General features: G+C 38.4%; 1 protein-coding gene across 5 annotated transcripts; it reads left to right on the plus strand.

Annotated features, from left to right (window-relative positions):
* The first annotated feature begins 11,264 nt into the window (after positions 1–11,264).
* Positions 11,265–51,288, plus strand: LOC128706020 (male-specific lethal 3). Of its 5 annotated transcripts, none has more exons than XM_070091126.1 (9): positions 11,265–11,419; positions 20,156–20,362; positions 24,221–24,357; positions 24,504–24,641; positions 29,982–30,121; positions 30,717–30,822; positions 36,929–37,134; positions 44,228–44,312; positions 50,682–51,288. In XM_070091126.1, exons 1-9 carry the CDS (start codon positions 11,294–11,296, stop codon positions 50,746–50,748), a joined length of 1,212 nt encoding a protein of 403 aa, XP_069947227.1. In that variant the 5' UTR covers positions 11,265–11,293; the 3' UTR covers positions 50,749–51,288. The 5 variants fall into 5 exon arrangements, with proteins under 5 accessions (XP_069947227.1, XP_069947234.1, XP_069947244.1 ...); XM_070091133.1 differs by having other exon boundaries at positions 24,507–24,641; XM_070091143.1 differs by having other exon boundaries at positions 24,507–24,641; positions 30,723–30,822.
* Positions 51,289–72,089: the final 20,801 nt, after the last annotated feature.

The following is a 72,089-nucleotide window of genomic DNA, read 5'->3' on the forward strand; positions in this document are numbered from 1 at the left end:
GTTCCTCAGGGATCAGTGTTGGGCCCGTTGTTGTTCACAGTTTACATAAACGACATAGATGAGGGAATAAATAGCGACATAAGCTAATTTGCTGATGACACTAAAATAGGCCGTCCAATTCATTCTAATGAGGACACTAGAGCTCTCCAGGATGATTTGAATAGACTGATGCAATGGTCGGAGAAGTGGCAGATGCAGTTTAATATTGACAAATGCAAAGTTCTAAATGTTGGACAGTTAAATAACCATGCCACATATAAACTAAATAATGTAGATCTTAATACTACTGATTGCAAAAAGGATTTAGGAGTTCTGGTTAGCAGTAATCTAAAACCAAGACACCAGTGCATTAGTGTTCGCAATAAAGCTAACAGAATTCTTGGCTTCATATCTAGAAGTATAAAAAATAGAAGTCCTCAGGTTGTTCTTCAACTCTATATATCCTTGGTTAGGCCTCATTTAGACTATGCTGCTCAGTTCTGGTCACCGTACTACAGAATGGATATAAATGCTCTGGAAAACGTACAGAGGAGGATGACCAAGATGATCCCATGTATCAGAAATCTTCCCTATTAGGATAGACTGAGGGCCCTGAAACTGCACTCTCTCGAAAGGCGTAGAATTAGGGGGGATATGATCGAGGTGTATAAATGGAAAACGGGAATAAATGAAGGGGATGTAAATAGCGTGCTGAAATTTTCCAGCCAAGACAGGACTCGCAGCAGTGGTTTCAAGCTGGAAAAATTCAGATTCAGGAAGGATATAGGAAAGCACTGGTTTGGTAATAGAGTCGTGGATTTTTAAAACTAACGTTGTGTAGTTTTAAAAAAGGTTAGATAAATACATGAGTGGGTGTGGGTGTGTGTCAGTTGGACCTGACTAGCTTGTGCTGTTGAGTCTGGTGTAGTGCTCCATCCTTGAGTGGAGGTGACCAGACTGGGTGGGTCATTGGGCTAATCTGGGGGGGGGGGTCATTGGTCTAATCTGGGGGACATGGACCTGCTCTGCATGGGTCAGTAGGCCTGTTGCAGTGTTCCTTCTTTCTTATTTTTTATTTTTTTTTTTTTTTATTATCACACTGGCCGATTCCCACCAAGGCAGGGTGGCCCGAAAAAGAAAAACTTTCACCATCATTCACTCCATCACTGTCTTGCCAGAAGGGTGCTTTACACTACAGTTTTTAAACTGCAACATTAACACCCCTCCTTCAGAGTGCAGGCACTGTACTTCCCATCTCCAGGACTCAAGTCCGGCCTGCCGGTTTCCCTGAATCCCTTCATAAATGTTACTTTGCTCACACTCCAACAGCACGTCAAGTATTAAAAACCATTTGTCTCCATTCACTCCTATCAAACACGCTCACGCATGCCTGCTGGAAGTCCAAGCCCCTCGCACACAAAACCTCCTTTACCCCCTCCCTCCAACCCTTCCTAGGCCGACCCCTACCCCGCCTTCCTTCCACTACAGACTGATACACTCTTGAAGTCATTCTGTTTCGCTCCATTCTCTCTACATGTCCGAACCACCTCAACAACCCTTCCTCAGCCCTCTGGACAACAGTTTTGGTAATCCCGCACCTCCTCCTAACTTCCAAACTACGAATTCTCTGCATTATATTCACACCACACATTGCCCTCAGACATGACATCTCCACTGCCTCCAGCCTTCTCCTCGCTGCAACATTCATCACCCACGCTTCACACCCATATAAGAGCGTTGGTAAAACTATACTCTCATACATTCCCCTCTTTGCCTCCAAGGACAAAGTTCTTTGTCTCCACAGACTCCTAAGTGCACCACTCACTCTTTTTCCCTCATCAATTCTATGATTCACCTCATCTTTCATAGACCCATCCGCTGACACGTCCACTCCCAAATATCTGAATACGTTCACCTCCTCCATACTCTCTCCCTCCAATCTGATATTCAATCTTTCATCACCTAATCTTTTTGTTATCCTCATAACCTTACTCTTTCCTGTATTCACCTTTAATTTTCTTCTTTTGCACACCCTACCAAATTCATCCACCAATCTCTGCAACTTCTCTTCAGAATCTCCCAAGAGCACAGTGTCATCAGCAAAGAGCAGCTGTGACAACTCCCACTTTGTGTGTGATTCTTTATCTTTTAACTCCACACCTCTTGCCAAGACCCTCGCATTTACTTCTCTTACAACCCCATCTATAAATATATTAAACAACCACGGTGACATCACACATCCTTGTCTAAGGCCTACTTTTACTGGGAAAAAATTTCCCTCTTTCCTACATACTCTAACTTGAGCCTCACTATCCTCGTAAAAACTCTTCACTGCTTTCAGTAACCTACCTCCTACACCATACACTTGCAACATCTGCCACATTGCCCCCCTATCCACCCTGTCATACGCCTTTTCCAAATCCATAAATGCCACAAAGACCTCTTTAGCCTTATCTAAATACTGTTCACTTATATGTTTTACTGTAAACACCTGGTCCACACACCCCCTACCTTTCCTAAAGCCTCCTTGTTCATCTGCTATCCTATTCTCCGTCTTACTCTTAATTCTTTCAATTATAACTCTACCATACACTTTACCAGGTACACTCAACAGACTTATCCCCCTATAATTTTTGCACTCTCTTTTATCCCCTTTGCCTTTATACAAAGGAACTATGCATGCTCTCTGCCAATCCCTAGGTACCTTACCCTCTTCCATACATTTATTAAATAATTGCACCAACCACTCCAAAACTATATCCCCACCTGCTTTTAACATTTCTATCTTTATCCCATCAATCCCGGCTGCCTTACCCCCTTTCATTTTACCTACTGCCTCACGAACTTCCCCCACACTCACAACTGGCTCTTCCTCACTCCTACAAGATGTTATTCCTCCTTGCCCTATACACGAAATCACAGCTTCCCTATCTTCATCAACATTTAACAATTCCTCAAAATATTCCCTCCATCTTCCCAATACGTCTAACTCTCCATTTAATAACTCTCCTCTCCTATTTTTAACTGACAAATCCATTTGTTCTCTAGGCTTTCTTAACTTGTTAATCTCACTCCAAAACTTTTTCTTATTTTCAACAAAATTTGTTGATAACATCTCACCCACTCTCTCATTTGCTCTCTTTTTACATTGCTTCACCACTCTCTTAACTTCTCTCTTTTTCTCCATATACTCTTCCCTCCTTGCATCACTTCTACTTTGTAAAAACTTCTCATATGCTAACTTTTTCTCCCTTACTACTCTTTTTACATCATCATTCCACCAATCGCTCCTCTTCCCTCCTGCACCCACTTTCCTGTAACCACAAACTTCTGCTGAACACTCTAACACTACATTTTTAAACCTACCCCATACCTCTTCGACCCCATTGCCTATGCTCTCATTAGCCCATCTATCCTCCAAAAGCTGTTTATATCTTACCCTAACTGCCTCCTCTTTTAGTTTATAAACCTTCACCTCTCTCTTCCCTGATGCTTCTATTCTCCTTGTATCCCATCTACCTTTTACTCTCAGTGTAGCTACAACTAGAAAGTGATCTGATATATCTGTGGCCCCTCTATAAACATGTACATCCTGAAGTCTACTCAACAGTCTTTTATCTACCAATACATAATCCAACAAACTACTGTCATTTCGCCCTACATCATATCGTGTATACTTATTTATCCTCTTTTTCTTAAAATATGTATTACCTATAACTAAACCCCTTTCTATACAAAGTTCAATCAAAGGGCTCCCATTATCATTTACACCTGGCACCCCAAACTTACCTACCACACCCTCTCTAAAAGTTTCTCCTACTTTAGCATTCAAGTCCCCTACCACAATTACTCTCTCACTTGGTTCAAAGGCTCCTATACATTCACTTAACATCTCCCAAAATCTCTCTCTCTCCTCTGCATTCCTCTCTTCTCCAGGTGCATACACGCTTATTATGACCCACTTCTCGCATCCAACCTTTACTTTAATCCACATAATTCTTGAATTTACACATTCATATTCTCTTTTCTCCTTCCATAACTGATCATTTAACATTACTGCTACCCCTTCCTTTGCTCTAACTCTCTCAGATACTCCAGATTTAATCCCATTTATTTCCCCCCACTGAAACTCTCCTACCCCCTTCAGCTTTGTTTCGCTTAGGGCCAGGACATCCAACTTCTTTTCATTCATAACATCAGCAATCATCTGTTTCTTGTCATCCGCACTACATCCACGCACATTTAAGCAACCCAGTTTTATAAAGTTTTTCTTCTTCTCTTTTTTAGTAATTGTATACAGGAGAAGGGGTTACTAGCCCATTGCTCCCGGCATTTTAGTCGCCTCATACGACACGCATGGCTTACGGAGGAAAGATTCTTTTCCACTTCCCCATGGACAATAGAAGAAATAAAAAAGAACAAGAGCTATTTAGAAAAAGGAGAAAAACCTAGATGTATGTATATATATATATGCATGTGCGTGTCTGTGAAGTGTGACCAAAGTGTAAGTAGGAGTAGCAAGATATCCCTGTTATCTTAGCGTGTTTATGAGACAGAAAAAGAAACCAGCAATCCTACCATCATGCAAAACAGTTACAGGTTTTTGTTTCACAGTCATCTGGCAGGACGGTAGTACTTCCCTGGGTGGTTGCTGTCTACCAACCTACTACCTATTCCTTCTTTCTTATGTTCTTAAAAGGCATGTGATAGGGTGGATAAGGAAGTAATGTGGCAGATGGTGCAAGTGTATGGAATAGGTGGAAGGTTACCGGAAGCAGTTACGAGTTTTTGAGGATATTGAGGCTCAGCTGGGTGTGTAAAGGAAGAAAGTTGAAAATTTACATAGATAAAAGTAAGGTGGTGAGGGTATCAAACAATTTAAAGAAAAATTGGACATCACATTGGAGGGAGGGAGTATGGAAGAAGTGAATGTTTTCAGATATTTGGGAGTTGACTTGTAAGTGGATGGGTTTATGAAGGATAAGGTTAACCATAGAATTCATGAAGGAAAAAATGCAAGTTGTGCGTTGAGGTATCTGTGGAGACAAAAAAACGTTATCCGTGGAGACAAAGAAGGGAATGTATGAGAGTATAGTGGTACCAACACTTATATGGGTGCGAAGCATGGGTTGTAAATGCTGCAGCAGGGAGGAGGCTGAAGGCAGTGGAGATGTCGTGTCTAAGGGCAATGTGTGGTGTAAATATTATGCAGAGAATTCATAGTGTGGAAATTAGGAGGAGGTGTGGGGTTTCTAAAAGTATTAGTCAGAGGGCTGAAGTAGTAGGGTTGTTGAGGTGGTTTGGTCACTTAGAGAGAATGGAACAAAGTAGAATGTCTAAGAAGCATATCAATCTGTAGGGGTAGGAAGGCAGAGTAGGGGTTGTCGTAGGAAAGGTTGGAGGGAGGTGGTAAAGGAGGTTTTGTGGGCAAGGGGCTTGGACTTCCAGTAAGCGTGCGCGAGTGTGTTAGGAGTGAATGGAGATGGGTGGTTTTTGGGACCTGACAAGCTGCTGGAGTGTGAACAGGGTAATATTTTATGAAGGGATTCAGGGAAACCGGTTAACTGGACTTGAGTCCTGGAAATGATAAGCACAATGCCTGCACTTTTCTCCTTTCACTGTCAGTCCCATAATATTATGGCTTGCAAGCCAGAGTCGGTCCCGAAATGGTACGCCAAAATTCTAAGGGGTTCAAATCTTGCAGGAGAAAGCTGGTAGGCCTACATATGAGAGAATGAGTCGTCTGAGTTGTCAGTGTGTGTGTGCAGTATAAAAAAAAAGCCTGCAGCTCGTAGTGCATAATGAGAAAAAAAGAGGCCAACCATGTTTTTCATTTAAAGCAGTGACTTTACTGTGTATTTTCATCTGGTATTTATGGTTGTATTCTCGTTTTCTTGGTCTCATTTGATAGAATGGAAGGATTTTGAACAGTTTACGGACTATAAGTACCTCAAAATTGGGCTCAAAGTAGCGGAAAAGTTTGATTTTTGCCAATGTCAACTGGTGGGTCAAATATGCTTTCACAAATGTGCTGATATTATTTACATACGCCATTTTTACAATAATGGAGTAGTCTGCATAACAGTAAATCTTCCATGTTTTATGCGAACAAAAATTCAAAATGGAAAGCAAGCATAATATAAGAGGGACCTGGAGACATGACTAATGAAGAGAGAAAATGTTATTTTAGTACTAGAAATGTTTGCATTGTTAATTCTGGACTATATTTTAAAATTGGCCTTCTTTGAATTGTGTATGAAATTGGCCAAATTACCATTTTCTGACCACTGTTGGGTAGCTGAAATCAGTAAATGGGCGGTTTCTTGTTCTCAGTCGATAGAACAAAAGGAGTTCTAGTGAATTAGCTACGAGTTTGGTCATCTGGAGCAATGGAATTGGGTGAAAATGGGACTCAAAGTGGGCACCGATGCCTAAATTTCGCTGTTACCGCTAACTTTGCGAGAGCATAATTCCATAAGTTTTCCATCCAATTTTGTACTTTTGGTGTCATTAACATCAGGAAAAGATTCTCTCTCATTTCATAAGTTTTTTTTTTTTTTTTTTTTTTTTTTAAATTCTTCGACACTGGGAGCAAGTTTGTGAGCAGGGGTCTCGACAGTGAAAGGGTTAAAGGAGGGGTTTGAGATATTGGCAGTTTGGAGGAACATCTAAACTGTCATGTCTGAGTGCCTCTGCAAAGACAGTGATTATGTATGAGTGATGGTGAAAGTGTTGAATGATGATGAAAGTTTTTTCTTTCATTTTGGGCCATCCTGCCTTGGTGGGAAACAGCTAATGTGTTAAAAAAAAAAAAATAGGGATCAGGTTATTAGGGTGTGATGTCACCATGGTTGTTATTATGAACACAGGTAATAAATGGGCTGTGAGACCTGGTCATAATGGGAATTGGAGCAAACAAACTCAGCAGTAGACTATAATGTATATTTGCCTACACCCCACTATGTACAGATATGTACAATATGTAGACAGAATAATAATAAATGCTCACCACAGTGACAGATGGCAAAGCAAAAGCCAGAGAGAGAGTGCACCATATTCAACCAGCAGGTAGGCAAGTCTGCCAATGCTTCCCGCAAGTGAACCACGTTGCTTCTGCTTTGGCGGGCTTGCCTGTGATTGATTAATGAACCAAGGTACTGATTTAACGATGGGTTTGAAGGGCATGGGTTCGATTCCCAGCCAGAGTAGAAACATTGGGTGTGTTTCTTTCTACCTGTTGTCTATGTTCCTCATCAGTAAAAATGGGTACCTGGGTGTTAACCGACTGGTGTGGGTCGCATCCTGGGACACGGACCTAATTTGCGAGTTCTATCCCCACCCGTGGTATGGTTTATAACAAGGGGCTTTCTATATAGTAGTATATCATTGATGTCAGCTAGGCCTGTATACCATGTACATGTACTTGTAGTAAATAAAGATATTATATTATTATTATTATTATATTATTATTATTATTATTATTATTATTATTATTATTATTATTATTATTATTATTATAATAATAATGTAAATGGTGTAAATGTTGCAGTTTAAAAACTGTAGTGTAAAGCACCCTTCTGGCAAGACAGTGATGGAGTGAATGATGGTGAAAGTTTTTCTTTTTCGGGCCACCCTGCCTTGGTGGGAATCGGCCAGTGTGATAATAAAAAAAAAAAATATAGATGAGGTTGTAAAAGAAGTGGATGCTAGTGTGTTGGGGAGAAGTGTGGGATTAAAATATATAAAATCTAATACAGAGTGGGAATTGTCACTTTTGCCGATTGCTTTTTGCCGATGACACTGTGCTGAAGAGAAATTGCGAAGGTTGGTGGATAATTTTAGGAAGGGATGTAAAAGAAGGAAATTAAAAACTAAAATAGGAAAGAACAAGGTGATGAGGGTAATAAAAAAATTTGATAATGAAGAAGGGAATAATGAAAAATGAGATAATGAAGGAAGGAATATGGAGGAAGTTAAATGTGTTCAGATTTTTGGGCTTGTTGGTGGATGGGTATATGAAAAATGAGGTGAACCATAGAATTGATGAGGGGTCAAAAGGTGAGTGGTGCATTGAGGGAAATGTGTGTGTTTGTATATATGTACAAAATTCATAGTTTGGAGACTAGGAGGTGCAGGGTCACTAAAATTAAAATTATTATCCAGAGAGATGAGGAGGGGTTGTTGAGGTGGTTGGGACATTTGAAGAGGATGGCATAAAATAAGAGGATGTGTATGAATATGTAGTGGAGGGAAGGCAGGGTAAGGGTCACCCTAGGAAAGGTTGGAAGGAGAGGGTGAAAGCAGTTTTGTATGCTAGTATCCAGCAGACGTGCATACGTATGTGTGTGTGTACTCACCTAATTGTACTCACCTAATTGTGGTTGCAGGGGTCGAGACTCAGCTCCTGGCCCCGCCTCTTCACTGATCGCTACTAGGTCCTCTCCCTCTGCTTCCTGAGCTTTGTCATACCTCTTCTTAAAACTATGTATGGTTCCTGCCTCCACTACTTCACTTGCTAGGCTATTCCACTTCCTGACGACTCTATGACTGAAGAAATATGAATGTGTGTGTGTGTGTGTGTGTGTGTTTTAGATAGGAGTGAGTAGAGGCAGTAGATTTTTTTTGACTTTACATGCTGTTGGAGTGTGAGCAAGGTAACATTTATAAAGGGATTCGGGAAAACCAGTTAGTTGGCCTTTAATCCTGGAGGTGGAACATACAGTGCCTGCACTCTGGAAGGGGTGAGGATATTTTCTGTTTGGAGGGGCATCTGATTTGTAGTATCAGTGTGCCTTTAGAAAGGCAATTATGGTGAAAGTGTTTCTTTTTTTGGGTCACCCTTCCTTGGTGGGAGATGGCCATTGTGTTAAAAACAAAATCTTAAAACACTGATGAAAGTATTGACACCAAAACTGCAGAAATCTAAATTTTTCTGAAAATCAGGCTGAATTCCCTTTTAACTTCATTTATTACTTGTATAGTTTTCAAACCTTTAAACTGTATTGTTCCCCTCTGTTTCCTGTTATTACCATTTTTTGTTTTGGCTGCTGTGTTGGCAGTCTTTATCTATTAGTCATCCAAGTAGACTTCGTACTTTCCATTACTTTGAGGTGTTATATTTAAAACATCTCTTTTTTTTTTTCTTTGCCTCTGGGACACCACTCACATATGCTCTACAACCTGTTCCCATCAGTATAGACAAGAAAACTGTTTTTGTCTTGCTGTTCATCAGAGATTCATGTGTCCAGTTTTATTGGGTGTGTTGTGTGTGCCATGATCACACTGGGAACTTTAAACATCACAAGAGTGGGGTGCTACTTAACTTTTACTTGCCCAAGTGTCTACTGGCCTATCCTTGCAAATGTAGTTTATAATAATTTGGTTCTGCATAAAGAGTATGTCACTTTTGCATTACGCTAGTGGTTTAGAGTTAATGTACATTATCTTGTATCACAGCACCTTGATAACTAATGCTGAAAGAAAGTTTAATGGCCGAGAGTCTCCAGCATGTATGAGAGAAAGAAAACAAGGCATTGAAATATAATTCAGATAATTTGTAATGATTTAATATAATTCTCCAGAAATTTTATTCATAATATATTTAAAGGCAATGTTTTACACATTTTTGAGCAGTATATCCATTATCCATAGAAGTATCTTAGTCACTGCTCATAAGACCCTTATTTTTATGGCCGGGCAAGTTTTATTGATACATTGTTATTTAATATTATTTTTAACAATCTTTTTTCCTATTTTAAAACAGATAACACAAAAAGTTTGTCAAGACAACACTTCTACCACCTGTCTGTATAATCATAGAAATAATCAAAGATTACTGGTGATTTTCTAATATGTTTGTCATTGGGTGCTTTGGTGCTTGTGAGGAGATTTTGATCCAAGGAATTTGAGTTGCCCTTCCCTTCATCAAATTAAACTTGATTGCCTCCCATTCCCCAGTTGCTGTATGACCCATGTGGGTTTATCACTTTTACATGACTATAACAACATATGCCTTGATCTCATGCAGAACTTTGTGTTTTTTCAGTAGACTTTCTACTAAATTTCAGTTGTTTTCATGTGTGTTAAATGACTTCTGAAAAGCATAATTTCACTCAATATTTAATTAATATGTAGTGAAATCACATGTCTTTATATAATTGTTGGTATTAATTATCTTTTGTGATGTATTTTAAAGATAATTTAATTATCATTTATGTGAAGCAGTTTCTTCTTGTAATGCAGTAGTTAGAATTAGTGCATTGGTGCATAAGTATAGCTTTCCACAATCAACTATCTCCACTATTATAAAGCAAAAAGACATTATAAAAGATGTTAAAGTGGCTGTCAGATCTTAGGTAGTGAAAAGAGGCAGAGAAATGATCATGTTGTTACTGTGGGTAAGAGAGAAGTAGATGAAGGGAGATACAGTGCCTGTAAGTTAAATTTGAGCCCAAGGTACAGTAAAAGTTGCTTGTCGAGTCTTGGAACGAATTAACATAAAACCACATATTTTTGGGTTTGAGTTGCGATAATTTTGAGGCATGATACTTCAGTAACAGATTAATTTCTTATCTCCAAGGACCACTGTATAGTATTTCTTATTCATAGAAGTGGAAATGCTGCAGGAGTATTTTTAACACACTAACATATATAATGCACTATGTTTCTATTTTCTTAAAATGTTGGTTGTGCAAATATTTGATTATGTAAAAATAAGAAAGTTGAAGAATGATTAATACACAAGGTAAACAACAACAAATTGAATCTTGAGTAAGCGGTATGAATGTAGCTGGAATATAGCACAACACAGTAATACTACAGTTAAGCATGTTCAAAAATCTTCATTGAGAATGGAATATTTTGCTTTACACATAGTCATTCTTTAGTGAGTGAATTGCTGTAGGTTTTTCTTAGTTTTTTAATTGAGTGATTGGGATTTGAACCTGTGACCTGGGATTACCAGCCCATTCACACCCCCAGTTAGTCTGGATAACTGGGAGTACATTGAGCTACAGTGAATCTTCAGTTTAATGGACTTCAGAAATACTGGACAAAACTTACCATGTCATTTGTTTCAGAAACAGATGACAAAAACTGTTGATAGCAAAATTGTCTCTTAAAGTTATGATCACAGCAAGACAGTCTCCTCTCCATTCACCACACTGACCACAACCAGTCACTATTTGCCCTGTTAGTCTGTTAAATTCAGTCATCCTGATTTCCTGTTTAAGTTCCTTTTCATGATTGCCTTGTATTTCTTCTGCTTCAGGTTTTTATCATTTTAACTGGTTACATTTCTAAAACAATTGTGAAAATGATTAATTATCTTGGCAGCAAAGAAAGAAAGAGAAAGAGGAGGTTATCAGAAACAATACGAGAAACGATTGAAAAAGAGAGGCGAGAGAGGGAGCAGCAGGAGGAGTCAGAAACAAGTTCACAGGTAGGAGCTTTTGTTACTTGATTTACTGATGAATATTAGCTTAGTAAATTGTAAGTAGATTGGTTAGAGGCAATAATAAATTTTGCTTGAATTAGTGGATACATAATAATTGGCTACCCATGAAGATATAGGATGTTATGTATATATACAGTGGAACCTCAGTACTCGAACTTAATTCATTCCAGAAGGCTGTTCGAATGCCAGTCTGTTCAAATGCCGAACAAATTTTTCCCAACCAATTTTCCTTTTGGTTGGCTGTTATCACTAATCTTCGTAGGCGCATGATGACTTAACCAAACCATACCACAGGTGGGGCTTGAACCCGTGGGTTCAAACCCCACCTGTGGTATGGTTTGTTTGCAATCGTGTCATTACGATTTCGTGAGCCATGATGACTTATTTATACAAATAATATAAAAACATCAAAAAATGCGAAGGAACACAAAATGGTTTACAGTGAAGTTCTGGTAGGCCGTGTTTGGTTGAGTGCCGAGCAAATGGTCGATTACCAAGTGATTTTTTTTTACCAAACAAAGCATTCGAATACTGAATTGTTCAAGTAAGGAGCTGTTTGAGTACTGAGGTTCCACTGTAATTGTATATTACAGCCTCTCCTCACTTACCGACATACTTGTTTACTGAAAACTCTAGAGTTACGACGGGCTCTTTGACGAGTCATTATTGTATACTGTACGAGAACTTGGGTCATGAACGGGCACCGCAGCGTCTTCAGTGTCAAGCATCTGAATCTCCTTCCTACAGCCATTCAGTACACTAGCTTTCACAGTCTCCAAGATTATATATTTGTACAAATTTCCTGTTGTTTTTCCTCTTCCAAGAGGAAAAACAACAGGAAAATTGAAGTACAAAAGAAGTTCATTGTAAATGGGTTAGTGATGCATTTCAGCATCAAGCAATCTCCAAGACTGCAAATTTCGTCTAGAAATTTGCACTTTATTGTGCATCCCATAGTAGAAGAGTTAGAAGTGCAGCAGAACTTGGAAGAGGAAAAACAAGAGGGAAATGGAAAAAGTACAAAGGAAGTTCACAGTAAAAAACTCTCGGTGTATAGTGCTTAAGAAATGATTAAACAAGGTATGTCGATGGTAATAATCAAAATAATAATAATAATCGCTCTGGAGTGCTTTAAATGTCAGCTACCAAACCTATAAGGAATACGTATGACATTTAAAGTACTCCAGAGCAATTATTTATTATTATTTTTATTTATTTATTCATTTATTAATTTGAACATGATACATAGAAGTACAAAGAAATACAGTGGTTAAGTGTAACATGCCAAAGCCCCTTGTATGCAGAGCATTATGGGCAGACTTAAGGTTAACTAAGCAATGATATATTCAGTGGTAAACTTTATTGTAAACAAATAACAATTAAGCACAAATGAGTATTTCAAAGACAGGTCAAATGGTCATTTACTGTGTTGCTGTGCATTCAGTAGAATGGAGTATTCTGTTAGGTAATATAATTAAAAATAACAAAGTTTGATTGGGTCACAGGTTAAACATTTATGAGATACAATTACATCTACCATCCGACTTACAACCTGCTCGACATACGACCACTCGACTTACGACCGTGTTTTTTATGCCAAATTTCTGGGAAATAGACAACTGTACTATTTCCCAGTGTTTATCCTAAACCTTACAGTATAAAATACAGTACTAACAGCATAAAAAGTAAAGTAAAAAATGGAATACCAAAATAAAACAATAAAATAGTCATTTCAAAAATGTGATGTTGATATTCAGTAGTAAAGTTCCACTTACGTCCATTTTGACTTGCGTCCGGTTGGTCGGAACCAAGCTCGGTCGTAAGTCAGATGGTAGGTGTATACAGTATTTATTTAGTTGTGAGTGAGTAAGCCATTTTTAAGAAGAGACTTGAATTTAAAAACAGACAGTGTTTCTCTTATATTCACAGGTAATGAATTCCAGATTTTTGGGCCTTTTATGTGCCTTGAGTTTTTGCATAGTGTGAGATGGACACGAGGAACATCAAAGAGTGATCTGTGCCTTGTGTTATGGTCATGTGTTCTGTTGAGGTGGGTAAGGAGACGTTTGAGAGGACGGTTTATATTCGAGTTAAGTGTTCTATGTATGTAGTAGGTACAATAATAGGTATGGATGTTTTGTATGGTGAGTAGGTTTAGAGTTCTGAATATTGGTGGAGTGTGCTGCCTGTAGTGGGAATTTGTTATTCTGACTGCATCATTATTATAAATTATTATTGTTATAAATTATTATGATTACAGTGGACCTCTGCCTTACGATCAGCTCCCAACTCGTACAATTATGTAAGGGTATTTTTGTAAGTGCTTTTGTACGTGTATTTTTGGGGGTCTGAAACGGACTAATCTAATTTACAATATTCCTTATGGGAACAAATTTGTTCGGTAACGGCACCCGAACAGACTTCTGGAATGAATTAATATCATAAGTCGGGGGTCCACTGTATTATATATTTTTGTTTTCAACAAACCAGCCGTATCCCACCAAGGCAGGGTGGCCCAAAAAAGAAAAACGAAAGTTTCTCTTTTTAAATTTAGTAATTTATACAGGAGAAGGGGTTACTAGCCCCTTGCTCCCGGCATTTTAGTCGCCTCTTACAACACACACATGGCTTACGGAGGAAGAATTCTGTTTCACATCCCCCTGGAGATAGGAGGAAATAAACAAGAACAAGAACTAGATAGAAAATAGAAGAAAACCCAGAGGGGTGTGTGTATATATATGCTTGTACATGTATGTGTAGTGTGACCTAAGTGTAAGTAGAAGTAGCAAGACATACCTGAAATGTTGCATGTCTATGAGACAGAAGAAAGGACACCAGCAATCCTACCATCATGTAAAACAATTACAGGCTTTCGTTTTACACTCACTTGGCAGGACGGTAGTATCTCCCTAGGTGGTTGCTGTCTACCAGCCTAATACCTATTGTTATAAATTATTATTACCATCGACATACCTTCTTCAGTGAGTTTAATCTTTTCTTAAGATGCAATGAGACAGAGAGCATAGCATATTACTCAGAAAACAAAATCGGGAAAAATCACTCTATTTGTGTTTTTTCTTATGGTAAGAGTGATCTAGGAGTGTTTGCCCAGATGTAAACACAGTTTTCTTTCGTTATACAGTGGACCCCTGCCTTAGAACACATTGCGTTACGTTAAATTCGCCATACGAAGCATTTGAATGCAAAAATTTTGCCTCACCTTACGATAAAAATCTCGCCTTATATGATTCATCCGGGACGTGTCCCACGTGTGGCCTCAGCGCCAGTGTTTACAAGCCAGCCAGTGCAGTCGCATCTACGCATACATTCAGTACATTTCACATTATCCCAGTGTTTTTAGTGCTTGTAACTGCAAAATAAGTCATCATGGACCACAAGAAAGCTCCTAATGCCATCCCTGTGTAAAAAGAGCGAGAATTAGTAGGGAATTGAAAAAAGAGATTAAGGAAATGTGTGCAAAGTGGGTTGAACTGCAAACCTTTACGGAGGAAAATCACCCTGACACAGCTACTGCAAGCCGTGTTGGCAACCTGTACAATGACAATATTATGGCCCATTTTAGGAAAGTCTTAAAGGAACGGGAGGTACAGAGCTCTATGGACAGATTTGTTGTGCGACAGAGGTCCAGTGACTCTCAAGCTGGTCCTAGTGGCATAAAAGAAGGCATCGTATAACATTAAATCCGACTAGCGATACATTTTAACGCAAAAATTTTGCCTCGACTAGCGCTAAAAAACTCGGCCAACGCGATTCGTTCTGTTCGAGACGTGTCCACATATGGCCTGAGCACGCCAGTGGGTGCCAGTGTTTACAAGCCAGCCAGCCACCGCAGTCGCATCCAAACATACAATCAGAACATTTCATATTATCACAGCGATTTTAGTGATTGCACCTGCAAAATAAGTCACCATGGGCCCCAAGAAAGCTTCTAGTGCCAACCCTACAGCATAAAGGGTGAGAATTACTATGGATATGAAGAAAGAGATCATTGCTAAATATGGAAGTGGAGTGCATGTCTCCGAGCTGGCCAGGTCGTACACAAAACCCCAATCAACCATCGCTACTATTGTGGCCAAGAAAATGGCAATCAAGGAAGCTGTTCTTGCCAAAGGTGCAACTATGTTTTTGAAACTGAGATCGCAAGTGATAGAAGATGTTGAGAGACTGTTATTGGTGTAGATAAACGAAAAACAGATAGCAGGAGATAGCATCTCTCAAGTGATCATACGTGAAAAGGCTAGGAAGTTGCATGACTATTTAATTAGAAAAATGCCTGCAACTAGTGGTGATGAGTGACTTTAAGGCCAGCAAAGGTTGGTTTGAGAGATTTAAGAATCGTAGTGGCATACATAGTGTGATAAGGCATGGTGAGGCTGACAGTTCGGACCAAAAAGCAGCTGAAAAATATGTGCAGGAATTCAAGGAGTACACAAAGGCTGAAGGACTGAAACCTGAACAAGTGTTTAATTGTGACGAAACAGGCCTGTTTTGGAAGAAAATGCCAAGCAGGATCTACATTACTCAGGAGGAAAAAGGCACTCCCAGGACATAAGCCTATGAAAGACAGGCTTACTCTGTTGATGTGTGCTAATGCTAGTGGTGATTGCAAAGTGAAGCCTTTATTGGTGTATCTCTCTGAAACTCCCAGAGTGTTCAGGAAAAACAATGTCCTCAAGGCTAATTTGTGTGTGCTGTGGAGGGCAAACAGTAAGGCATGGGTCACTAGGGACTTTTTCTATGACTGGTTACACCATGCATTTGTCCCCACTATGAAAAATTACCTCCTGGAAAATAAATTGGACCTTAAGTGCCTCCTGGTGTTAGACATTGCTCCTGGTCATCCTTCAGACTTGGCAGAGCGACTTTCTGGGGACATGAGCTTCATCAAGGTCAAGTTTTTGCTTCCTAATACCACTCTCTCTCCTGCAGCCCATGGACCAGCAGGTCATTGCAAACTTCAAAAAACTCTACATAAAAGCTATGTTTGAAAGGTGCTTTGTAGTGACCTCAGAAACTCAATTGACTCTGAGAGTTTTGGAGAGATCACTTTAGCATCCTCAATTGTGTAAACATTATAGGTAAGGCTTGGGAGGAAGTGACTAAGAGTACCTTGAACTCTGCTTGGAAGAAACTGTGGCCAGAATGTGTAGACAAAAGGGATTTTGAAGGATTTGAGGCTAACCCTGAGAAGCCTATGCTAGTTGTGGAATCAATTGTGGCATTGGGGAAGTCCTTGGGGTTGGAGGTTAGTGGGGAGGATGTGGAAGAGTTGGTGGAGGAGGACAATGAAGAACTAACCACTGATGAGCTGCAAGATCATCTTCAACAGGAAGAGGCCAGACCTGAGGAAAATGCTCCAGAGGAGGGGATAGAGAAATTGAAGAAGTTGCCTACTTCAAAGATTAAGGAAATGTGTGCAATGTGGCTTAAAGTGCAAACCTTTTTTGATGAAAATCATCCTCACACAGCTATTGCAAGCCGTGCTGGTGACTAGTACACTGACAGTGTTGTGAAACACTTTAGGAATGTCATACAGGAATGGGAAGTACAGGCCTCTATGGACAGATATGTTGTGTGACAGAGGTCCAGTGACTCTCAAGCTGGTCCTAGTGGCATTAAAAGAAGAAGGGAAGTAACCCCGGAAAAGGACTTGACACCTCAAGTCCTAATGGAAGGGGATTCCCCTTTTGAACACTAACACCATCCACACACTCCCCTCCTCCCATCCCATCAATCATCACCAGGTCTTCAATAAAGGTAAGTGTCATGTAATTGTACATGTCTTATTCAATTTGTGTGTATTAAAATTAATATTTCATGTGGTAAAATTTTTTTTTTTTCAATACTTTGGGGTGTCAGAAACAGATTAATTTGATTTCCATTATTTCTTATGGGGAAAATTAACTCAACAATAATTTCGATTAACGATGAGCTCTCAGGAACGGATTAATATCATTGGTCGAGGGTCCACTGTAGCCTCGGAAAAGGACTTGCAGTGCGGAGAGATACATGATTATATACACCTGGAAAATCCTAGAGGGACTAGTACTGAATTTGCACATGAAAATCACTTGCAACGAAAGCAAAAGACTCGGCAGACGATGCAACATCCCCCCAATGAAAAGCAGGGGTGTCACTAGCACGTTAAAAGACATTACAATAAGTGTCAGGGGCCCGAGACTGTTCAGCTGCCTCCCAGCATACATAAGGGGGATTACCAGTAGACCAGTAGGTACCTGACCAGCCAGGCTGTGGCTCGTATGTTGGATTGCATGCAGCCAGCAGTAACAGCCTGGTTTATCAGGCTCTGATCCACCAGGAGGCCTGGTCACAGACCAGGCCGCGGGAGCGTTGACCCCTGGAACTCTCTCCAGGTAAACCTCAAGTCCTAATGGAAGGGGATTCCCCTTCTAAACAATAACTTCCACTCTCTTCCCTCCTCCCATCCCATCATTCATCACCAGATCTTCAATAAAGGTAAGTGTCATGTATTCTATTCTTAGTAGAGTAGTAATTGTGCATGTCTTCTTCAGTTTGTGTGTATTAAAATTAATTTTTCATGTGGTAAAATTTTTTTTTTTCATACTTTGGGGTGTCAGGAACGGATTAATTTGATTTCCATTATATTTCTTATGGGGAAAATTAATTCGGCTAATGATAATTTTGGCTTATGATGAGCTCTCAGGAACGGATTAATATCGTAAGGCGGGGGTCCACTGTAGACCAGAGGTATACCCCACTAATAATAATAATAATAATAATAATAATAATAATTTATTTTAACATGATACATAGTTGTACAAAGGAATATAATAGTTGAGTGTATGTATATGCCAAAAGCCCCTTGTATGCAGAGTATTTTGGGCAAACTTAAAATTAACTTAAGATTAATTAGGCTATAACAGTTTAAATGGGCATTAGGTGAGTTACAGTGAGTACAGAGACTTGAGTAGTATTAGGTAATGCTGTATGGCTTTAATAGGTCTAGCAGAGAAGTTTAGTAGTGAATAATTACAGTTTTGAATTATTTTATAAAAATTGCAGTATTACAATAAAACAATTTAAACAGTTTACAGTATGAAGTACAATTGAGTATTTAAATGATTACAATTGAACATTACAATTTTGAAGCATTACAGTTTTACAATACAACAATTTACAATATGAAGTATTACAATTTAGTATTCAAAACAATGAAATTTGAACATCCTGATTTTGAAGTAATAAGTACAGTGGACCCCCGGTTAACGATATTTTTTCACTCCAGAAGTATGTTCAGGTGCCAGTACTGACCGAATTTGTTCCCATAAGAAATATTGTGAAGTAGATTAGTCCATTTCAGACCCCCAAACATACACGTGCAAACGCACTTACATAAATACACTTACATAATTGGTCACATTCGGAGGTAATCGTTATGCGGGGGTCCACTGTACATGGTAGAGCAATCTTCAGCACAATATTCAGTATTGAAATTGAAACATCATTGGTACTCTTTTGTGTTGCTTTTCAGTAAATGCTATTAAGTACAGCTTTTCTGGTTAATTTTGGGTGATGAGATTTCTAAGTAGGGCCTTAAATTGATTTCACACCCTTTACATGCATAGCATTTTTCCACAGGGAAAGATGGACACGAGGGACATCGAAAAGTGATTTCAGCCTTGCATTATGGTTGTGTGTTCTGTTGTAGTTAGCAAGTAGGAGTTTGAGAGGAAGGTTTATATTTGAGTATTGAGTTTTGTGCATATAGTGGGCACAATAATAAGTGTGGATTATTTTGTATATTGAGTAAGTTAAGACTCTTGAAGAGAGGAGGAATATACTGTCTATTACAGGAGTTTGTAATCAATCAATCGCACTGCAGTTTTTTGTTGGGTTATTAAAGGTTTAAGGTGATTTGCTCTGTTGAGCCCTATACACAAAAACCATAGGTGAGGTAAGGGTAGATGAGTGAGTGGTATAGTGCAAGAAGAGTTGATTGGGGTACATAGTACTGTATCTTTGAGAGGTTCCCTACTACTTTTTTGGAGACTTTCTTGGATATTTGCTGTATATGAGTTTGGAATTTGAGATTGCAGACCTAGAAATTTGCCCTTTTTGTGTCTAGAAATGGGTGAACCATTTATCAGTACAGTATACTCTACCAAATCATCCAACGTGTCTGTTTATTACTCCAAATTCTCCACCGAACCCCTATGACAAATGTTTTAATTTTGGGTTGTGACACTTTTGAAGTGTTAGTAAAGGGTTATTCCTTGATTAGTGATGAATTTGTGTACTGAGGTGGTCTTAGGATCGGAATTCCATCGGTAGGCGAGGAGTGGCTGCATATATAATTATGTATTTAGTAATATGTATATATAATTATATTCCATGGGGAAGTGGAAAAGAATTCTTCCTTCAGGAGCAAGGGGTTAGTAACCCCTTCTACTGTATAAATTACGAAATTTAAAAAGGTCACCCTTCCTCGGTGGGTGACCTAAAAAAAAAAATTACATGTTTATAATACATATTATATGTGTGCTTTGTTTTTGTTATCTATGAATCGGTTTCCATCACAGTTCGTAGAGCATTATTGAAATGCTGTAGTGTGTTTAAGAAATGTAATCAAATCTTTTAGCCTTTAACAGCTTTAGCTCCCTGTCTTAAAAATTTAATAGCATTAGTTCACAAATAACGTAATGGTATATCCATGATCAGGCTGGGAATACAGGCACTGAGGACGAAGTTGGCTCAGCCATATCCGAAGTGGATAGCACCACAGGTGGGGAGGAGGAGGAGGAGGAAGAGGAAGAGGATGTGACCAGTGATGATGAAACTATTGAGCGCCATTTCCCTATTGTCTTGCCGGATAACCTGAAAGCCGTTCTTGAAAAAGATTATCATCTAATCAATGATAAAGACAAGGTATATTTACGCATATATGATAATTATTTTTAATGTGTGACTGGATTCATTTCAGTATAATATATCCTTTTTAATGTATGATGATTATTTTTTATGTGTAGCTGCATTCATTGCAGCTCAATATACAGTGGAACCTCAGTATGGGACCTTAATTTATTCCAGAAGGCTGTTCAAATGCCACTCTGTTTGAGTATCAAACAAGTTCTTCCCAACCAATTTTCTGTTTGGTTGGCTGTTATCACTAATCATCATAGACCCCATGATGACTTATTTATACAAATAATACAAAAAAAAAAACGCGAAGAAACACGAAATAATTTACAGTGAGGTTCTGGCAGGTCGTATTTGTTTGGCCGAGTGCTGAGCTTTGTTCGAGTAGGGAGCTGGTCGTATACCGAGGCTCCACTGTATCCCCATATAATGTATGGTAATTATTTTAATATGCAGCTAATATGTAATTGTAGATATAAATCTAGATGTATGTACTCCTGTAAACCCTTTTGTGGCCTAATTCCTAGGCATTTCGTGTATTCATGTGATCTTGACCATCCACAGGATGGATATGGGGGCGTACAATAAACTAGCTACTTCAGTGGCAAAATCTAATCTAAAATTTGCAGTTTAACCCTTTGACTGTTTCAGGCCCCTTTCTGAAACTGTCATTCTATGTCGCTCAATTTTTGAAAAAAAAAATTATTTTTTCTTATGAAATGATAGAGAATCTTTTCCCGATGGTAATGACACCAAAAGTTCGAAATTTGGTCGAAAACTCATGGAATTATGCTCCTGCGAAGTTAGCGGTCTCGGCGACATACGCGAATCGGCGATTTCGCCGACTTTGAGCCCTATTTTCAGCCAATTCCATTGTTCCAGTTGACCAAACTCATAGCTATTTCTTTAGGACTCCATTTTATCTATCAGCTGAGTACAAGAAACCTCCCATTTACTAATTTGGACTACCCAATATGGTAGTCCAAATTGGGACTGATGATACTGTGCTTATGGGAGATTCTAAAGAAAAATTGCAAAGGTTAGTGGATGAGTTTGGGAATGTGTGTAAAGGTAGAAAGTTGAAAGTGAACATAGAAAAGAGTAAGGTAATGAGGGTATCAAATGATTTAGATAAAGAAAAATTGGATATCAAATTGGGGAGGAGGAGTATGGAAGAAGTGAATGTTTTCAGATACTTGGGAGTTGACGTGTCGGCGGATGGATTTATGAAGGATGAGGTTAATCATAGAATTGATGAGGGAAAAAAGGTGAGTGGTGCATTGAGGTATATGTGGAGTCAAAAAATGTTATCTATGGAGGCAAAGAAGGGAATGTATGAAAGTATAGTAGTACCAACACTCTTACATGGGTGTGAAGCTTGGGTGGTAAATGCAGCAGCGAGGAGATGGTTGGAGGCAGTGGAGATGTCCTGTTTAAGGGCAATGTGTGGTGTAAATATTTTGCAGAAAATTCGGAGTGTGGAAATTAGGAAAAGGTGTGGAGTTAATAAAAGTATTAGTCAGAGGGCAGAAGAGGGGTTGTTGAGGTGGTTTGGTCATTTAGAGAGAATGGATCAAAGTAGAATGACATGAAAAGCATATAAATCTATAGGGGAAGGAAGGAGGGGTAAGGATCGTCCTCGAAAGGGTTGGAGAGAGGGGGTAAAGGAGGTTTTGTGGGCAAGGGGCTTGGACTTCCAGCAAGCGTGCGTGAGCGTGTTAGATAGGAGTGAATGGAGACGAATGGTACTTGGGACCTGACGATCTGTTGGAGTGTGAGCAGGGTAATATTTAGTGAAGGGATTCAGGGAAACCGGTTATTTTCATATAGTCGGACTTGAGTCCTGGAAATGGGAAGTACAATGCCTGCACTTTAAAGGAGGGGGTTGGGATATTGGCAGTTTGGAGGGATATGTTGTGTATCTTTATATGTGTATGCTTCTAAACTGTTGTATTCTGAGCACCTCTGCAAAAACAGTGATAATGTGTGAGTGTGGTGAAAGTGTTGAATGATGATGAAAGTATTTTCTTTTTGGGGGTTTTCTTTCTTTTTTGGGTCACCCTGCCTCGGTGGGAGACGGCCGACTTGTTGAAAAAAAAAAAAAGTAATGAGTGAACTGTATATACATTTTATCGCTCTGGGATGCTTAAATATCATAGACTATTATGTGTGGGTGGGTTGGCCTGGTATGGTAGCCCGGCTGACTACCATACATACCACACTTGATTTTTTACTATAAATGCGACTCATCTCACCCTAGATTAAGACTACAAATATTTTAAGATAAGTAATGAGTAAACTGTATATGCATTTTATCGCTCTGGGATGCTTAAATGTAATAGAATATTATGTGGCCTGGTATGGTAGCCCGGCTGACTACCATACATACCACACTTGATTTCTTACAATAAATACTACTTGTCTCACCCTAGATTAAGAGTATAAATATTTTAAGGTAAGTAATGAGTGCACTGTGTGTGTATTGTACATTTTTATTGTTTTTTGATGCCTAGTTCTATTGCTAACTTAATATATGTTAGTGTAAACTTGTTATCTAGTATTTATATGCATTTATAAGTGGAAAAAAAGGGTGTTCCACTTTACGGCGGTAGCCTGGAACCTAACCTGTTGTATAAGTGGGACCCTACTGTACTCTGGTAATTATACTTGTGTGTATGTACCTACTTTCGTTTTTCCTTTTGGGCCACCCCGCCTCGGTGGGATACGGCCGGTGTGTTGAAAGAAAGAAAAGTATGTACCTGTACCTAAGTAAACTTGCACACTGTACTGGCCATGCACGTACACATTAACAGCCTGGTTGATCAGGCTCTGATCCACCAGGAGGCCTGGTCACAGACCGGGCCGCGGGGGCGTTGACCCCCGGAACTCTCTCCAGGTAAACTCCAGGTACTCTTGAAGATGCCTTATTAATAATGATAATAGTAAAACACAATAATAATCACTCTGAGGCACATTAAATGTTGGATATTACATTAATATAAACATTTTCATTAATCCATCTATGAAATTTTTTAAGAATTATATATAATGAACTCACTACATACACAGTAGTATTACTGGGGGTAACTGCAGAAAATTTTTCCTTTTGTATGCATTCACTCAGAGTGTCATTCCTTCTAAAAATGGTGTGTGATGTGAGAATGGGAGTGTTGCTCTTTATTTATTCTACTGTACCAATGTGGAGACAATTTGTACACAATGTAAGGTGTTTGTATTATGGTAAAAGCTTCACAAACGTGGAAATGAATGTGTATCACCCATAACCAGACAAGTTTGTCCGCTTGTTTATAGACTCCGTGTCTCTGTCCTCTCTCATTTACTCATTCTCTCTCTTTCTCGTTTATTCGTTTTATCACATTTACTCACCTCTCACCCTACATTAAGACTTCAAATATTTTAAGTTCAAGATTGAGTGTAATGTATATGCATTTTAACACACTAGGGCATTTTAAATGTATATTATGTGAGGGTGGTGGTGGCCATACCTACCACACCTGACTATTATACCTACCACACCTGACCTCTTACAATAAATATTTCTCACCTCTCACCCTACATTAAGACTACAAATATTTTAAGGTAAGTAATGAGTGTACTGTGTGTATATTTTATTTTTATTGCTTTTTTAATGCCTAATTCTATTTCTGACTTAACATATGTTAGTGTAAACTTCTTATCAGACATTTATATCATTTATAAGTGGAAAAAATGGTGTTCTGCTTTCAGGCGATGTCCGCTTTCTGGTGGTAGCCTGGAACATAACCTGCTGTATAAGTGGGGCCCTGCTGTATATAAAACAGAATACGTATTGATTTTAAATATTAATTATAATTTTTTGTATTCAAGCTGCTGGACCTTCCAACAGATAAGACAGCTCTGAGTTTATTAGAAAACTACGTCAAATTTTTTGCTGTCCGTTATTTAGCCCGAACAAAAGAAAAGAGAAGAAATGAAATTAAAGAGAAAGACAAGTGTTTTCTTACGTAAGTAAATGAAGCCTGAGACTGGCTGGTATCTTCTTAATTATAACTTGTGAATAAATGAAAATGATATGTAACTTTGCATGTATTGGATTTTGAAAAAAAAAAAAAAGTTGATATATTAGGCTTCATATTAATTTAAATTTTAGCAGATTGGACCTATGTAAGGAAGTAATGGACGGTATTCGCATATGTTTCGATTTCCACATTGAAACTCTTCTTTTATATGCCAAAGAGCGTAGACAAGCAGAACGTCTTAGAACTGCACAGCCAGTATATAGTAAAGGGTAAGTTTACCAAAATTGGTTTGCTTCTTGAAGTGAAATGTCATAGTGCCATTGCTGGAACAAACTACAATCTCACAAACATCTTTATGCAGTAGACTGTTGGTTAACACAGTTACACAATTATTACATTCTTGAAAACAGTGTGCAACCAAAATATGTAAATGGAACTGAAGAAGATATGGGAAAAATAGGGTTATGTTCATGAGACCCACAAATCGACCAAATTATTATAGGTTTCTCCACACCTGATTTTGATAGGTGTGGAGAGGGATACTATGGCACTGCTGGGCTGAGGTAGATGGTCAAGGCTTTAGCATTGATGTTGATGGTTGTACTGGAGTGGTGAGAAATTCTAATGAATCTTTTGGTCTCTCTTACCCTGCTGTACTTTATATAGCTGACTGTAAGGCATCATCATCTCATCTAGACCCTGTTTCAGTATAGTGGTTTTAGATTTATCAGGGTCCAATTTAATGAGAAAGTCTTCTAGTTTAGCAGCAGTGAGGCCTGTTCACAGATTGGACTGCAGGGCCGTTGATCCCTGAAACCCCCTCAGGTATACTCCAGGTAACATGGAACTGCTCACTTAGCTCTTATCTGCCTCCCTTGTATCTAGGTATTGAGCTCTGCTAACATTTCCTCTGGACTTATTTTTTCATTATCTTCTAACAGTTCATTCACATGTACCCCCTATATATCTTCAAAGCCCTCACTTAGCAGTTTCCTAGTCGTCACATGTGCACCACTCTTAATCTTGTCTAATATCTTTATTGTCTCCAAAACACCAAGAATTTCATGTTTATTCTTTTCAGCTCCAGGATCACTCGCATTCCTCTTGGGTGCTGTTATCATTTTCTAGAGACGAGATTGGATGCTGAAAATATCAGAAGTTGATTCACTAACACTCATTGAGTGTGGTATTGGATGTGCATGAACGAAGCACTGGGTGAGGGAGGGTGTGTACATTACATAGGACTTTACCATAAGAGAGTGGACTTGTCTTGAGGAAGAGAGGGAAGGCCGTTGCTCATGCCACGTTTTTCCCTACATGTACTCCACCATGTAAACTGATTTTTACAGTGTGTACATTGAAGAAAATGTTAACAGAAAATATTGTGTTATCTGATGATTTGTATATTTGAACTCTTGTATAATCAAAGTTTGCTTACTAGCATAACCAGACAGCATAGTGGATGTGCTAAAGTGTTTCAGCTAATGAATCCTACTAAAAAGCTTACAGTATATACAATATTAGAATTAATAAAGTATGGAGGCTAAAATATAAATATTTCTTAGCAGAAAATGTAATTGAAAAAGCTTCTTTTTATTGTATTCAGCTGTGGTAATATTTTGTTGCTGAATGTGGTATTTACTGCTATCATTCACATGTATAAATATATTTTCTTATGAGCAAGTAAAATATTGAATGTACTTTTTTGCAGAATGAGCTTTAAAAATTTGGTAACTGTTAAAGATTGTTATTATTAATCACTATACTTATTGTATTATATGCACTTTTTTGGATCACTGCCTTGGTGGGAGACAGCCAGCATGTTAAAAAAAAATTGCATTATACTCTGGCTAGGTCACAAATCTGCCAGTTTAGGGAGTAGGTGTATACATGAGAGCACTTGCAAGAGGTAGACAGCAGATGATCTTATGGTCTATATTGATCCTATCTGCTGAGAAGGATTAACTACAGTCTAGTTTCCTCTGATTCTGTCAAGATTAAGGCTAGAATAATATAAAAGACTTTCTCCTCACCATCCATTTCCTCTGGCCTCCCACACACAGCTTAAAAAAGTGGATGATGTACTTAAAGTAACAAAAACATGCATGGGTATTTAATTTTGAGTTCAGCTCCCTGGGATAAGCTGTCCCTGGGATAACCTGGGAGTATGCATGGCATAAGAAATATCCTACTCCCCCACGGTGCTTGATGGTAAAAGAAATTCTTTGATCTTATGTTTAGTTAAAAATAGTGACATAGAAGTGTTTTCTAGGTTGGGTTGTATTGGCTATTTATTGTTATCATTTGATAGAATGAAGATATACTACTGAAGTAGAGATAAATTTGGCTGGTTTCAGGACTTGAAGTAGCTTGAAATGGGGCTCAAAGTAGCAAAAATATTAGATTTTTGAGGATTTTTCTGAGAATGAGTAAGGTCATCCTTACCCCTTACCCTCTGGTCTGTTTTATGAGAATTTACTAGGCCTGCTCCAATTGGAGATATAAACACATATGCAGTTTAATGTGATCCTTTATTGACAATGTTTCGCCCACACAGTGGGCTTTTTCAAGTCACAAACAGATCTGTTTGTGACTTGAAAAACGTTTCGCCCACACAGTGGGCGAAACGTTGTTAATAAAGGATCACATTAAACTGCATATATGTTTATATTTCCATGTGTCGGCATTTTATACCATTCATTTCCGCCTGCTCCAATTGTTGGGATGCCTTAACCCTTTCAGTTGGTCTCGTAATATTATGGCTTGAGAGCCAGTGTCGGTTCCATAATGCTATACCAAAATTCTAGCTCCTGCGAATCCAGTGGAAGACAGCTGGTTGGCCTACACATGAAAGAATGGGTCTGCGCTGTCAGTGTGCACTGTATAAAAAAAATCCTACAGCACACAGTGCATAATGAAAAAAAAAAAACTCCGACCGCGTTTTTGGTTTAAAACAGTGAATTTACGGTGTGTTTTCGTATGGTATTTATGGTAGTATTCTCGTTTTCTTGATCTTGTTTGATGGAATGGAAGATATATTACAGAAATGGAGATGATTTTGATCGGTTTCAAGACATTATTTATACAATTATAATAATGCAGTAGTTTGCATAACAGTAAATCTCTTTTTTTTTGTGAGAATAAAAATTCAAAATGGAAAGCAAGAGTAATATAAGAGGGGCCTGGAGATGTGACTAATAAACAGAGAAAATGTTATTTTAGTGGCAGGAATGTCTACCTTGTTTATTCTGGACCCTATTTTGAAACTGGCATCTTTTGAAATTTGTGTGAAATTGGCCAAATTGCCAATTTCTGACCACTTTATTGGGTAGTTGAAATTGGTAAATGGGCGGTTTCTTGTACTCAGTTGATAGAACAAATATAGTTCTAGTGGAATAACCATGATTTTAGTTGACTGGCACTATGGAATTTCACCAAAAATAAGGCTCAAAGTGGGCAAAATCGCCGATGCGTAAATATCGCAGAGATCACTATCTTCGTGAGAGTGTAATTTCGTAAGTTTTCCATCAAATTTTGTACTTTTAGTGTCATTACCATCTGGAAAAAATTCTCTATCATTTCATAAAATTTTTTTTAATTTTTCGAGACGGTGAGTTAAAGATCAGGGGTCTCAATTTTTTGTTTGGTGATGAATTCAAAATTGAGGATGTGAGTAATGAATAGAAATGTTGCTTTAGTTGCTGAAATGCCTACATTGTTTATTTTGGACTCTGTTTTTAAATTGGAATCTGTTTAATTTTTTGTAAAATTGGCCAAATTACCAAATTCTGCACACTTTGTAGGGTAGTACTGATAATTGAATGGGCGGTTTCATTTGCTAAATCAATAGAATGGAAGGCATGCTAGCGAAATATGTTGCTTAGAATTCAGTCAAATTAAGCAGTGGAATTGGCTTAACCCTTTCATTGTTAATCCCCCCCCCCATCTGAAATTTGTCCACAACATCTAAGAATTTAAAAAAAAAAAAAAATTATTTTCTCCTTATGAAATTGTAGAAAATCTCTTTCTGAAGGTAATAAAACCAAAAGTACAAAATTTGATGGAAAATTGACCAAATTACGCTTTCGCAACTTTTGCTGTGTCAGCGATATTTTCACATCAGCGATTTTGCTCTCTTCAAGTCCTATTTTAGGCCAATTACTTTGTTCCATTACATTAGCTATTTTTCTAGTATGTCTTCCATTTTATTGACTGAGCACAAGAAACTGCCCAAATCAACTATTTCAGCTACCCAGTAAGTGATCAAAAATTGGTAATATGGCCAATTTCACACAAATTTCAAAATATGCCAATTTCAAAATAGGATCCAGAATAAACAATGCAGGCATTCCTGGCATTAAAATAACATTTCTTCTGTTCATTAGTTATGTTCCCAGGCTTTACACACAAATTCCATTTTGAATTTTTATTCACACAAAAAATAGATTTATTGTCATGCAGTGTTGTAACAATTGTTAATGAACGTCAGCGCATTCATGAACATATATTAAACTGACCAGTTGGATTCGTATTGGATGAGTGAGGTGATTTATACACACTGGAACATCAGCAAAAATTGAACATTCCCACTAATTCGAACTCGATTTCAAGCTACTTTCAGTCCTGAAACTAATCAAATTTCTCTATTTCTGTGCTGTATCTTCCATTCCATCACATGAGACCAAGAAACTAAGTATGCAACCATAAAGAACCATCTGAAAATACACCATAAAGTTGCTATTTTAAACCAAAAACACAGTCGCAGTTTTTTCCCATTATGCACTGCATGGGACAGAATTATTTTTATATGGTGCACACTTATTGCACTGACCCATTCTCACACATCTAGGCCCAAATTTAGTGCTTGTTGCTTATCTGAGGGAACTGAGCTTATGCCGTAGAACTATGGCATGGACAGACCGCAAACCTGTAGAACTACGGTTCAAATAGGTCTCAAATTGGACAAAATCACTGATTATGTAAATTTTGCTGAGACTGCCAACTTTGTACCCGAGTAATTCTGTATGAAATACTCGATCGTAATTTATATTATTATGGACTTTTCATATGATTTTTTAAAAATATGCGAAATATTTAATAATACAGAAGAACGTGCTAAAACGTCATTTTAATGCATATTTCAACGATTCAGTACAGTTTTAAGCATTTTATGACAAACCTCAATTTACTATAACCAAAATATGCATCAAATTTTATTTTCAGAAAAAGATTCTTTGCCATTTCAGAAGAATTTTGTTTTTTAAATTCCTGACATTGTCGGCACTTTTAATTTTTGGGGTCCCAACAATGAAGGGAGTTAATGGGGGAAGTAGATTGGCTTTTACTGTTCTGAAGTGGACATCTGTGTGATGACGAAGTTTATTGTATCACACTTGCTTTCTGTTTCATTTGCTTTGTTTAATTGCTCTTTTCTGTACAACTGATCAGTGTTTATTGAACATCTGTGTTTAGATATGATTTAATATTTGGGAATGTGCAAAAAAAATAATTTGTATCAATTAAAGAATTAGCTAATTGGTTGCCTAATTATTTGTTTTGCTATTTTAGAGGTTGACTAAATATTCTGATAATTTTCTTTCATGCAACAGAGAACTTGATGGATACGAACCAATGTTAGTTGATGAAAAAGATGCTTCAGAGAACACATCAGTGCACAAGGACGAAGGTGATACGGAAGATTCAAAGGCAAAAGTGGAAGCTTCCCAAAAGGAGGAGGAGAAAAATAAAGGTGAGAGAAGCAGGCATGTTCACTTAAGTCTAAATGAACTGTTGTGCCAGTAATGTATATTGTATGTGCATGAGTCAAATATTAATAAAATTCTTCCCTCAAGAACTTATCAACTGTGTGCATAGAAAAATCAGCATATTGTCTCCAAGGTATTTTAGAACATAAGCATCAGAGGTTCTGTGAACTTTTCAAGGAGACAATTTGTTTGCAATCATCATATTTGCACAAACTCTTACAATGTGTTTATGAAATTATTGATAATGGTGTTGGAAATAATTACATATGTATAATGAATTGATTTTAATCTTTCTGTCATAAGTTGGACTCTTGTTACCCGTAGGCTCAATGTTATAAATGGGCCTCCTTTCTGGGAACTGTTTTCATTCTTAAATGCTTTGTTTTTAGGAGGTTACTTTGCCAGGTAAAAATAGTCATAAGGGAGGAAGGGTGTAAGAGGGGTTGATATGAATTGGGGTTTGATTGTACTGTGAAAACTGTTGAGAAACTGTTCAATATTTTATTTTTTGTAATAAAGGTATCACTTCCTATTAATTAGTAATTTTCTCCAAATTGTGTTCAACTTAAACCTTTGTAGTTGCAGACTCCATTGGTCATCGCCTGTTAAGATCAAAGAGACCTCCATCAGGGGATTCAAATACTGTAGTGGAACGTGAAAAGAGTGCAGCAACCAATATGGCATGGTAGGTGTCTTATCTTTCTGCATTTTTACTCATTAAGAAAACTGGGAAATAATAAGGCACAGTAAACCTCATATCATGGATGTTACATACCTGAGAATCGGCATGTAACAAAATTGTGTTACTTGATGTGAAAAACGAATGGGTAAATTAGTGTAACGTTCCTAACAATACCAAACCCTTTACAAAATTTTATTACCATACCAGTACAGGTCGGCCATCACTAATCTGGCAATCGGTAATCTGGTTCCATCAATATTCTAGCACTAATTTCGGCTAGCATAATTTCAAATTTCCAGGGTTGCCACACCAACCTGCCACTACTTGCTGCATAACTCATTCCAATTTCTTTTTTTGATTTATTGTTATAACCTGCTCACTTTTAGCCCTAGCTATGGTTCCAATGAATAAAAGAAATGCTTCATTTTGTGTAAAGCACATAGACCGTACATTGTCCATAAATGATAAGGTGGCTTTGAAGCCACCGTTGGTCGCCATAAGCTCAGCTCACTCAGATAATCTGTGACTGGTAAATTTGGGCCTACATATGAGAGAATAGGTCTTTGTGGTAAGTGTCGACTATATAAGAAAAATCCTGCAACACAGTGCATAATGAGAAAAAACTGCGACCGTGTTTATGGTGTTAAACAGCGATTTGTAGTGTATTTTTATATGGTTTTTATGGTTGTATTCTCATTTTTTTGGTCTCATTTGATAGAATGAAAGATATATTGCAGAAATGGATATGATTTTAATTAGTTTCATGACAGAAAGTACCTTGAAATTGAGCTCAAAGTAGCGGAAATGTTCGATTTTCGCCGATGTTCAAGAGTTAACATCACTGTCCAATATGTGTCCAACTGACCAGTCTAATACGTAGTCACGAATGGCTTGACATTATTTATACAATTATTACAATAATACAGTAGTCTACATAACAGTAAATCTTCTATTTTTTGTGTGAATAAAAATTCAAAATGGAAAGCAAACGTAATGTAAGAGGGGCTTGGAGATGTGACTAATGAAGAGAGAAAATGTTACTTTAGTGCTAGGAATGTCTGCATTGTTTATTCTTGACCCTTTTTTAAAATTGGCATCTCTTGAAATTTGTGTGATATTGCCCAAATTACCGATTTCTGACCACTTTATTGGGTAGTTGAAATAGGTAAATTGGCAGTTTCTTGTACTCGGTCAGCAGAATAGAAGGAATACTAGTGAAATAGCTATGAGTTTCGTAGATTTCAACCTCTTAACTGTCCAAATGTAGATCTACATTCTCTCGCCCAGCTCTCTGAACATTTTGAAAAAAAAAAAAAAATTAAATAAAGAGGACATTATTTTACATGTAATAATCTAAAAAAGAATTAGTCAGTACTTAAAGAGATATATGGTGGCAAAGTTAGCGCTTGTTGCTCACCTGACGGCAACAAGAAGCACTGCCGCTTGCCTTTTTTCCTCAATTTTTTTTAAATTCATACAATTTTTATGTTGTGACAATTACAATTTGCAGTAGTTCTTGTGATTTCATAGCCAGTCTTTGCTCTGACACTACAGCCTCTCCTCACTTAGCGATGTACTCGTTTACCGACTACTCGGACTTACGAAGGGCTCTCTGGCCAGTATGCATACCTAAATCATGTATATTAGAGCTGATTTTCTCTATTCTGTGTATTACAATATTTAAAAATATACCAGAAATGTTATAAATGATGCAAAGGTGACATTAAAACAATATCAAAGATGGTTGACACAAACCCACTACCATTATAATACGCTCCTCACTTAGCGACGAATACGTTTACCGACGTGGTCGTAGGAACGGAATGTTAAGTGAGGAGAGGCTGTAATACATGTATTAGGTAGTGAAATAGTGCTCAAAGTCACAAACACAGTGACAGGTGAACATTTTTACCTACCTTAGTCACATACTATTGTCTAGAAATATATACATAGTATTTATAAGTCCCAGCAATGTTTTGGACATGCGGGAGAATGACTCTCCTTGAAGCATTGTGTAAGACGAGTGTCACTTCACTGCTGATAGTGCAGCAGTGGAGTGAGATTTGATGATCGTGCACTGCCCTGGCTTTATTTGTTTTCACTGTTACACATAAACATGTCTGTCTGTTTGGTTCTCTGCTTATCTCTGTCTCTGCATATCTGTCTTTTTGTCTCTGTTTGTCTCTCTCTCTGTCTCAGAGAGAGGGACTCGTGAACCAACAAGTATTACATACGATGCAGAGTAGTCATGTCTGATTCCGGAACAAGTGAAAATGCATATTACATGCCAGTCATGCATATTGTGCATTATATCTACAAGTACAGTATAGTACTTTGTCTGGATTTTTTGGGTTATCCTAGGTAATTTACACTATATATATAATTGTATTTGTGTGTACCTATGAGAAAGAGACCGACAAAAACAGACAGAGAAAGAGATAGAGATAGATACAGACAGACAGATGGAGATTGAGACAGCCAATCAGCCAGCCAGCCAGCAGGCCAGCCAGCCAGCCAGCCAGCCAGCCAACCAGCAGGCCAGCCAGCCTGCTGAACACGTATTACACATTCCGGAATTGTTTCTCTTTACATAGGGCATAGGTTTAGGACCTTCTGGCAGGATGACACTACCAGTGGTACCAAAATTGAAAAGATGTTGCACATGTGTTATTATTGATGTTTTTAATATTTCCTCAACCACTTGTGGCTACATTCACCTCAAAGCCACTAAACTTGGGGTTAACATCACTTTCCTCTTAAAAGGGGAGTGTTAATATGACATAACATCAGTGACTCCCTGGTGTTTGCCACACTGTTTGCTTTAGGTGGTGCTCAATTGAACTGGTGCTCCCACTCGGTACTAAGTGGTCCCAGATTTTTTTAATGGTGCATACACCAAGTGTTAAGACCCATTCTGTGCTGACCAGGCATCTCAGGCCAATTGTGCCAAATATGGAGGCAGGAAAATAAAACGTTTATCTATGTTTGGAGCACTAGTGATAACGTAGATCTACGTTTGGAATGGGCCAAAAATAGGGCGTAAAGTGGGTGAAGTTGCTGATGCGTAAATATCACTGTTGAGTTAAGTGTATTCTATCCCAACCACTCTATAATCTAGCAAAATTACTAATCCAGCACCCTACAGGTCCCAATGGTGCTGGATTAATGATGGTCAACCTGTAGTAACTTACTGTACTAATATAACTTGACAGAAACAAACATACATTTTAATTTCACAGTACAGATAATTTCTACAAAATTAGGTAACAAAACTAGGTAAATTTATTTAACCCTTTGACTGTTTCGGTCATATATACGTCTTACGAGCCATTGTGTTTGACGTATATATACTCACAATTCTAGCGGCTTCAAATCAAGCAGGAGAAAGATGGTTGGCCCACATGTGAGAGAATGGGTCTGTGTGGTGAGTGTGCACAGTATAAAAAAAATCCTGCAGCAAGCAGTGCATAATGAGAAAAAAAAAACTCCGTGTTTTTGGATTAAAATGCTGCCTTTGAGGTGTATTTTCGTATAGTATTTATGGTTGTATTCTCGTTTTCTTGGTCTCATTTGATAGAATGGAAGGCATATTATAGAAATGGAGATGATTTTGATTTGTTTCACCATGAAAAGGACCTTGAAATGGAGCTCAAAGTAGCGGAAATGTTTGATTTTCCCGACATTCAAGAGTAAACAAATGACATTACTCTCCAATAAATATCCAACTAGCCATTCTAATTTGCAGTCACAAATGGGTTGACATTATTTATACAATTATTTCAATAATGCAGTAGTCTGCATAATAGTAAATCTTCAGTTTTTTGTGTGAATAAAAATTAAAAATAGACAGAGTAATATAAGAGTGGCCTGGAGACGTGACTGATGAACAGAGAAATGTTATTTTGGTGCTAGGAATATCTGCATTGTTCATTCTGGACCCTATTTTGAAATTGGCATCTTTTTTAATTTGCACGAAATTGGCCAAATTGTCAATTTCTGAACACTTTATTGGGCAATTGAAATTGGTAAATGGGCAGTTTCTTGTACTCAGTCCATAGAACAAATGGAGTTCTAAAGAAATAGCTATGGGTTTGGTCGAATGGAACAATGGAATTGGCCGAAAATAGAGCTCAAATTGGACAAAATCTCCGATGCATAAATATCGCCGACTTCGTGATAGCGTAATTCCGTAAGTTTTCCATCAAATTTCGTACTTTTGGTGTCGTTACATCGGGAAAAGATTCTCTATCATTACATAAGAAACGATAATATTTTTTTTTATTTTTCAAATATTTTGCGGCACTGAGAGACACACTAGGATTGGGGGTTGCAATTATTTTTAAGTAACAGCAATGTAAATATGAACATATAAGAAATACAAAAGTGTATTGACAGTTTTATTTATAGTACTAAGTACTGGGGGTAATACAGTATATAGTGTGACAATAAGTGCACAAGCATGAATGCTTTTGGAATCTGGAAAAGCTTACATACTCAATCTGTAAATTTACATCAAATTGTCATAGAAAATTCCATATTTTTTAGCCTTTTATTTGCCGGGAGTTTTAGGCCAGTTTGAATCAAACGTGGGATATCATTTAGATGTTTGTTTATTGTATTGTTTCTTCATTCTGTTCCTACTTTCCAAGAAAATTTTTAGAACTGGGTTAATGTGTGTTTGTGCAGATGTATTGCCTGCTGAATAAAGTTAAACTTTTGAATAGTGGTGTGTGTTAAGTTATGATGGCTTTTTGGGTATTTGCTGTTGTAGATCCCCACTCATTGTATCAAGGGTAAGGATAGATTAAAGAGTACTGAGTAGTACTGATTGAGTAATGCTGTTTGAGGTACCATACGTGGTAATATATTTCTGAAAGAATACCCACCACTTGGATGTTTTCTTAGATATGTACTGGATGTCAATGTTAAATTTTAGTAGTTCTGAGTATGTAGTACAGAGTGAGTAAAATCTGTCTGGTGTTGACTTGTATGAAATGTACAATTTTTCAAACAAATTTCTTTTTAGTATTTTCCAGGACTTGTTTTTTTTTTTTTTTTAAATTGGTTGACATATTTTTTAGTTTGTTTTGGTTAAATGGTATCAGTATTATGGTATATTATAAACAGTGCATGCAAAAAAGGAAGCACTGTTACTGGAACATTTCAATATACACTGCTCTTAGGCTAAAATCCCATTGAACTCGAAGAGCTATAATCAGACAAACGCAGCTTTTGTGCTTCTGATTCATCTCGGTTGATCACTTCCTAAAAAAAAGTGGATGTGATCATTTTCCATCTTGCAGGTCAGTTTTTGGATGTATATACACTTGCTCTCACTTATTTCTTGTTATTTGCTGAAAATAATTGAAGGTGGCTATGCACTGCAAGTGTTCATTGTATATATAAGTGGAGAAACTGATAATTTTCCATTTAGGGAGAGTGATGGTGAATGTGTTTTCTTTGAATCAACCTGCTGGTGGGGAAACTGAAGAGCTTATATTATTTTTATTAAAGTAGAAACTATAAATTAGGAGGAATTTCTTTCAATTCATGTGACTTATCTAACCAGCAGTGATGAGTTGCAGGATAGTTCTGATGACTCGCCACACACTGATTTTCATTGTTGTGAAATAGTTTGCTCTCAGTTCAGTTAGTTTCAATTTTCATTAGTATTTGCCTCTCCCATTCCTGAAACACTACTATAGAAGTCATACCAAACTAGAAATAAACATAATTCCTTGACTGATTTACAAAGTGTCAAATGAAAAGGAAGGTTTCAGTATCTGATGTCTTGGCCCTTTTTTACTTTTCAATAAAATACATACCCATGTATAACTCACTGAGTTTTTGAAATTTCTCCTTATCTACAGCTGATCCTTCCTACTAATTAGCTATCATATTGATGTTGTTCATGCTCACAAATACAGTAATAAAAGCTTATTTATTTATATCAGTGTTTAATCACGTGCTGTTGGAGTGTGAGCAAAGTAACATTCAGGGAAACCGGCAGGCCGGTACTGGAGATGGGAAGTAATACTATTTATATCAGTGTTTTCATGTACAGTACAATACTATTTAAAGGGATCTTTAATTTAATTTTTCATTGTAGTGAATCTGGACGTAGCACTCCTACAACTGTTACGTCTGGCACCAGCACAGCTGGAGTGAGTGGAGGTGCTGGAACCAACATTAGCACATCACTTTATCGAGGTATCCCACCACAACTGCAAGACTGGTCTTTGCTTCCTGAATCTCATCATGATCCTCCTCCGCCATCCATTATCTATGGTCACACCCATCTCTTACGCCTTTTTGGTACGTACACATTTTTGGCCAGAACTCTAATTTAAGGTTTTTACATTATACAGAGTATAGAGAAATGATACGTAACAAATTGAGCAATACTAGGGCTAACCAATCTGTGCATATGTATATGTAGCACAACATAGATTAAATCTTTGTACCAGTAATATTAAGTAAAGTGTAAGAGTAGCTGATAATGCTCTGAAGAGTATCTCCACACTAATTTAAGCCTTTTGTGTTGGGTGAGCTTTATTGAGTCTTATCAAGGCTGCTGTCATTCTTATTTTTACTATGTCTGCCTGATTGCTTTTTTTTTTCTTCTTTTTAACACACTGATTGTCTCCCACAAAGGTGGGAAAAAGAAAAACCACTCACCATCATTCACTTTCACTGTCTTGCCAGAGGTGTGCCAACATTACAGTTCAGATGCCCCTTCAAGCTGCAGTATCCCCACCCCTCCTTCAGAGGCACATACAGTAAACTCTTGATATAACAGACTAATTGAGGAGATTGTCAGAGTGTCGTTAAATCATAATGATGTTAAAAAACACTTAAATTATTCTATACCTATTGTACCACTATACAAGCGAGAGAGATACTGTATGTCATAATCTACACTTGGAAAATCCTAGAAGGAATGGTCCCGAATCTGCACACAGAAATCACTCCCTACGAAAGTAAAGGATTGGGCAGGCGGTGCAAAATACCCCCAATGAAAAGTAGGGGCGCCATTGGTACACTAAGAGAAAACACAATAAGTATAGTGGACCCCCACCTTACGATCAGCTCCCAACTCGAACAATTATGTAAGTGTATTTTTGTAAGTGCTTTTGTACGTGTATTTTTGGGGGCCTGAAACGGACTAATCTAATTTACAATATTCCTTATGGGAACAAATTCGTTCGGTAACGGCACCCGAACAGACTTCTGGAATGAATTAATATCGTAAGTCGGGGGTCCACTGTATCTGGGGCCCAAGACTGTTCAACAGCCTCCCACCATGCATAAGGGGAAATACCAATAGGCCCCTGGCTGCCTTCAAGAGGGAGTTGGACGGATACTTAGAGTCGGTGCTGGATCAGCCGGGCTGTGGTTCGTATGTTGGATTATGTGCAGCCAGCAGTAACAGCTTGGTTGATGAGGCCCTGATCCGCCGGGAGGTCTGGTTGTGGACCAGGCCACGGGGGCGTTGATCCCTGGAATACCCTCCAGGTAGACACACAGTTTACAGATATATTGCAATAAATAATAAAATAAAGGAGTTAAGTGCACAATTTACACAGCACATTTTGACCATTGTATAAGTAGTCCATTATATCAAAATCCATTATATCGAGGGTTGACTGTACTTCCCACCTCTAGAACCAAAGTTCAGCTAACTAGTGTCTCTGAATCCCTTATAAGTTTTACCTTGCTCACAGCTCCAACAGCACATTGTCATAAAAGCCACTTGCCTTCACTCCTAACATGCTCACCCATGCCAATTGAATGTTCAAACCCTTCATACGAAACCTTTCTCCTCTCCTTCCAATCTTTTCTAGGAACACCTCTATCCCTCCTCTTCACTACAGATTTATGCATCCTCAAGGTCATACTAGTTTTCTTTATCCTCTAAATTTCTGAACCACTTCAACAACCACTCTTCATCCCTCTGGATAATACTTTTAGTGACCTGCACTTCCTTACAAACAGCTCAAAACTCGAACAATTATGTAAGTGTATTTATGTAAGTATAGGTAGTAGGTTGGTAGACAGCAACCGCCCAGGGAGGTACTACCGTCCTGCCAAGTGAGTGTAAAACGAAAGCCTGTAATTGTTTTACATGATGGTAGGATTGCTGGTGTCCTTTTTTCTGTCTCATGAACATGCAAGATTTCAGGTACGTCTTGCTACTTCTACTTACACTTAGGTCACACTACACATACATGTACAAGCACATATATACACACCCCTCTGGGTTTTCTTCTATTTTCTTTCTAGTTCTTATTCTTGTTTATTTCCTCTTATCTCCATGGGGAAGTGGAACAGAATTCTTCCTCCGTAAGCCATGCGTGTTGTAAGAGGCAACTAAAATGCCGGGAGCAAGGGGCTAGTAACCTCTTCTCCTGTATATATTACTAAATGTAAAAGGAGAAACTTTCGTTTTTCCTTTTGGGCCACCCCGCCTCGGTGGGATACGGCCGGTGTGTTGAAAGAAAGATTTATGTAAGTGTTTTTGCAAGTGTATTTTTGGGGGTCTGAAATGGATTAATCTAATTCACATTATTCCTTATGGGAACAAATTCGTTAGGTATCGGCACTTGAACAGCCTTCTGGAATGAATTAAGTTCGTATCCCAAGGTACCACTGTATAATATTTACAAACACATTGCCCCCAGACATGACATCTCCACTGCCTCCAGCCTCCTTCTCATTGAAACATTCACAACCCATACTTCACACCCATAACAAGTGTTACTGTCACTATACTCTCATATTCCTCCAAATTTGCCTCCATGGATAGCATTCTGTGTCTCATTAGATGTCTCAGTGCACCATCTACCTTTTTACCCTTGTCAGTTCTACAGTTCATCTTGTCTTTCATAGAACCATCCACTGACAGTTCTACTCCCAGATATCTGTATACATTTACTTCCTCCATACTCCCTCCATCCAATTTCGTATCCAGTCCTCCATTACCCAGATTTATTACCCTCATCACCTTGCTCTTACCTATGTTCACTTTTAATTTCCTTCTTTTACATACCTTCCTAAATTCATTCACCAACCATCTCAAAAAGCAGCTGTGATAACTCTCAATTTGCATTAAATTTTATACATTTTAATCCCACACCTCTCCCCAACACTCTAGCATTCACTTCTTTTACATCCCCATCAATAAATGTGTTAAACAACCATGGTGACATTACACATTCCTGTCTAAGGCTTACTTTTACTAGAAAATAATTTCCCTCTATCTTACATACCCTAACCTGAGCCTCACTCTCTCAAGAAACTCTTTGCCACATTGCTTCCCTATCCACTCTGTCATATGCCATTTCTAAATCCATAAATCCAGCAAAAACTTCTCCCCTCCCCTACCCTTCCTCAGGCCCCCTTGTTGATCTGTTAACCTGCTTTCCATCTTATTCATAATTCTTTCAGTAATAATTCTACCATACATTTTACCTTGTATATTCATCTGGCTTTTTACCTTATAATTTTTACAGTTTTACCCCCATTTCCTTTATGAAAAAATTATGCATGCTCTCTCTTGCAGTTCCTAGGTACTTCTTGATAGGTACCAACCACTCCAAAACTATATCCCTGCCAGCTTTTAACATTTTTGTCTTGATCCCTTCAATCCTGGCTACTTTTACCCCCTTTTTATTTTACTCACTGCCTCATGCACCTCTCCTCTCACAGCTGGCTCTTCCTCACTCCTAAAAGATTTATACCTCCCTGGCAATTTTTAATTCATCACAAATTTTACTAGCCATTCATTTATGTTTTTCAACTTGCAGTCTGTATTCAACTCATCAGCAAGGTTCTCTTGAAGATTTTCTGAATTTGATTTTCACTGTGTAATTCTGTTTCATTGGAGCCATGCTGTGGCTATTCATTAAGTACTGGGTATACTAGCATAAAGTAATAAAAATAAGTACAGTATCTCCTCATTTAGCGATTTACTCATTTATCGATGCCTTGGACTTATGACGGGTTCTCTGATCAGTATTCTTATCTGAATAATGTATATGAGAGCTGATTTCCTCTATTCTGTTTATTTCAGTATACAGTACACTACTGTATAAACATTTAAAAATATACCAGAAATGTTATAAATGGTGCAAAGGCGACATTAAAACAATATCAAAGATGGTTGACACAAACCCACTACCATTATAGTATGCTCCTCACTTAGTGATGAATTCATTTAACCCTTTCAGGGTCCGTCCCGTAGATCTACGGCTTTACGGTGAGTGTCCAAACCGTAGATCTACGCCATGAGCTCAGCTCACTCTTATAAACTGTGAGTGGTACATTTGGGCCTAGATATGAGAATACATCTATGTGGTATGTGTGCACCACATAAAACAGATCCTGCAGTACACTGTGTATAATGAGAGAAAAAAACTGAAATCATGATTTTTCGATTAAAACAGCGACTTTGCAGTGTTTTTTCGTATGTTTTTTATAGTTGTATTTGCGATTTCTTGGTCTCATTTGATAGAATGGAAGACATATTACAGAAATAGAGATGATTTTGATTGGTTTTAGTACTGGAAATGGCTTGAAACTGAGCTCAAAGTAGCGGAAATGTTAAATTTTTGCCGATATTCAAGAGTAAACAAACGACCTCACACATCTAATACACGTCAGCTGGTGGGTCTAATATACATTCACAAATATGGTGATGATATTTATACAATTATTACAGTATTGCATAACAGTAAATCTTCTATTTTTTGGTGTGAATAAAAAATCAAAATGGAATTTATTTGTAAAGCCTCAAAATGTAACTAATGAACAGAGGAAATGTTAGTTTAGTTCCAGGAATACCTACATTGTTTATTCTGGAGCCTATTTTGAAATTGGAATATTTTGAACTTTGTGTTAAATTGGCCAAATTAACAATTTCCGATCACTTTATTTTGTAGTTGAAACAGTTGATTTGGCGATTTCTTGTGCTCAATCGATAGAATAGAAGTAATACTAGTGAAATAGCTAAGAATTTGGTTGATTGGAATAATGTAATTGGCCTATAATGGGAGTCAAAGTCGGCAAAATCGCCGACTCGTAAATATCGCTGACACATCAAAATTCACGAGAGCATAATTTCGTAAATTTTCCACCAAATTTCGTACTTTTTGTTTTATTACCTTCACAAAAAGATTCTCTACGATTTCATAAGAAAAAGTAACAATTTTTTTTTTTTTGAAAATTCTTGGACACTGGTGCGTGACTTCAGATTTTGGCCTTGGACCCTGAAAGGGTTAATGATGTGGTCTTAGGAACAGATCTCCATCGTTAAGTGAGGAGAGGCTGTGTTGGGAAATTAAGCTTGCAAGAAAGCCATATTGTATTAATGGGAACATAAGCAGTGTGGAAATGTATGTTAATTGGAGTCTTAATGCAGATATGATGTGTTCAGTAAAAGGACACCAGTACAACAGATGTGACATTTTATTGTGGCAACAGTTCTCTCTCCTGGAGAGCGAAACATTGCTACAATAAAATGTCACTTTAGTTGCAATTGTGTCCTTTTACCTAACATATTGTCGGTAATTCTACCAACATTAATACAACAGTTAACCCTTTGACTGTTTTCGACGTATAAATACGTCTTACGAGCCAATGTTTCTGACGTATATATACTCAATAATTCTAGCGGCTTCAAATCAAGTGGGAGAAAGCTGGTAGGCCCACATGTGAGAGAATGGGTCTGTGTGGTCAGTGTGCACCACATAAAAAAAATCCTGCAGCACACATTGCGTAATGAGAAAAAAAAAACTGATCGTTTTTTTGGAATAAAACGCCGACTTTGAGGTGTATTTTCGTATAGTATTTATCGTTGTATTCGCGTTTTCATGGTCTTAGTTGATAAAATGGAAAACATATTACAGAAATAGAGATGATTTTCATTACTTTTACGATGAAAACGACCTTGAAACTGAGCTCAAAGTAGCGGAAATGTTTGATTTTTACCAATGTTCAAGAGTAAATAAATCACACCACACGTCCAATACACGTCAACTGGGGAGTCTAATATTCTTTCACTAGTGCACTGATATTATTTATACCATTTTTACAATAATGCAGTCGTCTGCATAACAGTAAATTTTGTATTTTTTTGTATGAATAAAAAATCAAAATAGAAAGCAATAATAATATAAGAGGGGCCTAGAGATGTGACTAATGAACAGAGCATATGTTATTTTAGTGCCACGAATGTCTACCTTGTTTATTCTGGACCCTATTTTGAAATTGGCATCTTTTTTATTTTGCGTGAAATTGGCCAAATTGCCAATTTCTGACCACCATATTGGGTAGTCCAAATTAGTAAATGGGAGGTTTCTTGTGCTCAGCTGATAGATAAAATGGAGTTCTAAAGAAATAGCTATGAGTTTGGTCAACTGGAACAATGGAATTGGCTGAAAATTGGGCTCAAAGTCGGCGAAATCGCCGATACGCATATGTCGCCGAGACCGCTAACTTCGCAGGAGCATAATTCCACGAGTTTTCGACCAAATTTCGAACTTTTGGTGTCATTACCATCGGGAAAAGATTCTCTATCATTTCATAAGAAAAAATAATTTTTTTTTTTTTCAAAAATTGAGCGACATAGAATGACAGTTTCAGAGAGGGGCCTGAAACAGTCAAAGGGTTAAGATGTGTTTGTTGAAAAGATAATAGATGATTAGAGTGCTGAAATATTTTAGAATGGTGAAGTAGTGTGAGGAAAATGAAAGAGTAAATACTTGGAAGGATATTTTAGGGCACAATGGTAACAGTATGCAGTTTAAGTAGGGTTGGTTGAGAATTCTTTGCCACGATTATCCCATTTGAGGGATGTCTTAAGAAAAAAACCATCGAATATAGAAATATATTTGTTTGGAGGGATATGTTATGTATCTTTATACGTACGTATATGCTTCTAAGCTGTTGTGTTCTGAGCACCTCTGCAAAAACAGTGATTATGTGTGAGTGAGGTGAAAGAGTTGAATGATGATGAAAGTATTTTCTTTTTGGGGATTTTCTTTCTTTTTGGGTCACCCTGCCTTGGTGGGAGACGGCCGACTTGTTAAAAAAAAAAAAAAATTGTACACAGTGGTACCTTGAGTTATGAACTTAATTCGTTCCAGAAGGCTGTTTGAGTGCCTTTACCAAACGAATTTGTTCCCATAAAGAATAATGTTAATTAGGTTACATGTGTAGTCCGTTTCAGACCCCCAAAAATACACTTACAAAAGCACTTGCAAAAATACGCTTACATAATTGTTCGAGCTGGGAGATGTTCGAAACTCAAGGTACCATTGTATTTAATTCATGTAATTGCTGTTTATTGTATTTCTTAAAATAATTTTATCTAGAGGTGACCATAAAAAAAAAATTTGGTTTTCAACAGTGAAGCTTCCTGAGATCTTGTTTCGAATGAATCTGCCGGAAGCTAAGAAGATTATCATCATCAAACACCTGGATTTATTTATTGAGTAAGTATTTGCAGTATACGCTAAGTGAAGACTATATATTATATAAAGTAGGAATGAAAGAATCCCAGGAGCCTGCTTGCTTAACTGACTAAATATTTCTTTCTGGCATCAAAAATGTTTTTACAATATTTTTCTCTAATTACCTGATTTTTATTTTATGGTAGCTAAATGCAGTATATGTTGTATTTCAGTAATCAGCAGCTTAGATTACTGGTTTTCTTGTTTTTGGTATGGGAATTATAATTAAAAATATTTTTTTGGTGTGGTTTGGGTAACTAGCTGGAGTAGAGGGAACATACAGGTCTGTTGTATGATGCTCTTCATGCTTTTGAAATGCCAGCCTGTAACATGACTTAGTGTCTAGTGCCAAGTGATTTTCATCACTACATATTCTCTGCAGGAGTGACCTCAGCTTTTGGTCTCTACTCCTGTTAAAAGTCCTCACTGTTCTTATCAACAATTTAACTCTTTCACTGTCTGTAGATAATCTTTTTCTACAGGTAAAGATATGAAATATGCAAAATTTGAGGTAAAATTTGTGTAATTATGGAGGCGCGTTGAAGGTCGGTGAGCGCTTGTGCAATGACAGTTTCATCCAATTTTGGGACTGTTAACCCTTTAAGTCTAGACCCTCAATCTGAAAATTCCCCACAGGGTCCAAGAATTTAAAAAACAAAAATTCTTATTTTTTTGATGAAATGGTAGAAAATCTTTTTCTGAAGGTAATAAAACAGAAAGTATGAAATTTGATAAAAAATTTACGAAATTATGCTCTCTCGAATTTTGCTGTGTCAGAGATATTTAAACATAAGCAATTTTGCCCACTTTGAATCCTATTTTTGGCCAATTACATTGCTACATTAGGCCAAATTCTTAGCTATTTCACTAGTAGATGTTCCATTTTATCTATTGAGCACAAGAAATTGTCCTCTCAACTATTTCAGCTACCCAATAAAGTGATTAGAAATTGGTAATTTGGCCAATTTCACACAAAGTTCAGAATATTCCAATTTCAAAATAGGGTCCAGAATAAGCAATTCAGGCATTCCTGGCGCTCAAATAAACACATCCCCTGTTTATTAGTTATGTTTTCAGGCTTTACAGATGAATTCCATATTGATTTTTAATTCACACCAAAAAATAAAAGATTTACTGTTATGCAATATTGTAATAATTGTACAAATAATATCAGCACATTCATGAATGCACATTAGACCCACCAGCTAACGTGTAATGGACGCATGATGTGATTTGTTTACTCTTGAACATCAGCAAAAATCAAACATTTCCTCTAATTTGAGCTGAATTTCAAGCTATTTTTAGTACTAAAACCAATCAAAATCATCTCTATTTCTGTAATATATCTTCCATTCTATCAAATGACAATAAGAAACCACGAATACAACCATAAAAAACATACAAAAATACACTGCAAAGTTGCTGTTTTAATCCAAAAACATGGTCACAGTTTTTTCTTACTATGCAATGTGTGCTGCAGGATTTTTTTTATATGGTGCACACTTACCACATAGGCCCATTCTCTCATATCTAGGCCCAAATTTACCGCTCACAGCTTATCTGAGTGAGCTGAGCTTGTGATAGAATAAAAGGAGTTCTATCTAAATAGCTATGAGTTTGGTTGACAGAAACAATGGAATTGGCCCAAAATAAGTCTCAAACTGGGCGAAATTGCTGATGCATAAATATCGCCGAGACCACCATCTTCTTGAGAGCGTAATTCCATAAGTTTTCCATCAAATTTTGTGCTTTTGGTTTCGTTACTTTTGGAAAAAGGTTCTCTATCATTTCATTAGAAAAAATCATTTTTTTTTTAAATTCGTCGACCCTGTGAACAAGTTTGCGAGCAGGGGCTATGACACTCAAAGGGTTAAAGAAGGGGTTTGGGATATTGGTTGTTTGGAGTGACGTCAAAACTGTTGTATCTGAGCTCTTCTGCAGAGACAGTGATTATGTGTAAGTGATGGTATAAGTGTTTCTTTTTTGGGTCACCCTGCCTCTGTGGGAGATGGCTGATGTAAAAAAAATATATACTGTATACAGTGGAACCTCGGTTTTTGTGATTAATTCGTTCTAGAAAGTCTGATGAACCAAATTGTATGAAAAGTGAAGCAATATTTCCCATAAGAATTAATGTAAATCCAATTAATCCGTTCCAGACACCCAAAAATATTAACAAAAAATACATTTTATAGAGAATATAGTTTTACATACAGAAAACAATGACAAATAAATATAAATGACTAATGAAATGGATAAATGAACATTTAACATCACTTTTACCTTTTTTGAAGACTTGTTGGTGTATGGAAGACGGCGAGGAGGGGAGAGGAAGGAGAGGTTATTGTTTGGAAGGGGAATCCCCTTCCATAAGGACTTCTGGTATCAAGGCTCTATTTGTGGTTACTTCCCTTCTTTGTCTTTTACTGGCACTAGGACCAGCTTGAGAGTCACTGTCCTCCCTATCACACAAAAAAATCTGTCCAGAGAGGTCTGTTTCTGGTGTCTCTAAGATTTGCCTAAAATGGGACAAGGCATTGCCATTGAACATGTTGCAGACATGGTTTGCAACAGCTTTGTTAGGGTGATATTTCTCCACAAAACTTTGCAACTCATTCCACTTTGCACACATATCTTTAACCCTTTGACTGTCGCAACCCCCAATCCTGAGGTGTCTCCTGGTGTCGCAATATTTAAAAAAAAAAAAAAATTTTCTTATGAAATGATAGGGAATCTTTTCCCGATTGTAATGACACCAAAAAAACAAAATTTGATGGAAAACTGACGGAATTATGCTCTCGCGAAGTTAGCGACTTCGGCGCTGTTTACAAATCGGCGATTTTGCCCACTTTGAGCCCTATTTTCAGCTAATTCCATTGTTCCAGTCGCCCAAACTCATAGCTATTTCTTTAGAACTCCATTTTTTCTATCGATTGAGTACAAGAAACTGCCCATTTACCGATTTCAACTACCTAATAATGTGGTCAGAAATTTGCAATTTGGCCAATTTCATGAAAACTAAAAAATATGACAATTTCAAAATAAGGTCCAGAATGAACAATGCAGACATTCCTGGCTCTAAAATAACATTTTCTTTGCTCATCAGTCATGTCTCCAGGCCACTCTGATATTACTCTTGCTTTCTATTTTGAATTTTTATTCAAACAAAAAATAGAAGACTTACTATTATGCAGACTACTGCAATGCTGTAATGTATAAATAACATCAACCCATTCATGACTGCATATCAGAATGGCTAGTTGGACATTTATTGGACAATGGCATCATTTGTTTACTTTTGAACATTGGCAAAAATCAAACATTTCCCCTACTTTGAGCTCCATTTCTAGGTTCTTTTTAAAGTAAAATCAATCAAAATCACCGCTATTTCTATAATATGTTTTCCATTCTATCAAATGAGACCAAGAAAACGAGAATACAACCATAAATACTATACGAAAATAGACCACAAAGTCGGCATTTTAATTAAAAAAATGGTCAGAGTTTTTTTTTTCTCATTATGCACTGCGTGCTCCAGGATTTTTTTATATGGTGCACACTGACCACACAGACCCATTCTCTCACATGTGGGCCTACCAGCTTTCTCCTGCTTGATTTGAAGCCACTAGAATTTATGAGTATATATACGTCAAACACGGTACCTCATAAGATGTATATATACTGCCGCGACAGTCAAAGGGTTAATCACTGAAGAAGGCACATTCTTCCCTCTTTTTTCCTCCTCCTCTGAGGCAATTTCCTCAGCTGCAGTCTGTTGCTGTTCCAGTTGAAGGTCTTGCAGCTCTTCAGTGGTTAGCTCTTCCCTGTGGTCATCCACCAACTCTGCCACATCCTGGCCACTCACATCCATCCCCATGGACTTCCTTAAAGACAGTAGATTCCATAATAGGTGTAGGGTCATCAGGGTCAGCCTCAAACCCTTAAAAATCCTTCTCGAGGACACATGGTGGCTTATATAGCAGTTACACTCGATAAACAAGCACAAAAAACAATGGATTATTACGAAATGTTTTCCGAACATGCAGGGTAATGCTCACTCAACATGAAACAAAGCCAGACTGAGTCAGAATGTGTGAGATGCTTTGTGTGGGTGTAGGCAGGCGGACGCGTTTGGTACAGCGGACCATTGTCAACTCTACGAAAACTGAGTGGACATACGAAAACTGGGATAAAATTTCGACGAAAAAAGTCATCAAAAACTGAATCCTACGGAAACAAGGGCATATAAAAACCGAGGTTCCACTGTATATACTGTACAAAAAGATAAGTACAGTTGGGCCTCGCTTTACGGTGTTTCGTTTTACGGCGTTCCGCTAATACGGTCATTTCATATTATGACCAAAACTTGCTATACGGCTCCCCCCACCTGACTTTCTAATACGGTCACCGCGCTCCACCCGGTTTGTTTACATTCTCTGTGAGATCCATAAGCACTAAGTCTCTCCATTATGTCTGGAAACTCCAAAATTTTAAGTGTTTTTAAAAGTTATTTCATATTTTATGTATACTCTGATAATTATACTTATGTATACCTGTACTTAAATAAACTTGCATACTGTGCTGGCATGCAGGTGCACATTAAAATCAGTAAGAGTGTTTTATGTCTCCAGACGTCATATTAGTAATGATAATAATAATCATTGAGTCTCATTCAAATGTCGTATATTACGTTAATATACACATTTTCATTAATCCATCCATGATATTTTATCAAAATTATATAATAAACACGATGCATAACATATAAATATGATAAATACACCCCACAGTAGAATAAATAAGCATAAATATGAGATGTGGTAGCAGACGACTTGCACAAGTGACGCCATATTAGAAATAATAATAATCACCGAGTCTCATTAAATGTCGTATATTACGCTAATATACACATTTTCATTAATCCGTCCATGATATTTTTTTCAAAATTATATAATAAACATGATACATAACATAAAGATGATAAATACACCCCACAATAGAATAAATAAACATAAATATGAGATGTGGTAGCCAGATAACTTGTACAAGTGATGCCAAGAATAACATTTTCTCTAATCTAACATAAGAGAAAATGTGTTACTGGGGGTAACTGTAGAAAATTATTCCTTTCGTATGTAAGTAAGTAAGTTTATTCAGGTATACACAAATATAGTTACATAGATTATCATACATAACAGCATATGTGTAGAGAACCTAAGATAACCCAAAAAAGTCAGAGTGACTTATTTTCATTGCCTTCACTCAGAGCGTCATTTCTTCTCAAAATGATGTTACATGAGAATGGGAGTGTTCTTCTTTATTTATTCTACCATATCAATGTAGAGACAACTTGTACACAATGTATCTTGTACACAAACCAGACGTGTACACTTTGTTTGTTTACAAAACTTACCTTCGCCTGTTTGTTTACATAACTCTGCACCTGTCCTCTCTCATGCACTCTTTCTCTCTCTCATTTATTCGTTTTATCTCATTTACTTACTCCTGACCCTACATTAAGACTACAAATATTTTAAGGTAAGTAATGAGTGAACATTATACATTTTATTGTTCTGGGATGCTTAAATATCATAGAATATATGTGTGGGTGGGTTGGCCTGGTATGGTAGCCCGGCTAACTACCATACATGCCACACTTGATTTTTTACAATAAATACTACTCATCTCACCCTAGATTAAGACTACAAATATTTTAAGGTAAGTAATGTGTAAACTGTATATGCATTTTATCGCTCTGGGATGCTTAAATGTAATAGAATATTATGTGTAGGTGGGGTGGCCTGGTATGGTAACCCGACTGACTACCATGCATACCACACTTGATTTCTTACAATAAATACTACTTGTCTCACCCTAGATTAAGACTATAAATATTTTAAGGTAAGTAATGAGTGCACTATGTGTGTATTGTACTTTTTTATTGTTTTTTTGATGCCTAGTTTTATTGCTAACTTAATACATGTTAGTGTAAACTTGCTATCTAGTATTTGTATGCATTTATAAGTGGAAAAAAAGGGTGTTCCACTTTACGGCAGTAGCCTGGAACCTAACCTGCCGTATAAGTGGGGCCCTAATGTACAACAAGCCTTATGAGTATATCATTTTTGTTTGATTTATAATGTTTTTGCATTTTATATTTTTCCCTAGCCTCTCTTAATCGAAATGGAGAAGTGTAATATTCATTGTAACAGGCTAATTTTAAAAGTAAAAGTTTCTCAAAAAGTACATCAAAGTGTATTGCTCATTTTAAAATGCTCGTTAAAGATTGTTAATTTTTATAGTGGCTGCAACTATAACCTTGTAATAATCGTTTATATATTGTTATTGCAGGTACATCAGTAATCATAGTGATGAACTCTTCTTGGAGTCACAGTACATCAACAATCCAGACATGTAGCCTGCTTCAAAATGCCTCCAAAAGTCATTATACTTTTCTGCAATGATCATTCATGATGTCCCACTTGACATATTTAAGGTTTAATCTGTAATGTGAATGCTGTAGTTGGAAGGTTTTTAGCATTGCATAAGCAAATTTTTTGTCATTAACTTTTAAATTTTTCTCTAAGGTTTATCATGTTAGTATGTAATCAAATCTTATGTTCACTTATAATGAATTATTTTTGTTCAGGTATAGTTATTTTTTAAATATATAATGAATTTGTGTTATACCTCTGTACTATTGAAAAATGGGTAGGGTGACTGGTTCATTCCTAGTAAGATGAGATTGCTTTGTATATTTATAATATGGCTGTGTCAGTTAAGTCTTTAGCATTCTTTCATCTTTATTTTGTGTTAGATTGTGTTCAAAATGTAGAATGTTTTTTTTATATAAACTTTCATTTCCATATTTGTTATGTGTGTGAAGTAATTGTTAATTTGCTAATTAATATTTTTTAATTTAAGTTGTCATATAAATTAAAATAAAATTATGATAATACCTTGTTGAATTTTTACTTAAATGATCTTGATCTGTCATACCTGCTGTGAAACTGGATTGTCCCAATTCCCACAAATGTTGCTTTCTTGACCAGGCAAGCACCAGACGAGCCTGGCCCATGGCCGGGCTCAGAGAGTAGATATACTCTCGAAATTCTTCAAAGGTATATCAAGGGTATAACCTGCTCCATTTCTTCTGCTCTAACTCTGTTAGTGTTAACTAATATCATGGCGAGTCCTACGAAGATTAAATTTTAGTTATCCCCTCATTCTGGTTAATTTCAGGCTAAACAGTGTCTTGTCTACTCTGTTTCACCAAGTATTTTTGTCATGATCATGTCTCCTGTATCCTTATGCTATGCACTCCATTACTTGTAAACTTTCTTTAAAAATTTTCACCCAGTTTTGGTACAGTAGTAACTGTGATGATCCTTTGGACATTTTCAGTTTTCTTTTTTGTTTTGTTCAGTGTGGGTTCTACACTGGCATATTATTATAATCATAACTAATTGCCAAACCCACAAGGGTCAAACAGACCCTGGCATTCCATATCTGCAAATTGGCAGAACAAATGCATACTGTAGGGTATTGGTCGGCAACCTCGTTTTACCTAGGGGGCCAGGGCCCATGTCTGTGAGTGAATGGCGGGCCACACCTATCACCATAGTTAATAAACAGAGGTCATAATAATAATACATACTAAACTTTAACATCTATATATATATTTAACCCCTTAATTGTCCAAACGTAAATCTATGTTAGTTCCACTAGCGCTCCAAATGTACATCAATGTTTTATTTTTCCTGCCTCCAAATTTGTCACGAATGGTCCGAGATGCCTGGCCAGTACAGAGTGGGTCTTAACGCTGGCTGGCTGGCTGGCCATCTCTGTCTCTCTCACAGGTGAATAACTGGCAAGTAATATGCATTTTCACTTGATCAAGAATCAGACGTGACAACTCTGCATTGTGTGTAATACCTGTTGGTTTACGAGCCACTCACAGATGGAAAGACACACACACAGGCAGACGGAAAGACAGATAAGCAGAGATGGGCAGACAGACATACATGTTTGTGTGTAACAGTGAAAACAAATAAAGCCAGGGTTCCTTGGAGCAGTGCACGCTCATCAAATGTCACTCTACTGCTGCACTGTCAGCAGTGGAGTGACGCTCATCTTACAGTAATAATACGCCATGCTTCAAGGAGTTTCATATGTACTTCACTATGTCTAAAACATTGCTGGACCCTATAAATACACGTACTTTGTATATACCCTGGACCCCCGACATTCGATACTAATCCGTTCTTGAGAGCTCATCGAATGTCGAAAATATTGAAAGTCAAATTAATTTTCCCCATAAGAAATAATAGAAATCAAATTAATCTGTGCAAGACACCCAAAAGTATGAAAAAAAAAATTTTACCACATGAAATATTAAGTTTAATGCAATAGAATAATTACAATAACAATAGAATAATTGGCGTAAAAGGACACAAGTGCAACTAATGTGACATTTATTGTGGCAACGTTTCACTCTCCAGGAGCTTTATCAAGCCATTACAAACAATACATGGACACAGAGGGTATATAAAGGCTCAGAGTGAGGTGTAATACTAGTGAGGTACCATTTCGATGTTCACTAGTGGTAGTAGTAGTAGTAGTAGTAGTAGTGGTAGTGACAAAAGTAATACAATATGGTAGAGCAATTAATTTGTACATGAGTAAAAGGATATAAAAGCTATTACTTGGGTAACATAAAAATAGGTTGGACAAATATAGACTGGAATGAGGCAGCTTGTTTCAGTGTTCACTCTCTGTGCTTTGTGTAGTATAACAGGAGAGACTATGTGATGGCAGGGTTTACTGTTTTCAGGAGGATTCTTGCTAAGACTTCGGAGATGGTGAAGCTGCCGTTGTTTTGTTTAATTGTATTCGAAACAGCGATCAGTGCTGATTCGAGGCACTTGCGTCTGCGGAAATTAGTTTCTTTGATCACTAATTGGCCCAATTAGTGATCAAAGAAACTAATTTCCGCAGACGCAAGTGCCTCGAATCAGCACTGATCGCTGTTTCGAATACAATTAAACAAAACAACGGCAGCTTCACCATCTCCGAAGTCTTAGCAAGAATCCTCCTGAAAACAGTAAACCCTGCCATCACATAGTCTCTCCTGTTATACTACACAAAGCACAGAGAGTGAACACTGAAACAAGCTGCCTCATTCCAGTCTATATTTGTCCAACCTATTTTTATGTTACCCAAGTAATAGCTTTTATATCCTTTTACTCATGTACAAATTAATTGCTCTACCATATTGTATTACTTTTGTCACTACCACTACTACTACTACTACTACTACTACCACTAGTGAACATTGAAATGGTACCTCACTAGTATTACACCTCACTCTGAGCCTTTATATACCCTCTGTGTCCATGTATTGTTTGTAATGGCTTGATAAAGCTCCTGGAGAGCAAAACGTTGCCACAATAAATGTCACATTAGTTGCACTTGTGTCCTTTTACTTTACATATTGTCGGTAATTCTACCAACTTTATTAGAATAATTGACACTTACCTTTAATGAAGATCTGGTGATGATTGATAGGATGGGAGGAGGGGAGAGTGTCGAAGTTGTTATTGTTTAGGAGGGGAATCCCCTTCCATTAGGACTTGAGGTAGCAAGTCCTTTTCCAGGGTTACTTCCCTTCTGCTTTTAATGCCACTAGGACCAGCTTGAGTGTCACTGGACCTCTGTCGCCATTCCTTTAAGATTTGTCTAAAATGGGCCATAACATTGTCATTGTAATAGTCACCAGCACAGCTTGCAATAGCTGTGTTAGGGTGATTTTCATCCATTAAAGGTTTGCAGTAAAACCCACTTTGCACACATTTCCTTAATTTTTGAAGTAGGCACAATGGAGTCCACAACTGGCATAGGCTTCTCAGGGTTAGCCCCAAACCCTTCAAAATCTTTCTTAATTTCCATACTAATTCTCACCCTTTTTACCACAGGATTGGCACTAGAAGCTTTCTTGGGGCCCATGGTGACTTATTTTGCAGAAACAAGCATCAAAAACAGTGATAATTTGGATAATATGGAATGTACCGAATGTATCCTTAGAGGTGCGCACACTGGCTGGCTTGTAAACACTGGCACACACGGGGCAGTTCAGGCTACACGTGGACATGTCTCGTACGAATCGTATCGAATGTTGGGTTTTCCATCGAATGTCGAGGCGAAATTTTTGCGTTAAACTGCATCGATTGTCTGATTTATCGAATGTCGATGCCATCGAATGTCCGGGGTCCACTGTATTTCTAGAGTAAATGACCAAGGCAGGTGAAAATGTTCACCTGTCAGTGTGTTTGTGACTATTTCAGTACATTTTCAGTACCTAATATTATTGTCAGAACAAAGATTGACTGTGAAATCACAAGAATTATTATAAATTGTAATTATCAGAACATAAAAATTATATAAATTTAAATAAAAATGAGGAAAAAAGTTTTACTGGCAACATTTCTGCAAGCGGCAGAACTCCATGTTGCCGTCAGGGGAGCATCTAGTGCCAACTTTGCAGTCTTATATCTCGGTAAGTACTGATCCTAAAATTTTTTTTTTTATTACACACAGAAAATGGCCCTCTTTAATTAAAAAAAAATTCAAAATATTTGGAGCGCTGGCAGTGAAAACGTAGATCTATGTTTGGACAGTTAAAGGGTTAATTAAGCAATATTATGTCTGCTGAACATGAGTTATTTTGAGACATTGGTATTAAACTTAGCCTCACCCTTGCAACCACAATTAGGTGAGAACTTGGTGTTTTTCACTCGACAGTCTCTCAGTATTAGGTAACCCCTGCAACCACAATTAGGCAAGTTCAGTAGGGCCCCACTTATACAGCAGGTTAGGCTCCAGGCGACGCCGGAAAGCAAAACGCCATTTTTTCCACTTATAAATGCATATATTATTATTATTATTATAATCAAAAAGAAGCGCTAAGCCACAAGGACTATACAGCGTTTATAAATGCATATAAATGCCAGATAACAAGTTTACACTAATACACCTACCATCCGACTTACGACCGAGTTCGGTTCCGAGAAACTGGTCGTAAGTCGAAATGGACGTAAGTCGAACTCTACTACTAGATTTAGATTTTTTTTTAGATTTTGCCACCGAAGTGGCTAGTTTATTGTGCACCCCATATCCATCCTGTGGACGGTAGCGCGAGAGCATATGGATACACAAAAGGCCTAGGAACTAGGCCCCAAAGGGTTAACAGGAATACATATGGATTTATATCTACATATCTATAGTTCACTTATCTGTTACAAGCAAATTTAGGAAATTTGCTTAATATATCTGGTATCTTATTTTCATTAATAAGATATCTTGACATGTCACATAGGTTATTATACTGTCTGTCTCTGTATTCCTCAATAAGTGGACAATTAAGCACATAGTGTTCAAGAGAGTGACCATATGCCTGATCACATAATTTACATTTAGTTTGATCATCATCTGTGTGTCTCCCAAACTGCCAGAAGTACTTGTAACCAAGCCTAAGCCTGGCCACTACAACATCAGTCAGTCTGTTCACATTGCAAGTTGCTCCATAAACATACTTATCTACGTTCATGTTATCATAGTGGGTTATAGATCTACTCAGGCTTCTAACTGCATTCCTATAACAATCATTTTCATTATTTACTTCTCTCCTAATATTATTCCTAATGCTAGACACAGTTATACCAAAGTTATATTCTACATTCTCCTTCTCGATACTCTTCTTGGCTAACATATCAACTTTATCATGAAGGAGTAATCCAATGTGTGATGGGATCCATAGCAATTGTACATTAATTCCTTTGTCCCTAATTTTTGAGTATCTATACCTGGCTTCCCCAATGAGCATGTTGTTGGAGTCATTATATGAGCCAAGAGCCTTCAATGATGACATAGAATCAGTAATGATGATAAAGTCAAGCTCAGTGTCATAGGTTAGCTTTAGCGCCATTAGGATTGCAAACAATTCAGTTTGCAGTGTAGACGCCCAGTTGTTAATTCTTATGCCTAACTCAACAAATTTATTATCGTTCTTAACTAGGGAGGTGGCAACAAGAGCAGATGCAGCCCTGCTAGAAGACTCCTGTTTAGATCCATCAGTGTATATAACTTGTGATAACTTGTTACTACCAGCTAGGTGAGAAATTTCTTCTTGAGCAGTTGCTCTAACAAGAGATTTAAGGAAGGGATTACTAGCAATGAGCTTCTTGGGAGGGACTTGTAGGTATGTGATATTAAATGAACACATCTTCCATGGAGGGGTGAAATGCTCTTGTTGCCTACAGTGATACAGTTCATGCAGGTTATAAAACTTAATGCAACTGCACGTTTTCACAATCCATTTAGATCTGTGTGTATTTACCTCTAGACACTTGGTAAGATTCACTGTGACAGTGTCTGGTTCGTTTCTCAACATTCTAATACCGAGTACAGTGTTAATTTCAACAATCCTATCACTGATACTAGAAATACCAAGCTCCTTCCTCATGTTAAGAACTTTTGTAGATCTGGGACAGCCAAGAATAATCCTGAGAGCTTCATTTTGCATTAACTCCAAGGGTCGGAGAGAACTTTCTCTAGCTAATATCAACATGGGAGCAGCATAATCAATTAAGGACCTAACATAGGCTATGTACATCATTCTCACGATTCTCACATTTGCACCATAGTTGGGATTGTAGCCAGCAACAGCTTTGAGAGCATTTAGCCTAGCTTTACATTTCTTGTTTATCAACATCACAATTTTGTAATGACTTTATTTTATTGTTTTATTTTGGTATTTCATGTTTTACTTTTACTTTTTAAGCTGTTAGTACTGTATTTTATACTGTAAGGTTTAGGATAAACACTGTGTACAACACAAATAGTTGTTTATTTCCCAGAAATTTTGCCAAAAAAACATGGTCGTAAGTCGAGTGGCCGTAAGTCGGATGGTAGGTGTATGTATTAAGTTAGCAATAAAACTAGGCATTAAAAACAAAACTAAAATACACACACAGTACACTCATTACTTACCTTAAAATATTTGTAGTCTTAATGTAGGGAGAGAGGTGAATTGTATTTTTTTTGTAGGAAGTCAGGTGTAGGAGGTATGGTAGCCAGCCAAGACACCTCACCCACACGTAATATACTACGACATTTAAAGCTCCCCGGAGCGATAAAATGTACAACGCACTCATTACTTACCTTAAAATATTTGTAGTCTTAATGTAGGGTGAGAAGTGAGTAGTATTTACATGTAGGAAGTCAGGTGTAGGAGGTATGGTAGCCAGTCAGGACACCCCACCCACACGTAATATACTACATGTAAAGCGCCCTAGAGCAATGAAATGCATATACAGTACATTCATTACTTTTTTTTTTTTTTTTTTCAACAAGTCGGCCGTCTCCCACCAAGGCAGGGTGACCCAAACACAACATATCCCTCCAAACTGCCAATATCCCAAACCCCTCCTTTAAAGTGCAGGCATTGTACTTCCCATTTCCAGGACTCAAGTCCGACTATATGAAAATAACCGGTTTCCCTGAATCCCTTCACTAAATATTACCCTGCTCATACTCCAACAGATCGTCAGGTCCCAAGTACCATTCGTCTCCATTCACTCCTATCTAACACACTCACGCACGCTTGCTGGAAGTCCAAGCCCCTTGCCCACAAAACCTCCTTTACCAACTCTCTCCAACCCTTTCGAGGACGATCCCTACCCCTCCTTCCTTCCCCTATAGATTTATATGCTTTTCATGTCATTCTACTTTGATCCATTCTCTCTAAATGACCAAACCACCTCAACAACCCCTCTTCTGCCCTCTGACTAATACTTTTATTAACTCCACACCTTTTCCTAATTTCCACACTCTGAATTTTCTGCATAATATTTACACCACACATTGCCCTTAAACAGGACATCTCCACTGCCTCCAACCATCTCCTCGCTGCTGCATTTACCACCCAAGCTTCACACCCATATAAGAGTGTTGGTACTACTATACTTTCATACATTCCCTTTTTTGCCTCCATAGATAACGTTTTTTGACTCCACATATACCTCAACGCACCACTCGCCTTTTTTCCCTCATCAATTCTATGATTAACCTCATCCTTCATAAATCCATCCGCCAACACGTCAACTCCCAAGTATCTGAAAACATTCACTTCTTCCATACTCCTCCTCCCCAATTTGATATCCAATTTTTCTTTATCTAAATCATTTGATACCCTCATTACCTTACTCTTTTCTATGTTCACTTTCAACTTTCTACCTTTACACACATTCCCAAACTCATCCACTAACCTTTGCAATTTTTCTTTAGAATCTCTCATAAGCACAGTATCATCAGCAAAAAGTAACTGTGTCAATTCCCATTTTGAATTTGATTCCCCAAAATTTAATCCCACCCCTCTCCCGAACACCCTAGCATTTACTTCCTTTACAACCCCATCTATAAACATATTAAACAACCATGGTGACATTACACATCCCTGTCTAAGACCTACTTTTACTGGGAAGTAGTCTCCCTCTCTTCTACACACCCTAACCTGAGCCTCACTATCCTCATAAAAACTCTTTACAGCATTTAATAACTTACCACCTATTCCATATACTTGCAACATCTGCCACATTGCTCCTCTATCCACTCTATCATATGCCTTTTCTAAATCCATAAATGCAATAAAAACTTCCCTACCTTTATCTAAATACTGTTCACATATATGTTTCAATGTAAACACTTGATCTACACATCCCCTACCCACTCTGAAACCTCCTTGCTCATCCGCAATCCTACATTCTGTCTTACCTCTAATTCTTTCAAATATAACCCTACCGTATACTTTTCCTGGTATACTCAGTAAACTTATTCCTCTATAATTTTTACAGTCTCTTTTGTCCCCTTTCCCTTTATATAAAGGGACTATACATGCTCTCTGCCAATCCCTAGGTACCTTCCCCTCTTTCATACATTTATTAAACAAAAGTACCAACCACTCCAACACTATATCCCCCCCTGCTTTTAACATTTCTGTCATGATCCCATCAATTCCAGCTGCTTTACCCCCTTTCATTCTACATAATGCCTCACGTACCTCCCCCACACTTACATTCTGCTCTTCTTCACTCCTAAAAGATGGTATACCTCCCTGACCAGTACATGAAATTACCGCCTCTCTTTCTTCCTTAACATTTAAAAGTTCCTCAAAATATTCTTGCCATCTACCTAATACCTCCATCTCCCCATCTACTAACTCCCCTACTCTGTTCTTAACTGACAAATCCATACTTTCCCTAGGCTTTCTTAACTTGTTTAACTCCAAAATTTTTTCTTATTTTCATTAAAATTTCTTGACAGTGCCTCTCCCACTCTATCATCTGCTCTCCTTTTGCACTCTCTCACCACTCTCTTTACCTTTCTTTTACTCTCCATATACTCTGCTCTTCTTATAACACTTCTGCTTTGTAAAAACCTCTCATAAGCTACCTTTTTTTCTTTTATCACACCCTTTACTTCATCATTCCACCAATCACTCCTCTTTCCTCCTGCCCCCACCCTTCTATAACCACAAACTTCTGCCCCACATTCTAATACTGCATTTTTAAAACTATTCCAACCCTCTTCAACCCCCCACTACTCAACTTTGCACTAGCCCACCTTTCTGCCAATAGTTGCAGCGCTGTATAGCCCTTGTGGCTTAGCGCTTCTTTTTGATTATAATAATAATCTGCCAATAGTCGCTTATATCTCACCCGAACTTCCTCCTCCCTTAGTTTATACACTTTCACCTCCCTCTTACTTGTTGTTGCCACCTTCCTCTTCCCATCTACCTCTTACTCTAACTGTAGCTACAACTAAATAATGATCCGATATATCAGTTGCCCCTCTATAAACATGTACATCCTGGAGCCTACCCATCAACCTTTTATCCACCAATACATAATCTAATAAACTACTTTCATTACGTGCTACATCATACCTTGTATATTTATTTATCCTCTTTTTCATAAAATATGTATTACTTATTACCAAATCTCTTTCTACACATAGCTCAATTAAAGGCTCCCCATTTACATTTACCCCTGGCACCCCAAATTTACCTACTACTCCCTCGATAACATTTTTACCCACTTTAGCATTGAAATCCCCAACCACCATTACTCTCACACTTGATTCAAAACTCCTCATGCATTCACTCAACATTTCCCAAAATCTCTCTCTCTTCTCTACACTTCTCTCTTCTCCAGGTGCATACACGCTTATTATAACCCACTTTTCACATCCAATCTTTATTTTACTCCACATAATCCTTGAATTAATACATTTATAGTCCCTCTTTTCCTGCCATAGCTTATCCTTCAACATTATTGCTACTCCTTCTTTAGCTCTAACTCTATTTGAAACCCCTGACCTAATCCCATTTATTCCTCTCCATTGAAACTCTCCCACCCCCTTCAGCTTTGTTTCACTTAAAGCCAAGACATCCAGCTTCATTACTTACCTTAAAATATTTGTAGTCTTAATGTAGGGTGAGAGGTGAGTAAACGAGGTAAAATGAATAAACGAGAGAGAGAGAGAATATGTAAATGAGAGAAGAGAGAGACGTGTAGTATGTAAACAAGCAGACGAATGCATCTGGTTTTGGTTCATACATGTTCATCTACACATTACATCTAATATTTATGCTAATTTATTTTACTGTGGGGTGTATTTATCATGTTTATATGTTACATAGAGTGTTTATTATATAATTTTGAAAAAATATCATAGATGGATTAATGAAAACGTTTATATTACCGTAATATACGACATTTAATGCACCTCAGAGTGATTATTATTGCGTATTATTATCTTTATTAATATGGGTTCCTCAAGACTAATAAGACACTCTTAGTGATTTTAATGTGTACCTGCATACCAGCACAACATGTAAGTTTATTAAGGTACAGGTACACATAAGTATAATTATCAGAGTATATGTAAAACATGAAATAGCTTTAAAACACTTGAAATTTTGGAAAGTTTCCAGACACAATGGAGAGACGAAGTGCTCACGAATGTAAGCACACCGGATTTGGTATGGTGACCGCATTAGAAAGTTAAGTGTGGGGAGCTGTATAGCGAGTTTTGGTCATAATTTGAAATGTCCGTATTAGTGGAACGCCGTAAGGCAAAATACCATAAAGCGGGGGCCCTACTATACTTGGTATTTTTCGCTCGACAGTCTCTCAATACAGCGGACCCTCGACCAACGATGGCATCGTCTAACGTTAAATCCGACTAGCGATACATTTTAACGCAAAAATTTTGCCTCGACTAGCGCTAAACAAATCAACCAATGCTATTCGTTCCATTCGAGACGCATCCACATGTGGCCTGAGCGTGCCTCACTTGTCCCGTGGGTGCCAGTGTTTACAAGCCAGCCAGCCACCACGGTCGCATCCAAACATACAGTCGGAACATTTTATATTATCACAGCGTTTTTAGTGATTGCACCTGCAAAGTAAGTCACCATGGGCCCCAAGAAAGCTTCTAGTGCCAACCCTACAGCAAAAAGGGTGAGAATTACTATGGATATGAAGAAAGAGATCATTGCTAAGTATGAAAGTGGTGTGCGTGTCTCCGAGCTGGCCAGGTTGTACACAAAACTCCAATCAACCATCGCTACTATTGTGGCCAAGAAAACGGCAATCAAGGAAGCTGTTCTTGCCAAAGGTGCAACTATGTTTTCGAAACTGAGATCGCAAGTGATAGAAGATGTTGAGAGACTGTTATTGGTGTGGATAAACGAAAAACAGATAGCAGGAGATAGCATCTCTCAAGCGATCATATGTGAAAAGGCTAGGAAGTTGCATGATGATTTAATTAGAAAAATGCCTGCAACTAGTGATGATGTGAGTGAATTTAAGGCCAGCAAATGTTGGTTTGAGAGATTTAAGAATCGTAGTGGCATACATAGTGTGATAAGGCATGGTGAGGCTGCCAGTTCGGACCAAAAAGCAGCTGAAAAATATGTGCAGGAATTCAAGGAGTACATAGAGGCTGAAGGACTGAAACCTGAACAAGTGTTTAATTGTGACGAAACAGGCCTGTTTTGGAAGAAAATGCCAAGCAGGACCTACATTACTCAGGAGGAAAAGGCACTCCCAGGACTTAAGCCCATGAAAGACAGGCTTACTCTGTTGACATGTGCTAATGCTAGTGGTGATTGCAAAGTGAAGCCTTTATTGGTGTATCGCTCTGAAACTCCCAGAGTGCTCAGGAAAAACAGTGTCCTCAAGGCTAATTTGTGTGTGCTGTGGAGGGCAAACAGTAAGGCATTGGTCACTAGCGACTTTTTCTATGATAGGTTACACCATGCATTAGCCCCCACTGTGAAAAATTACCTCCTGGAAAATAAATTGGACCTTAAGTGCCTCTTGGTATTAGACAATGATCCTGGTCATCCTTCAGACTTGGCAGAGTGACTTTCTGGGGACATGAGCTTCATCAAGGTCAAGTTTTTGCCTCCTAATACCACTCCTCTCGTGCAGCCCATGGACCAGCAGGTCATTGCAAACTTCAAAAAACTCTACACAAAAGCTGTGTTTGAAAGGTGCTTTGTAGTGACCTCAGAAACTCAATTGACTCTAAGAGAGTTTTGGAGAGATCACTTTAGCATCCTCAATTGTGTAAACATTATAGGTAAGGCTTGGAAAGAAGTGACTAAGAGGACCTTGAACTCTGCTTGGAAGAAACTGTGGCCAGAATGTGTAGACAAAAGGGATTTTGAAGGATTTGAGGCTAACCCTGAGAAGTGTATGCCAGTTGAGGAATCCATTGTGGCATTAGGGAAGTCCTTGGGGTTGGAGGTTAGTGGGGAGGATGTGGAAGAGTTGGTGGAGGAGGACAATGAAGAACTAACCACTGATGAGCTGCAAGATCATCTTCAACAGGAAGAGGCCAGACCTGAGGAAACTGCTCTGGAGGAGGGGATAGAGAAATTGAATTAGTTGCCTACTTCGAAGATTAAGGAAATGTGTGCAATGTGGCTTAAAGTGCAAACCTTTTTTGATGAAAATTACCCTCACACAGCTATTGCAAGCCGTGCTGGTGACTATTACACTGACAATGTTGTGAAACACTTTAGTTATGTCATACAGGAACGGGAGGTACAGGCCTCTATGGACAGATATGTTGTGCGACAGAGGTCCAGTGACTCTCAAGCTGGTCCTAGTGGCATTAAAAGAAGAAGGGAAGTAACCCTGGAAAAGGACTTGACACCTCAAGTTCTAATGGACGGGGATTCCCATTCTAAACACTGACACCATCCACACACTCCCCTCCTCCCATCCCATCAATCATCACCAGATCTTCAATAAAGGTAAGTGTCATGTAATTGTACATGTCTTCTTCAGTTTGTGTGTATTAAAATTAATATTTCATGTGGTAAAAATTTTTTTGGTCAATACTTTAGGGTGTCAGGAACGGATTAATTTGATTTCCATTATTTCTTAAGGGGAAAATTAACTCGACTAACGATAATTTCGACTAACGATGAGCTCTCAGGAACGGATTAATATCGTTGGTCGAGGGTCCACTGTATTGGATGACAGGTTGGAAGAGGCCAGATGCAAGATGTCATCAAAATGGGCAGTTGATCCTAGTTTTGCCAAATTTCACTGTCTGTGCTTGTTCTAGAATTCAAGATGATGGAAGTCCTCAAAAAATAAAAGGCTGTGGGTAGGATTGATATAATATTTCTCTTAGGGACAGCGAGCCGGAGTATTTCGCATTATGGGCCAGATCCAGCCCACTGGCTGTAGGTTGCTGACCTCTGTTGTAGGGAATGCTTTCTTCATTTAGCTTCCTATGCACCTTTCTTAAACAGAATTGCAAACTTGGCATACTTCCACGATGTTAAACTGTTTTTTTAAAAGTGTGCATCTTTTGATACATTTCGTGCTTATAAGTAGATATTTCTTCTTGTAAATACCTATAAATACCAAATGATGGTGAAAGTGTTGAATAGTGGTAAAAGTGTTTTTCGTTTTTGGATTGTTGTGCTTTGGCTGGAGATGGGCAGCGTATAAAAAAAAAAAAAAGACCTTTTTAATCTTCTTACTAGTTTGTCTGGTCTCCATATTCCCTCACCCATGTAATGTACAGTATGTGCTGGGGTTAAATTCCAGCAGCTAGTCAATCATCTTGTAGTTCTTGGCGTTCTTGGCATTTCAGTAGACTGTGGAATGCAGTCAGTCTATCTGCAATATCCATTGCAGGGTCTCCATGGTCCAGGAGAGTGATACAAGTCTCTTATCCTCCATACAAAGACTATACCAACCCATTGTGATTGATAGAAGCTGCTGTTGATAGTGGAAAGAGACGATTGTGCAGGGCAAAAGGAGTGAATTGTGAGTGTGACAACATTTCCCTCTGTCATGGTCTGTGGGTTACTGAGAGGGCACTTTACCTCTGTGTCATGTTTATCAAAGTCGGGGTGATGCTAGATGTATGACTGTTGCCAGTTAATTTTTTTTTTACATTGTTGGAAACTATTGTTTGTTACTCAGTTGCTTGCAATTTTTTTTTTCACGTTTCAGATCCAAGATTTCTTTTGAGGAGAATGTAAAATGCCTGTTTTCAGGACTGTAACCACCAGTTTATTTGGGTCTCTACTATATATTAAGCACAAGGATTCAAGATTATTCATATGTACAGTATTTCATATTCTACACAATTCTATTGATCACTGGATAATTTTATGAATATAATACTGTAATAACAATAAGGATTTTTATATGGTATAGTTTTATATAGTGAATGTTGGAGAGTGCGTCAGTGCTGAGAGAGAGAGGGAGATAGAAATGATGGGAGGGTGGGTGTTAGAACAAAGTTAATTTCAGTAATTGACTGCTTGAAATGGTACAGTAGACCGTCGTTTAACATGATTTTGTCTTGCATGTTTTTGTTATGGCACGATTGGAGAATTGTGGCATATTTTTGTTTAACACTTCGTAAAATTAGTTTAACACGGTTGCAGGAGAGGAAAAAATTTTGAGCGCCTGGTCGTCCGCCAGGCTGGATGGTCTGTGAGTTAGTGGGTTACACCATTGTGTCAACGTGGGAGACCTATCGCCATCCCCCACCTCCCTAAACCACTCACGCCCACCCACATCACTCTCATCAAGTGCTTAATGCTGATGAGACAAGTGTTTCTTGGAAAATGCCAACTCAAACTTATATCAGTCAGCAAGAGAAAAGTGCACCAGGCTTCAAGACAGCAAAGGATTGCTTCACCTTGCTCCTTTGCGGTAATGCGGCAGGTGATTTCAAGTGTAAGCCCATGGTTATTTACTACTCTAAGAATCCTCGTGCTTTGAAAGGTGTAGATAAAAACACCTTGCCAGTAATTTGGAGGTCAAACCAATCAGCATGGATGACAGGGGAAATATTTGTTGACTGGTTTATTTTTTTTTTTATTATCACACTGGCCGATTCCCACCAAGGCAGGGTGGCCCGAAAAAGAAAAACTTTCACCATCATTCACTCCATCACTGTCTTGCCAGAAGGGTGCTTTACACTACAGTTTAAACTGCAACATTAACACCCCTCCTTCAGAGTGCAGGCACTGTACTTCCCATCTCCAGGACTCAAGTCCGGCCTGCCGGTTTCCCTGAATTCCTTCATAAATGTTACTTTGCTCACACTCCAACAGCACGTCAAGTATTAAAAACCATTTGTCTCCATTCACTCCTATCAAACACGCTCATGCATGCCTGCTGGAAGTCCAAGCCCCTCGCACACAAAACCTCCTTTACCCCCTCCCTCCAACCTTTCCTAGGCCGACCCCTACCCCGCCTTCCTTCCACTACAGACTGATACACTCTTGAAGTCATTCTGTTTCGCTCCATTCTCTCTACATGTCCGAACCACCTCAACAACCCTTCCTCAGCCCTCTGGACAACAGTTTTGGTAATCCCGCACCTCCTCCTAACTTCCAAACTACGAATTCTCTGCATTATATTCACACCACACATTGCCCTCAGACATGACATCTCCACTGCCTCCAGCCTTCTCCTCGCTGCAACATTCATCACCCACGCTTCACACCCATATAAGAGCGTTGGTAAAACTATACTCTCATACATTCCCCTCTTTGCCTCCAAGGACAAAGTTCTTTGTCTCCACAGACTCCTAAGTGCACCACTCACTCTTTTTCCATCATCAATTCTATGATTCACCTCATCTTTCATAGACCCATCCGCTGACACGTCCACTCCCAAATATCTGAATACGTTCACCTCCTCCATACTCTCTCCCTCCAATCTGATATTCAATCTTTCATCACCTAATCTTTTTGTTATCCTCATAACCTTACTCTTTCCTGTATTCACCTTTAATTTTCTTCTTTTGCACACCCTACCAAATTCATCCACCAATCTCTGCAACTTCTCTTCAGAATCTCCCAAGAGCACAGTGTCATCAGCAAAGAGCAGCTGTGACAACTCCCACTTTGTGTGTGATTCTTTATCTTTTAACTCCACGCCTCTTGCCAAGACCCTCGCATTTACTTCTCTTACAACCCCATCTATAAATATATTAAACAACCACGGTGACATCACACATCCTTGTCTAAGGCCTACTTTTACTGGGAAAAAATTTCCCTCTTTCCTACATACTCTAACTTGAGCCTCACTATCCTCGTAAAAACTCTTCACTGCTTTCAGTAACCTACCTCCTACACCATACACTTGCAACATCTGCCACATTGCCCCCCTATCCACCCTGTCATACGCCTTTTCCAAATCCATAAATGCCACAAAGACCTCTTTAGCCTTATCTAAATACTGTTCACTTATATGTTTCACTGTAAACACCTGGTCCACACACCCCCTACCTTTCCTAAAGCCTCCTTGTTCATCTGCTATCCTATTCTCTGTCTTACTCTTAATTCTTTCAATTATAACTCTACCATACACTTTACCAGGTACACTCAACAGACTTATCCCCCTATAATTTTTGCACTCTCTTTTATCCCCTTTGCCTTTATACAAAGGAACTATGCATGCTCTCTGCCAATCCCTAGGTACCTTACCCTCTTCCATACATTTATTAAATAATTGCACCAACCACTCCAAAACTATATCCCCACCTGCTTCTAACATTTCTATCTTTATCCCATCAATCCCGGCTGCCTTACCCCCTTTCATTTTACCCACTGCCTCACGAACTTCCCCCACACTCACAACTGGCTCTTCCTCACTCCTACAAGATGTTATTCCTCCTTGCCCTATACACGAAATTACAGCTTCCCTATCTTCATCAACATTTAACAATTCCTCAAAATATTCCCTCCATCTTCCCAATACCTCTAACTCTCCATTTAATAACTCTCCTCTCCTATTTTTAACTGACAAATCCATTTGTTCTCTAGGCTTTCTTAACTTGTTAATCTCACTCCAAAACTTTTTCTTATTTTCAACAAAATTTGTTGATAACATCTCACCCACTCTCTCATTTGCTCTCTTTTTACATTGCTTCACCACTCTCTTAACCTCTCTCTTTTTCTCCATATACTCTTCCCTCCTTGCATCACTTCTACTTTGTAAAAACTTCTCATATGCTAACTTTTTCTCCCTTACTACTCTCTTTACATCATCATTCCACCAATCGCTCCTCTTCCCTCCTGCACCCACTTTCCTGTAACCACAAACTTCTGCTGAACACTCTAACACTACATTTTTAATCCTACCCCATACCTCTTCGACCCCATTGCCTATGCTCTCATTAGCCCATCTATCCTCCAATAGCTGTTTATATCTTACCCTAACTGCCTCCTCTTTTAGCTTATAAACCTTCACCTCTCTCTTCCCTGATGCTTCTATTCTCCTTGTATCCCATCTACCTTTTACTCTCAGTGTAGCTACAACTAGAAAGTGATCTGATATATCTGTGGCCCCTCTATAAACATGTACATCCTGAAGTCTACTCAACAGTCTTTTATCTACCAATACATAATCCAACAAACTACTGTCATTTCGCCCTACATCATATCTTGTATACTTATTTATCCTCTTTTTCTTAAAATATGTATTACCTATAACTAAACCCCTTTCTATACATTATTATTATAATCAAAAAGAAGCGCTAAGCCACAAGGACTATACAGCGCTGCAGGGCAGGAAGGAAGCGAGGGCATCAGGTGGCAAAAGGGAGATGGATGAGCAACAGGTTACGGATAACAGCGGGGCAGTGGATGGTGAAAGGGTAAAGGGCAGCAAGAGACTGAACCAGAAAGGGCTGAGGGGAGTGTGAAAAGTATCATCAGAGTTTGTGGAGTAAATCAGTCGTTGTCAAGAAGTCAATGAGAGAGTCAGGATTAAAGGAGGGTCCATCAGCAAGAAGGGAAGGTAAAGAGAGAGTAGGAGAACGAAGACGACGTTGGAGGTAAATTCTGCGTGCTCGTTGATAGAGAGGGCAGTCTAACAGAATGTGGCTAATCGATACTGGAACTTGACACTGCTCACAGAGAGGAACAGGGTGCCTCTCCATGAGATACCCATGAGTAAGACGAGTGTGGCCAATGCGAAGGCGGGAGAGAGTGGTCTCCCAACCTCGGCACTGATGACAAGAAGACGGCCAGTAACCTATGCTCGGTTTAATAGAATGAAGTTTGTTACCGAGCAGAGTTGACCAACGTTGTTGCCAACGGGTGCGAAGGTGGGTAGCTATTGCAGCAAAATAGTCTAGAAATGGAACACCTCGATAGGAAATTGGTAGGTCATATACTGCTGACCGCGCAGCAGTGTCTGCCTGTTCATTGCCCTGTACGTCGACATGACCAGGGACCCAACAAAAAACAATATCTTTATGTTTGGTAGAGATACGGCGTAGCCAAAGTTGGATACGGAGAACTAGGGGATGAGATGTATCAAATTTTCGTATAGCCTGTAGAGCACTAAGGGAGTCTGAGACTACTACAAATGATGACACAGGCATAGATGCGATACGAATAAGTGCTGCAAGAATGGCATACAGTTCAGCAGTAAAAATGCTAGCTGAAGATAGTAAATGCCCTCGTACGACGCTGTCCGGAAACACTGCTGCGAATCCGACGCCGTCTGAAGACTTAGAGCCATCTGTGTACACAGCGGTGGCATGAGAATGAGAGTGGAAGTGATCAAGAAAAAGAGAGCGGGAAGCCACCGTAGGCAGTTGAGCTTTCGAGCAAGGGAGTGAGAAAGAACAGACCCGAACAGCTGGAACTTCCCAGGGGGGTAGGGAAAAGTGAGATGCTACATGAACATATAAAGGTGGTAACTGAAGGGAAGACAAGAGTGAAAGTAGGCGAAGAGAAAAGGGACGGAGCAAACAGGGGCGGCGAACGAATAAAGAATGTCTACTAATATCGGTGACCATTCTATAAATGGAAGGATTGTGTAGATCGTGAGAGCGTACATAGTAACGAAGGCAATGGGCATCACGGCGATCAGACAAGGATGGAACATTTGCTTCTGTATAGAGGCTCTCAACAGGGGAAGAGCGAAAAGCACCAAGGCACAAACGTAAGCCTTGGTGATGGATAGAGTTAAGGCTAGAGAGAGTAGCAGGAGAGGCCGCGGAATAAATCTGGTCACCATAATCGAGTTTCGATAAAACGAGGGCTGAATGTAGGCGAAGCAGAGTTCGACGATCAGCTCCCCAGGAAAGATGAGCAAGGGTTTTAAGAAGGTTTAGCCGGCTGTGACAAGTTGCCTTCAGAGAGGTAATGTGAGGTTTCCAGGTTAACCGACGGTCAAAGAGAAGGCCTAGAAACCTGACTGTATCACGTTCGGGGATACGGGAGCCATAGAGATACAAAGGATGATCGGAGATAACAGAGCGTCTAGTGAAAGTAATTTGGTGAGTTTTGGTACTTGAAAATTTAAACCCATGTGTGGTGGCCCAAGTGGAAACACGGTCGACCGCATGCTGGAGAGAAACTGCAATAAGGTGACAGTCAGCGCCTGCACAAGCAATAGCGAAGTCATCAACATAGAGTGATGACCAAATATTGGGTGGAAGAACAGAGGCCAAATCATTTATAGCAAGGAGAAAAAGTGTTGTGCTTAGAACACATCCCTGAGGGACACCTTCAGCTTGGACGAAGTCCGGGGAAAGAACATTATTGACTCGAACACGGAAATGTCTGTCAGTTAAAAAGTTCTTAAGGAAGGATGGTAGATTGCCTCGGAGGCCTAAGGAATGGGCCTGGGCCAAAATATTATACCTCCAAGTTGTGTCATATGCCTTCTCAAGGTCAAAAAATATGGCAATAACTGAGTGATTATTCGCAAAGGCATTACGAACATACGTATCCAAGCGTAGTAAGGGGTCTATGGTAGAACGACCCTTACGAAAGCCATATTGACTAGCGGAGAGACTGTTGTGAGTCTCTAAATACCACATTAAACGTCGATTTACGAGGCGTTCCATCACTTTGCAAACTGCACTTGTAAGAGCGATGGGGCGATAGTGGGAGGCATCATGTCCTGTAGTACCCGGTTTGCGGAAAGGGAGAACAATGGCAGATTTCCACAGCTGGGGAAGAACTCCTTGTGCCCAAATAAGATTGAAGAGGTGTAAGAGGACTACAAGGGCTGACCGATGTAAATGTTGTAACATACGAATATGAATGTCATCAGGCCCAGCTGCCGATGATCGGCAAGCTGAGAGCGTTGCCTCCAGTTCTTGAAGTGTAAAAGGCACATTATACTGTTCTTCTCCGAGAGAAGAAAAGTCCAAGGGTACTAACTCTCTGGCAGACTTTGAGGAAAGAAACGAGGGGCATAGATGGAGCCCTCGGGAAATACGGACCAGATGTGTGCCAAGTTCAATGGCAACGTCGAGAGGGTTTGCTATATCAACACCAGTGACCCGTAGAACAGGAGCCGGGTCAGGAGAGTATTTACCACTCAATTTCCTCACTTTTTTCCAGACTGCACTCATAGAAGAAGCAGAGGTGATGGTGGAAACATAGTCTCGCCAACAAGTGCGTTTAGCTTCACGGATGACACGGCGAGCGATCGCACGCTTCTGCTTAAAATCAACAAGTCTCTCAGCGGTTCTATTGTACCGGTACCTGCCCCATGCAGCACGTTTCAAACGTACTGCACGAGCACAAGCAGGAGACCACCAAGGCACGCACTTCTGAGAATGCCTGCCTGAGGTGTGGGGTATAGAATGAGAAGCTGCGGTATAAACTGATGTCGAGAAGATGTGTAGGAGCTCATCAATGGAGGATGAAGAAGGAACCTCACTAAAAGCAGTGAGGTGTGAGTAAAGATCCCAATTTGCCCGATCAAATTGCCAGCGAGGGCTACGGGAAGGTGGTGAATAGGAAGGAGAAGTAAGAATGATCGGAAAATGATCGCTGTCATGTAAGTCTGGTAGAACAGACCAGGTGAAGTCTAGTGCTGTGGAGGAAGAGCAGACTGATAGATCGATGCAAGAGAGAGTATGAGTACGAGGATCAAAATGGGTGGGAGTACCCGTATTTAAAACATGGAGGGGGTGAGAGGCAAGAAAAGCCTCCAACTGAATGCCACGTGAGTCACAATGAGACCCCCCCCAGAGGAAATGGTGGGCATTAAAATCACCAAGTAACAGAAGTGGTGGTGGTAAGGATGAAACAAGAAAGGCAAAGTCTGGGATAGAAAATGCTCGAGAAGGAGAGAGATATAAAGAACATATTGTAAACCACTTATTCAAGTGGAT

The sequence above is a fragment of the Cherax quadricarinatus genome, chromosome 3 (assembly GCF_038502225.1).
Source record: "Cherax quadricarinatus isolate ZL_2023a chromosome 3, ASM3850222v1, whole genome shotgun sequence".
In the NCBI taxonomy this organism is placed as follows: Eukaryota; Metazoa; Arthropoda; class Malacostraca; order Decapoda; family Parastacidae; genus Cherax; species Cherax quadricarinatus.

Bases quoted from the DNA above. Each gene is read 5' to 3' on its own strand.
- LOC128706020 (XM_070091126.1), top strand. From the start codon at position 11,294: ATGATTAATTATCTTGGCAGCAAAGAAAGAAAGAGAAAGAGGAGGTTA. The intron at 20,363-24,220 runs GTATATTTACGC...TTTGTATTCAAG, and splicing joins TAATCAATGATAAAGACAAG to CTGCTGGACCTTCCAACAGA. The intron at 30,122-30,716 runs GTGAGAGAAGCA...AAACCTTTGTAG, and splicing joins GGAGGAGGAGAAAAATAAAG to TTGCAGACTCCATTGGTCAT.